The following is a 50,882-nucleotide window of genomic DNA, read 5'->3' as shown; positions in this document are numbered from 1 at the left end:
CAGTAAGTAAACTTCTCTGCAGAGTGTACAGCAAATTAAATTGCACTGTTTCTCTTTTTCCTCATTATTTTCTCTTCTTGCTTCTGCTTAAGTCTCTATCCCCGTGCAGCACGCCATAATTTTGAACCGATTGTGAGAATTTTTGATTTAGCCTAAAATTCTTTATATGCTGCGTGATTCTTATTCGTTGACGAAATTTTATGCTTGGCTTTATTTAGGTTTAAAAAAATGCAGACATTTTTTTTTGAATTTTTTGAATTTATTTAGTTTTAAAAAATTGAAAATATGTTTCTGAATGCATTTTTTAAATAATTTTGTATATGAGCTCTTGTATTCTGCCATATTTATTACAACCTATGTCTTTTACAAAATGTTTACCCCATTGAGTGATTAAAATTAAGATTTTTTTCGTTGAAAATTTATAAACCAGGTTTAGTAAAGAATAAAATGAAGCTTTCTCGCCTGCTCGTTTTCTTAACTCAAACTCATGGACGTGCTTATGCTTTGCGCAGTTACTAAATTAGTTTAAAGGCATGCGAGTGATGTTTAAAAATGTGACCACGCGTCAAAAAATGTCGTAGGTAACATTTAATGTTATATCATTTAATTTTAATTAAATTTAATTTTTTTTTAATTTCCCCCACCGTACGTTTCGGAATATGTCGCTGAGTTGTTTTCAGCTGCGCCCCTTAAAACATTAAAAATTACTGACCCATTGCATTCCGCCTTCGAATGCAACCATCCTTCTCCAGTCCCGTCCATTAATAATTTTTGCGAGTAAATCGCGCTTAAAAATCTAATCTGTCATCGGGCACCCTGTAGTGAATTAATTGCGCGCACGAAAGTATTAAAAAAGCTTTTGCATTTGATTTTTATTTATAATTTTTTTTTTTGCCATATGCGTATTTTTTTATTTCAAAATTTTCATATATTTTAAATGTATGTGTTTTGTTTGTATAAATTTTGCAAATACTCGTACAATTACATTTTTTATTGTTTTTTTTTGTTATTTCCATTTGCTTAGGCTTTCTTAAATATTTTTGCTTTTATGTTTCTTAATTATACTCGCTAACTCTTATTTCTTATTTTTTATGATTTATTACCATAAATAACTACGTATACATGAATACAAAAGTTTGATAAAGTTTAGGAGCAGCATTTTTCGCTTGTTTCATTATTCAATTTTTTATGTTTTTTATTTTCATTTTTATTTTTCATATTTTATTAATTTGTAAAAAAAAATATTTCGGCTTTTATTGACAGCAACTCTTAGGAGGTGTGTTTGTAGGGTTCCTCTCACCTTCTGCTATCCTAAAAGTGGATTTGTGAGGAGAAAACGTTTGGCTTTCAATGTTAATCGAGATAAAGAAAAGAAATTAAGCAAAATTAGATGTAAATCAAACTAAAATTTTATGAATAAAATCATTTTTTTAAATTTTAACAAAATAAAGTAAAATAAAAAATATGAAAAAGTTGCTTAACTAATATAAAGTATTTTACATACTTTATTCTACTTAAATTAGAGAGTAAAATAAGAAAAATTAAATAAAAGTAAAAAACTAGGTTAGGTTATACTGGCTGGCCGAAGCCACGTAGGAACCATTTTGATCCATAGCGAACCAGATCAGAGTCTCATTTTTAGCGAAAATATGCACACATAAATAAAAACTAAATAGGTAAATTAAAATTAAATTTAACAAATAATATTTCCACATTATTAACGTAAAAAATAAAACTTAAAATATGTTAAAAAAATTAAATTCAACTGAAATTAAATAAAGTAAAACAAAGAAGGATAAAGAAGAGTGTTCAACTGAAAATTTTAAATTATAAATGCGATGAAATAAGTTAAAATAAAATAAAGATAAAATAAATAAAAAATTGATAAAATCGAAATAAATTAAAAATATATTAAAATGATTTTGTTCGACTAAATAAAAGAAACACATAAAGCGTTAAAAAAGTCGTAAAAAATTAACATTTACCAACTTTCTCCAGGTTAGTTGTGTAAAAATTATTGGGATACATAATTATTTGTTTCACTTTTACCTTTGGTTACATTGTTTTCGCTGTAAAAATTCATCATGTCGAAGCAATCAAATTTTAAATATGTTCGCTTCAATTCCATTGTTGCTCCCTTTATTTTTATATTGTTTTTGTAAATTTGCTATTTAATTGTATCGATATTTTTTGTTTATAAAATGCGCTAAGCTATACACTGTATTTATGGAATTTGTTGATAAACTGTCCGCTTTACTATTTCAATATTGATTTCAATTAAGTTTTCTTTGTATACATATTTATTAAAAAAACAAAAAAAAAACATTTTGAGTACAGTTTATTGAGTTGGGTTGAATATTGCGGTTTAAAATTTTGCACGGCAAAGTAAAAGGCATTAATGAAAAAATAAAATAATAATAGATTAAAACACACACAAGCCAAGGTTCTAGTGATTGTTTTTTTACCTTTGATTTGTTTCTTAATTTTCCGCTACAAATCGAGTGCCCTCTTTTGCTGCCCGCGCGCGGCAAATATTTAAGAAGCACGGATAGCTAAAACTAGGTTACAGTATAAAAAGTGAGGCACAGTGTGCCTGAAGATCTTTTGAAAAACTTTCGTCTACACATTGAACACCAAATACCCTGCTCATCCTAATCTCTGATTGTACAGCGGTCGCCAATACAAGATTGATAGACATTTGTTTTTACGAGAATTTTTTGCGGCAGAAATGCATTCGAAGATGACACTTTCGACGCTACATATAAGAAAAAGTGCGCAATTATTAACTGGGGAATAATACAAGAATGTTGAGTTGTAGGCTATCGGACGGGTTACAGGTTGCGGATAATGAATTGCCTTCAGATATGGAGGTTAGCTGCGAGTAAGTTTTTCCTAATAAATAAGCAGTCACGGACAAGTAGCGTATTATGAATACGGACGTAGAAGGTTGGGCAGTGATCTCTGTACAATCTTATAAAATCTACAAGATAAAATCCATCACCGACAAGGTGACGAAGTGTCGCCTTTCAATAAGAATTTAGCTTAAAACAGCGCCGACCCTAGGATAGCCATCTATCGCTTCTGACTAAAATTGGTTACTGAAACTAATATTATAATTATTTAAAATAAATTATTTATATAGTTTCTTAATTTTAGATACCAGCTGTAGGGCTTGAACCGACGGCAATCGTACTATGAACCCGTTATTCATGCAGAATAAAAATGAAAGTAAAAATTATAAATCATGTCTATTCTACCGCTACTATTCGTACGATCAAATCCGATACGCACTCGTTTTCACTTTTTTAGTTTTTTCGCTATTACGGCACCCGTCACTTGACTACTTTTTCTACTCGCTTAGAGGAATCTGCCAAAAGATTGATATGACGGTTTGCCGCGTGGTGAGTTGCGCTTAATTTATGATTTCAACAAAGAGTCTTGCGAAAAATGGATACAATTGCCGCGTATTTAAATTGTAATGAAACGGAAAGTGAAACAGCAACAAACGCCAAATCCCATGCATGTTGCGAAATGTTCTGCACAATTATTTGCACGTAATTTAAATCCGCAACTGTTTTATCACGAATACCATCCAGTACAATGGCGGCTGCTGCGACACGACAGGCAGTTCTGGGTTAGGGGAACGACTCGGATATATATCCGGCCAAGGACTGCCACTCCAGCAGCATTCCACATATATGTATGAGAAATGTTTATGCTGCTACAACAACAACAACTATGTGTCGATCGCGATTATTGGATTGCAGTAAATCTGCGAACTGCTTTATCCACCGTTTTTCAGCGACAGGTTTGTCGACCGCAAAAGGGGATATCAAAACTCATCAATTCGAATTGCATTCCCTGAATGGCAGCCGTCGTATACCACAAGAGGCATGAATACATAATTGCTAAGCATCCGAGGCCAGTGAGTGCTGCGTTGGTTTTAGTTTATATAATAGCTTTATTGTTATGAAAGCTTTTATGAAAAAAGGTTAAAAAAATAAGAAAATATTTAAAAAAATATTAAAAAAAATACTAAAAACAATTACTAAAAAAATAAAAAATGTAAAAGAAAATTAAAAAAATTAAAATATATAAAAAAAATAATAAAATTATATATATATATATATATATAATTGGCGCGTACACCCTTTTTGGGTGTTTGGCCGAGCTCCTCCTCCTATTTGTGGTGTTCGTCTTGATGATATATGTATATACAAATGAAAAAATATAAAAAAATTAAAATTATATAAAAATATTAAAAAATAAATAAAAAACTATAAAATAATAAAACAATTATAAAAAAAGTTTATAAAAAAATATGTAAAAACTTATTTAAAAAAAATTGTTTAAATAAAAACTTGATAAGCTAAAAACATATTAAAAAAAATATTAAAAACAAAAATATTAAAAAAATATATTAAAAAATATATAAAAAAATAAAAAATTGATAAGCTAAAAAACAACAAAACGCACAGGTGCGTGCTACTTTAAACACAATGTCGTTTTATTGTATGCGCACTTTGTAATGCACTAAGAAAATTGCAATTCCAATATTTCGCTTTTATTATTGTTCATCAGCTGTTGTATTTTTGTTTAGAGATTTTAATAATTGCGTTTACTTATTATTTTTTAATTAATATACATACATATAGTACACATGTATGTTTTTTGTTATTGTTGCATACTTAAATTTGAGTTTCACACATAAATGATAATTACGGTAATTGCTTTTAAAGGAAACAAATCAGTATTCATGTAATTATATATATACGTTCGACTAGGATACAAATAAATGACTATTCAGTTATAGTTTTCTATTATTATATTGGTTTTATTTCACTTTTTATCTTTTTTTTTATAATTGAAAATGTTTAAAGCTAAATAGTTATATTTTTCCTCGCTTCGCTACGCACACTTTTACCGTTTACACTTTCTATCATTTATTTATTTATATCTGTATATAATTATAAAAGAAGACGCATTTATATGTGTGTAATATGTATAAGAATATATTTATATAACATTCATATGCTTGAGTATATAGGTATTTATTTTAAACACAAAAGCAATAAAGCAGAGAGCGAGTTTTTGTTTGAAAAAATGCGCGCACAAAAGAAAAACGAGAAATAAAACTAGGAAAAAATAGTTAAAAGAAAATTAAAAAAACATTAAATCCAAAAACAGTTTTAAGAACAAAATATATATTTTTAAAAATGCAAATCTAAAAAAAATAGTATATGCGTCTCATTTCTGTACGCTTTCACCAATTCCTAAACTAAAATAGAGAACGCAAAGCTAAATGCACATTTAAGAAAAGTGCAGAATATTTCATATGGAAAAAAGCAGGCTGGTAGCGATAGTTCGAATCTTGCTGCTGAACAAAATACAGGCATGCACTTGAAAGCCAATATTAAATGGTAGAATTTTAAAGGCTGTTTGCGTTGTGTAAAGCCTGAGAAATTCATAAAAAATATTCATCATAATTAACGAGCTTTGTGGCATATTTGAAGTATCGCTTTGTTTCTTAATTATTTATACATACAATGTTTGATACGGAAATAAGAAATACGAGTTCTGACAAATGCAATTCTGCACAACCAACGGAAAACAAAATGAAAAAATCACGTTAATATTGCTAAACATTCTTTGAGTCCAAGATAATCTCCGCCATAGCAGAAAAAACAACTTTACAAGTAAACAACTAATTTTGCAAGCAAATTACTTAGCTGCAGCTCTGCCTTAACTACCTTCTTTGACTGAAAATGAGAGCAAATTATTCACTTGTGCTAATTTCCCAAACACTTCTATTGCGTACATGGAAAACAGTTGATTATTGGATGTACCAGCGAAAAAAACTACTAAATTCTTCAAATGCTTATTGGTTTTACGTGTGCGACAATTGGCGTTCGCTTACTGATTTCGGCAACATTTTCTCTGGGTAAATACTACGTAAGGTTTATGATCTCCCATTCGACCGCGCTTTTCTTTATAAGATACGATTAGCGTTGTTGTTATTGTATAAATAATTGTTGTTTGGTGTTGCTTTTTACTTGTTGTTGGTTTGCTTTAGCGCCACACTCACTGCATGACTGACTTGTGGAAACTGACTGTGTTGCGGCTGTTTGGCTGGCACGCTCCAGGGATTCTCAGCTTAGTGACTATCTTCTTAGCTAATCTTTTCGCGATATTTTAGCTTATGTTTTGTCAGCATGTCAGTGACCGTTACCAGTTTTTTAATGGATAGTATATTCGAGAGGCCTTGCAATTCGGGCAAGTAAGATACACAAATGTGATGGAGAGTGGCCAGTTCGCGACCTGTAATGGTGACAGCAAATGTCAGTTAAATACATATTTCGTTTATATGCAGCTTAATTATGTTGCTCACCAGTATCCTGCACAATGTGATTGGAATTTTGTTCGCTAAACATGCCAGGTGGCGGATTTGGATCTGTTACCAATGATAATTGATCGAGAAAGACAATCATGCGTTCTTTATTTTTCAATATGAACGGATTGACCACCTCCATGTATTGTTCCTGCAACGAAAACACATAGAAAACAAATTAATATGTAATTGGTATTTGCATAACCCGCCGTTACCCACCTTGCCACCAAACTCTATAAGATTGGCTAAATTTTGCAGACATTTGGCCACCATTATGAGCGAACGTGTTGCCATTGTTGGCGGTGTCTCACTGACCAAGCCAAATTGACGCGGATTGAGTAGCGCCGGACATAGTAGCCGCAAAAAGATGAAGCCAGAGACGACGCGCGTGCGCACCAAACGTTCAGTAGGCCACTTTGCCACTACTGCCTTCTGCAAGCAATTGCATATGTAGCGCACACTGCGTGGGCACGCCTCGGGAGAGGTAAAAATCGAATGCGTCACCAAGTCGAGTATCTGCAGCAGAAATTCTGCATTGGAGCAGGCATCATCGTTCACATCCATCTTGGTGGGATTCAATTCGGCCGATTGCTTGCTATCGAGGATGCGTTGCACCGTCTCCGAAACAGCGGCATTCAAGAAACCTGTGCATTCGGTGCGCATGTGCAAATCCATTAGTGTGGTAGCCAATGAAGCGCCGCGGAAAAGTGTGGTGGTCTCATTTTCGCGTGCTATTTCCGCCTGGCAGAGTATGCGTATCAGTTCCGTCTCACGTTTTTCATGGCGGAACACGCGTAGCAGTGCAGTGGCGAGGGGCACCCGATCGTTGTGGCAAAGTTCAGCCAAAGCTTTCACCACACACAGCTCGGGCTCCAGCAGCAACTCCTGCAGCGGACTGTACTCCTCGCAGGGCATAATCAAGTCGTCTAGATAACGCATGCGCAAACGCAACGAACCCCACTCACCCATTGGTGTCATGCCGGTAAGCTGATGCCACCCCTCCGTCTCTTGGCCGTTCTTCAAGCTAGCCAAATCGATGGTCAGTTCAGCAACTTCAGAGTCCTTGCCGCGTTTGCCACGCGATACAAGCGTAATTGTTAGCGAAACCACATCGGGCGGCACGTCGCTGTAGGCGGGAAAATTAAATGGTTAATTAATAAAAAATATTCACAGTCAAGCAAGTCACTCACTCTAACACGAACTCCTCCTCCCACACTGGATCTGGTGCAATTTTCACGCGCGTTTTGCCCACCTTCACTTGATTTAGCGATATGCTGCAGTACGGATGTGGCACCAGCTTAAATGGCAACTTATGCGCCTCCAACACATGCAAATTCAAGCAGCGCAACTCACGCAGACACGGCACCTTGATTTGCGCGCGACTGAATTGCGAACTGCATTGCGCTTTGAGCGCATTGATCCACTCCACGTAGGTCTCCTGTGTCGCGCAGAGATAAGTGTTGTTGGCCAAGCACGGCAGTGCGCGTTCGACTATTTGAAAACAATATGGCCGCTCCCATAGCGATTCATGGCACTGATAGAGATACGCGCACGATAGATCAATAAGACCTTTCGGTTTAGTCTTTTTGGGATTGTCATAGAAGCAAAGATGCGTTTCGCTGCCCTCGCTGATAAGTGCAAAGTAGAGTTGCTTCCATTTAGCTGTCTTATCAGACTTCTTAAACAAATGGCCATGATGCTTGATGCCTTTAATCTTCTTCAAGCCGATTTGATCACGACATTCACGCAGTGTGGCGTATATTTTTTCTGCAGCCTTCTCGACAACGAACTGCTGATTGAATTCGGGCTGCGAGCCATTCACCACCTAAGAGAATGTAAATTTGTAAGTAAATATTTAAAACTTAGAATATAAATGGCAGTGAAGTCAATGCACTTACTGGATGACTGAGCGAATGCCCCTCAACGATTTGCTCTTTGCGATAGCGATTGATCACTGCATCCAGACACTCGAATGTTCGTCCACCCATCAGATAACGCACGCCTTTCTTCTCAATGCGAAAGCGTTGAATTTGATTGTTGATGTGGAAGAAAAGCGAATAATCGCCAGGCGAGTTATCACTGGGGCGCACCAGAAAGCTGCCTGGACCAGCTGTTTACACAAAAATAAATTTATACGAAAACAGACTTAAAATTTCACACTCACCCTTCACCAACATATCGACAGCCTCATTCTTCGTGCAATTCGGATGGAACCATGGAAACACCGTATTCGGATCGATTACCGGATCCAAATCCTCGACTAGTTCACGAAAAATCATGCCCTGCTCTCCGGTACGATGAGCAGTTACCCACAACCAACCGTCGCCCATATCATTATGTACAAAAAATATGTCACCCTTCTGGAAACTCAACTCATCGGTGTCGGCCATTTTGGTGTATGGCAAGTGAGCCACCACACGCTTCTTATCATTCACCGGCTCGGGTGGTGGCACTGGAATGAGCAGGCGTTCACGTTTCAACAAATCACTACATGATGTGTAATAGCCGACGAGATCACTCAATGAAACGAATTGGCGACCACCAATGTAAAAATCACCGCACACAGCAGTAATACTGGGAATTAAAGGAAAATAAATATTAAAAAGTTAAAAATGAAGATGTATGGTATATATTATTTTTTGGAGCATTTAAAATACACGCTACTCACCGAAAATGATTAATGCCAGTGCGCCCCAAATAGCTTAATACATATGAGCCAGGCTTCCGATCGCTTTCACGTACTGAAAATAATAGATAAGACAAGCATTAATTAAAACAAAAAAATGGTGGTTTGCGGTATTGTTATTATGAAAACTAAAAAAAAAATTATTTGGAAGAAATCTCCCAACTTATATAGGGTTTTTAAGTAAGAGCGCTTCAACTTTTGAACTTTTTTGAATAAAACACAAACGGTTTGACTTTTTTAACTAATTTTTTTTTTATTATCGAGTTTGAACATATACATTTAAGTATGAAATTCGAAATTCGTCGCCGGCTTGTTACTGTACACCAATGACTTCACATAACCCCAAAACGGGACGGCTTGTTAAATGGACCGTAAAATGGCCGTAATGCTCTTAAAGTAGCAGCAACAGAACGATTATTTTCATAAAAAATGTGCACGATTTGCAATCGTTGCTCAAGTGTGTAGCGTTCCATGATGAAATGTATACTAATGAAGTTTACAAATGACAAGCGAAAAATAAAAAATATTGCGTCGTTCGCCCTCCCTATCGGAAAAAAGTTGAAGCGCACCTATTGAATAACCCTGTATTACCCATTCTACCTTTTTGATCCAGTAAGAAAAAAAAATATTAAATTAAAAATTTATAAAATTTTCAACATTTCATGTGCATTAAGTTTAATATTTTCTTCTTCTTTCTTTCTAGAAGCAGTAATCGTCACACCGTTCCCACACTTTTTGAGCGTTTGGCCGAACTTCTCCTATTTGCGGTGTACGTCTTGATGTTGTTCCACAAGCGGAGGGACCTACAGTTTTAAGCCGACACCAAATTAATATTTTTTTATGAGGAGCTTTTTCATGGCAGAAATACACTCCGGGGTTTCCCATTGCCTGCCCGGAGATTCGAGCCTACGCATTTTCGAATGATAGTCACGCAGCAGATCATTCGGCTACGCCGGCCGCGTATATACAAACGTAATATATATACATAGAATACATATTTGATGGTTCACTACTTATTAATCCAACATTTTTTTCCATCTCTTACCTAAATAGCTGCCCAATTTGCTGCTCCCACGTAGACGAGATTCCGCTGAATAACGGTCCAAACGTCCGTGGTACCATTCACTCTCCGGTGGAGCAATTATAGCAGGACGTTCACCTGGAATTGCGCATTAGAAGTAATTAGTATATTTATCATTCTAAAAAACAAAATTGGAAGATTTTAAATAAAAATAAAAGACGGGATTAGTTTTTAATACGTTTCTTTTTCTGAGTTGCGTTTGAAAAAAAAAACAAGGCTTTCTATGGGACCAACTATTCATATTTATTTTCATACATATGCCCACTCAAACCAACTAATCTAACATCCCCACTTCTCTGAGCTACCCTTAGGTGACCTTAATAGCAACACTTACTGAGGCACCGATGTAGGCAAGGCTTAGTGAGGCTGCAACAAGAACAAAAACTTAGATTGAGGTGATTAGGTAAGTGGCTTAAAGATGTTGTTGTTGTTGTAGCAGTATCTTCGCCCTGTCAGTATAGTGTAATTACCGGTCGTCTTCGTCTAGCTCATCTAACGGTAGGTCCAGGAAACGAGCTGTTTCGACGGGTTGGGTCCAGAGGGAGAGAGTTGTTAGATGAGTGGGTTTGATGGTGCATGTGAAAAGGTGGTTAGTGTCGTGCGGGGTGCCTTCACATGCTGGACATATGTTTAGTATGTCGGGGTCGATTCTGGATAGGTAGGAGTTTAACCTGCTACAGTATCAAGAACGAAATTGTGCCAAGGTTACGCGGGACTCTCGGGGAAGCTGGAGCTCTTCGTCTGCAATAGGTGGTGCTTGGACTCCGATAACGGCATTCGGAGGTCGGGAGCTTAAGAAGGTGGTAAGGGTCTCCCGATGAATGTCGTTAATGGCCTGTCTGTACACTGTCTAATCCTGGAGTGGTCTGTCTGTTTTGTCCTGGATCTCGTCCACGTAGTAGAGGAAGTGTCTCCTGATGTGCCTGGGAGGTGGCTCAGGCTCGAGCAGGTGTCTGCATGGGGGAGGCCTACGGTGACACCCTAGCAGAAACTGCTTGCTGAGCATTTTGTTATGCTCCTTAACAGGGAGCATGTGAGCCTCGTCATGCAGGTGTTGAATTGGGGACATCAGGAGACATCCTGTCGCGGTCCTTATGGCAGTATTTTGGCAGGTCTAGAGCTTCGTCCACTGCGTATCACTGGTTCCAGGCGACCAGACAGGCGCGGCATAGTTGAGAACCGGTCGGCCTATTGCTTTGATAGTCGACAGCAACATTTCTTTGTCTTTGCCCCAAGTGCTGCCGGCGAGCGACTTGAGGACCTTGTTGCGATTCTGTACTCTCGTTGCAATAGCGGTTGTGTGTGCTGAGAAGGAGAGCAAGCTGTCAAAGGTAACTCCCAAAATTCTGAGGTTATTTACCGTCGGTATTGGGGTATCATCGACGTGCACCTGAAGTTGCAGCTTGACCTCCTTTGTCCAGGTGGTAAAAAGGGTCACCGTGGATTTAGTGGGAGAAAGTTTTAAGTTTCTCGCAGTGAAGAAGCGAGAAAGGCGGGCGAGGTAGTCGTTTACTTTGGTACATAGGCCATCAATGTCATTGCCCGACGCCATTATTGTGCAGTCGTCGGCGTATGAGACCAGTGAGACTCCCTCTGGTGGCTGGGGGAGTTTCGAAATATAGAAATTAAAAAGCAAGGGTGAAAGGACACCACCCTGCGGTACTCCTTGCTTTATTTTTCTCTGTTTTGAAGTTTGGTCTCGAAATATCACCGACGAGTGACGACCACTCAGGTAGTTCCCGGTCCACCTCTTCAGCTCTGGCGGGAGTGTCGACTGTAAAATGTCATCTAGTAGCGTGACTGTATCGAAAGCCTTTTGTAGGTCCAACGCTACTAGGACAGTCCTCTCACAGGGGCGGTTTTGGTTTAATCCACGGTTTACCTGGGTGTTTATGACGGTGAGTGCCGTGGTGGTGCTGTGCACTCTATAGAAACCATGCTGGTGTGGGGCTGGAGTCAGGTGTTCTGTGAGGAGTGGGAGTAGAAGAGCTTCAAGCGTCTTCACTACTGGGGAAAGGAGAGTTATCGGACGATAAGACTCCCCTTGGTTGGCGGGTTTCCCTGGCTTCAGTAGTGGGACCACTCTCCCTAATTTCCACTTATCAGGAATGATGAGAGTGGCCATAGACAGGTTGAAGACCTTAGTGAGGAATTCTACTCCCAATGGACCCAGCTTTTTCAGCATCAGCATGTTTAGTCCGTCAGGGCCAATGGCTTTTGATGGTTTCATGTGTTTGATGGCCCCCTGAACCTCGTCGCTGGTGAAAGTAAGCGGTGCACTGTTGTATGGCAGTTTGTGCAGCCGTCTGGTGGCACAACGTTTGGATCTGTCGACCGGAGGATGCAGTATAAATTGCCGGCTAAAATAGCTCGCGCATCTCTTCGGATCCGACGAAGTACGACCGTTGAAGGTGATATCCACCTTGTCGTTGTGCTTCGTCGGGTTCGACAGGGACCTTACGGTGGATCAGAGCTTGCTGCGAAGATGTCCTCAGTAAATTCCGCGAATCTGGTCCAATCAGCTTTGTTAAAGTTGATGTATGGCCGGTGATCCACGGAAACAAAGTCGGCAGGTTTCTCGATCGAGATGATAATGGGTAAGTGGTATGATGCAAGCGATAGCATAGGTCGCCAGGTTATGCTATTTATCAGACCAGCGCTAGCAATTGTTGTCAGGCGAGCTGCTGCAATTGCCCACTACCCTAGTGGGGGCGTCGTCATTTACAGTGCTGAACGTCGAATCGTCTATCTGCACTGCCAACAGCTGTCCCCTACGATCATTTGGCAGGCTTGAATGCCAAAGATCGTGATGCGCGTTAAAGTCACCTACTACCAATAGGTTTTCTCCCCTGATGAGCGCACCAATATCAGGGAGATATCCTGCCGGGCAGCAGGTGACAGGGGGTATGTAAATATTAAATATTTCGAGCTCGGCATCGCCTGACCGGACAGCTATACCTTGACATTCTAAGGTGCTGTCCCTGCGGTCGATGCCTTCATCGATAAGACGATACTGCACTGAATGGTGTACTATGAACGCTAGGCCACCACCGTTGTCTCGCTCGCGGCCCTTTCTGTGCACATTGTAGCTGTCCCTGGTAATCAGGGGGGAGCTAGCGTGGCTTAAAGATCAGTTTGTCCTCTTATCTACACAAACTTCGTCTTTACCCATTTATCTTAGAAACTCCAAGAGAATGTTTGGTGGTAACCATACGCTCAAATCATAGTGATAATCCGCTGCCAGATGAATCGGAGCAATTTAGGTTTTATATCTGGTTAAGGCATTTTACAAAAATTTCTTTAGAATTTTGTATGCTATTAAAATGTGCTGAGCAAAGTAATTACCCTTTAGATTAATCACTGATAATAATTTTTACCCATATTAAAAAACTTATTTTATTTTAGAGCCAGTTTTTAAGTGCTAATTTAACTGTGGTCAATTTTTAAACTGAGTTTCTTCTCTCTTCTTAATTGGCGCGATAACCGCTTACGCGATTTTGGCCGATTTTTTTTTTTTTTTAACTGAGTTTAGGACTGCAAAATTGAGCGTTTGGACTTAGTTTAACTGGAAGTTATAGTTCACAAGTGGACTTATTTTTATTAAACTTAAAAATTTTACAATCAGTTGAGAACTTGAATTTCTTGGCGCATCTTAATTGATTAAGGCATAAGCTCAAATAAACTCGTGTCCCTTTATAGGTGAGTTTACACAAAGATTATTCTTGTTTGGGGTCGCAAGGTTGTACAATATTTTTTTATATTTCACACTTCACTTGTACGAGTATTTCATATTGATCCTTATTGACTCTTATGGCAAATATCTACGCGATTACTTTTATATCTCCAAAGGCTTTTATTCAAAGGAAGAAAAACGAAAAAGATTAGAATATTATTTCATTAACGTCCCATGCGTTCAATAAAATAGAAATCTTTAAATTAGTAAATTAGATATTAAAGTTAATTTAAGTTAATTATTTTTTCAACTCACCATTCAACATATTTGGGCCGTCGAACTCATCCTGATCTAATTCCTGGGCCAAATCACCCAAATCAATACCGCCAGTAGCCATCAGTGCGCTTAAACCGAATGCAGCTAAATTACCGTCATCCAAACTGGCAGTTGGTGAACCAAGTTTATCTTTTTGTATGACAACATCCACATTCCCCAAACGCATTAAATCTGCCATAGTTTGCAAGCCAAAGCAGATTTAGTAAATATTTGTTGTGTTGATGGTATACTATGTATGTATGTATGTATGTATGTATGTTGGTTTTGTTTACAATAATATTTTAAGTAATTAATTATGAAAAGTGCCAGTTACTAGAGCACACAAATACGCGCTGAGCAGCTAACACGTAGTGAATATGTATAACTGTAATTGTGATTTTTTTAAACGCTTTGGCACGTGTTGTTGCTGATCACTAAGTAATAGATGAGGTCACAAGCTTATGCTGTAAAATTGTTAAGTGATTGGCATACACAGAATTATGCGAATATTGACATTTCACAATGACGACAGCACACAAATACAAAATGTAAGCACGAATTTATGCAGCTTATTTGGAACTCTCGTTATTAGTAAATTGTGATTAAATGTGAATTAACGATGACTTTAGTTTTAGGAAACGAATTGTATGTATGCATATATGCATGTATTCAATGACCTGCCTTTGTCTTTGCCTTTGCGACCGAGCATAAACAAGTCAGTCAATGGTGATGAATAGCGACCAATTCGACACGTAAAAACTGGAAAAAATAGGAGCAAAAATTTGCATCTATGGCTAAGTGAAATGAAAAAAACAATGCAAATTATAGACAAGAAATGTATGTATGTACATAGATACACTCCACAAAAGCTCATACACAACAATTAAAACGTCTAAAATGTCGAAAAAGCTCAAGACAACTCAAGAATTTCATATTCAATCGGAATTATAAAATGCAACACAAAAGTAACAGCAGTAACAAACAGCAGACAACGAACGGTAGACAGCACCACAGGAAAAAGGAAATGAAAAAGCGGAAAAGAAGGTGAGGCACCAGACAGTGCTAGTGAGCGACGCGCAGCTGGAACAGCAACATTAGTGCCTGCATTGCGCTCCGCTTCAACTTTGGCGTCGGCGGCGGCGTAGTACAGTGTTTTTCATAATGTTTTCAGGAAATACAATTAAAATCTACTTATTTTGTTTGTTTATAGACGAATGTTCCCCTGCAGCAGAAATCCACCCATTTTTTTTGTGGAATACCTTGTACTGTTACAACAACAACAATTTTTTTATGTAGCTAAAATCCATCCCGAAAACCAAATTGGTAAAATCGTTGCAAATGTATTTAATTGGAGCGGGATTACTTCGAAGAGAACGAAATAGATTAGGTAGAATAAAGTCTTGAACGTGATCACTTTTGAACTGTTTTAAAATATAATCAAGTTTTATTAGGGCGAACTTGGAATTCAGCACCTCAAATGCATAAATTTATCTTTATTTATTTTTATTTAATATTTGATTGGTTTTGGATTGGTATTTATGTACCCATCTTTTCGGAAATAAACCATTTCCGTTTAAGGCAAATCGTTTTATGGATTGTAACGAGACACTGGAAACGTCCAGGCCGCCAATTAAAAAAAGTAATTCCCCACGCTTTTTGGCTCCCTGATTAGTTATTCTAATCGGAAGAAAACTATTTAAAATAAAATAAAACAATTTTTGTTGTTCTTATATTTTATCCGTTTTCTTCGGAAAAATATTTTACATGTTAAAACTAAAATAATTTAGTTTTACACTGAGCTTTCTGACGTACTTCCTTACTATACGTATTTTCTTTCCTTTGTTTACCATAAAATCACCGTGCACATACCTTCTCATCGTTTTCGTGACGTCGCTGCTAAGAGCATTGGCCAGCGCGGAGTTGCTCTGCGACGACCTGACGTTCAAAGACAGACATTTGTGGTATGTCTCAGGAGTAGGGATGAAATGGATGAATGAACGCTCGTTAATTCGACAGTGTGAAGTATGGATGCAAACACACACACACACATTATAACTAGATTTCTTTAGGGGAACGTAGCTGAAGTTTTACGTCTAGACGGTCTAACACGGGCAAAACATAAACTCAATTAGGCATGTGGGCGGTGGCAGACGCAGCCGGCCGCATTTAATACGAGAGAATTACAGGATATTGCACCGATCAGGACGGTACTATATGCAAGAAATAGCAAAAAATCACTGCGTTTAATCATCACTTCTTAAGTGTGTTAAGTCTCTGACTCAGCGTGTCGCACACACATATAAATATATATTGAGAAAAAAATTATTTTCCAAATTTTGTACCTCTAACTCGCCATAAATTACACGGGCAAAGCGCATAGGAACTTACCACCGCACAAACATCAATTATCGCGCCCGACGAAAGTACTCACTAAAGTCACATTTACTTTTCAAATGAATTTTTACAATTACAAAAACTGCACTTCAGCGATAAATGAAATTTAATTCAAGCAATAAAAAATTATCGCCATGGACGGGAACAACGACGCCGACGTTGCTGTCTATTCGTTCTGCACTTTTTTCTACAAGTTTACTTGCTCCTCGTTCGTTTATTTGTTTAATACTCCAACTCTTTCTGAGTGAATGCAGCACAACGCGCTTATGATGTCTACTACTTTGAACGACCACCACTAGACTATATTAGCAAGCAGCGGAAAACAACGATGTGGCGACGATATTTAACAACGTAGTGACAAAGCCGACGACTGCGACGGCGCTAACAATGCCGCAGGCAGCGTTGACTTCAAATTATGACGAATATAGCAGATAACTCTGCGACGCAGTGTTACTATACTGTCTATGAGGCGAGCGTGAAATGGAATGCGTCTTAATATACACTGCCCGGTCCGTATAAAGCTGGGCAGCTGCGTCGTCTTGCCACTATTGCGCTGCGCTGTGCTGCTCGGACCCAATTGAGCACTTTCAATTTTCACTGCATCACCCGTGGGCACACACATATGCACGCACCCCACCCACTCGACGGTGGGCACTATTACAATTTTCCTTCCATACAAACCCAGACGCACAAACACATTCATTTATGTGTATGCATATGCACTCACATCAGTCCTGCATAGCGTTCCTTTGCGACCCAATCACCGCTACTGCTCTGCCACTCTAGGCCCACTGTTGCAGCCGCGCCTCCTTCTGCAGCACTATTTTCCAAAATCCAATCAACAATAAACCAATGCCGTATTAGAAACACCGCTATTTTTTCACGCCGAGTTAGCAATCAAATCAAGTTTTCAAATTTTTATTAACATCCTTTTATTAACTGTTTAGAGTTGCATTCGAGTTATTGTAAAAACGACTATTTATTGATAATTTTTCTCTAATAAATTGAAAATTTTTGGAGTAGAAAAATTTTCTTTCCGCAATCCCACTTTGTGAGCTTGTTTCTGCTTCTTCTACGAACGGCAGTGGAATGACGTATTGTGAAATCGATAAGAGCGCATTGTTGCATTTACAGCAAAACTAAAGAAACTTAAGGAGTGGAAATTAGCCCTTAAATAAATTTTAAGCAGAAGCAAGCAAAGTCAATTGAGTTGACTAAATCATTTTTAATATATATTCTTTTCCAATTAAAAGATGTTAATAGTTTTGAAGAAAAATCGCAAAATCTCCTATTCTTGCATTACCGAGAATTCATTTAAGTTCTCTGCATTTACTTGCTAGCTAAGTCAACAACCGACACAAACAAATTATTACCACAGTATGCCTCAAATTGTGATATGAAGTCGGGTTTTATGAATGCGTGCATATTGTAACTTGTTAAAATTGAATTTGATTAAAAAATGCGTATTTAATGATATAAGCATTATTCGTCCCCTTAGTATAACAATAGCCTATGTGCTCATAGGCTATTATTTTTTTATTGAATTTTTGGATTCTCCATCGTCGATTTTATATGTGGTCAAAATTTTGTCAAATTCTAGTTCCACAAAGTGGGTCAAAACGTCAGTCAAAAAATAATAAATATTTACAGACATAACGAGATTTGAGTGAGAGCTACTTTCGACAAAAAGTTTGAAATTCATTTTCTCAAAACATCAAAAAATTTATAGGCTATTTTAATACTAAGGGGACGTATTAAAAAATGAGCAGTATACGATAAAACACGATTTTGCATAGGCTAAAACAACATACCCATTACATGAAATAAATACTAGAATACGAAAAGTTTAAATTTATTGTTTTTTTACAAAAAAATATTCACATTCCTTATTGTACACAACGCAGTATGTATAGTATTTATATTACAGTTCTGTTCTAAATTAATTTTAAGTTTACACACTTGCAGAAATGTATATGCATACTTTTTATGACTAGGCAACCTCTTTAAAAGAAACAAAATACACAAATATTTATTAAGTTTTTGTATTTAGAAATAATTACATATCTATGTACAAGGTACATACCTACAATTTGTATTCAAGCAAAACTTTTATAACACACTTGTAGATGAAAAATTTACGAATTCATGAAAAGTAGGTGTTGCGTACAAATGAAAAAATATAAAGAAAAAGAGAATTGCAATTATTTTAGTTTTGCTATTAGCAGCAATTTGAAAATAAAAATGTATAGCTACTGAAGCTCTTTAGAAGCCTTAACTAAATCTACAAATAAATTGCAATTTTAAGTCCACAAGTTAATTAGTTATTTTATTCTATTTGTATATACATGTAGATATGTATACATATGTTCATATGGGCACGAATGAAGTGGTTACTGGTAGTTTTATTATTCTAAAGTGATCCCTATTAAGGCTAGATGCGATCTTCATCACCAGAACATCAACACAACATTTACTTACAATACTTACTACACAGTGGTGAGAATAATTTATTTTAGCTCTAAGACTAATAAAAAATTATTAATTCAAATATGTCTAATAAATTATATATTATTTGGTAAAAGAAAATGGCAACTTCACGTAGTTTTTTGGTTTTAAATATAGCTTCATTTGAAATTTTACATATTTTTATTTGTGTTTTCGGTTTGGCAAAAATAGATTATTTGCATTTCTATAAACCATTATTTTGATGTATTTTTTTTTTGTTTTTTTTTTTTTTGTTTTTGGTTTTTGGTTTTCCGATTCTTATATGACAAAAGGACTAGATAGGAACCATATTTGTACATTTTATATTTTAATCAAATGTTTCCACATGCAACTATAAACTATGAAGTACAAATTGCAAAGTAAATTAATCTATTTCCACAAAAAAATACTGCATAACAAAAATATAACTGCACAAATACTAGGAAACGCATAACATAAAAAATTATGAACACAAGACATTTGATGCGTTAAAACTTACGAATACATAGGCCTATTAACTAAAACTAACGGTTAGATGTGCGCGCATTGTTGTAGTTGCACGTTCTACAGCTGACGTTGTGCAATTATTTATACATTTTTACCAGCAGACATGCCACATCCTCCGCATCGTCAAATTCCATTTCCTCCGCATAGGCGTCTAACTCGAGAATTTCGAAATTCTCTGCCGCCAATTTGAAAGTATCGCTTATGGTAGCATTGCTTGTGGACGGTGCAAGTTCGAGCTCAGCTTTGCCCACCCTGCGCGCTTCATTTTCTACAATTTTACCAGCCGCCGCCACACCATCTGCTGCCACGGCTTGTGCACTGTTGCCCAAAGCAGCTGCATCATTTTCAATCATACCACAGGCGTCAACCGTCTCCGCTATATTTTCGGCTGCTTTACTCGTCTCCCGCTCTTCTTCCTCCTCCTCTTCCGTGTCGGACTAGCTGCTACTCGTCGGAGTTTGAAGTCCATTCACTTTGCCGGGAAAGTGGCAGAGGCACGCTGGTGTTGGATTGTGCGTCACATTTGCATCTAACTTCTTCGTTAACGTCTTCCAATAATCAATTTGCGCATTCAACAAGTCAATCTTCTTTTCGCGCTCCTTTATCGCCAGCGACATCAGATAGTCGTTGTTGCGGCTATTGGCACCATGCATGCCGCCAAGGCCGCTGCTGCTGCCACTACTGCTATGGCTGTGATTGTGCAGACCGCCAGCGCCAGCGCCATTACCATGGCTATTGTGTTGGTTGTGATTGTGATTGTGGTGGTTATGACTGTGACTGTGACTGCTCTTGTGTATGCCAGCATAGCCAGCGTTTGCGTTCAGACTCAGCAACAGCTGATTCGTGCTATTGATAAGACTATTGTTGCTATTGTTGTTGCCGGTGTGTGTGGCGCGTTGCAGCTGTGGCAGTGGCGGCTCCGGCGGATGCACTGCGCTTAAGCCAAGGCCATTAAGTAACAATTGTTGAGCAGCTTGTTGCTCTGCGCTCACCTGCTGGCGCGTGCTGGGCGTATGTCGGCCATTGTGGTTGCTGTGTGCATTGCTATTGGAGGCATTATTGCTGCTGCCATTATTATGGTTGTTGTTCGGTATGCTAAGCGCAGAGTTGTTACCGCCATTCTGCAGCGCTTTGAGATTAGCTAAGCTGCCGATGCTGCCGACGCGTATGCCGCCGACATTTTGTATTGTTACTTCGGGTTGTTGGGAGTGTTGTTGTTGTGAACCATTTTGTTGCTGATGCGCAGCGTTCGAAGCAAAAGAGCCGCGCTGCGACGCGTGAGCTGACTGAAGAGGGGTCGATTGACGCAAATCGGTGGCGAATATCTCATCATCCTCCTCCTCCAAGCAAACTTCCGGTATATCCTTCGAACTCAGACAGTCACCATCGTCGTCGTCCATATCCTCCGGCGGCTGTGATTGGTCATTATCGCTAATGTCCTCGGATTTGATGACAATCACGTCAGGATCCATGCCATCGTAGGCGAGGGAAGCGAGTTGCGGAAAGGGGTTCTAAGGAAGAGTAAAATAGTGCGGCATTAGTGGAGAGGTAATTAATGTTTTGAACTAGACATATATTCTGTCATACAATTACCGATAATAGATCATTTAAAAGATCTGATTAAAGGGATTGCCGAAATCACAAAAAACAAATGGTCAGGTGGCCAAACAAAGTATATTAGCTGGAAGTTAGGCCGCGTTTGAATAGGCGGAAGGAAATAAGTTCTCAAAAGTAAAGTTTTTTTTCAAAACTTCACTTTAATCCTAACTGCATCAATACTGTAATACCAGCCTAAGTCCGCTCACAATTTTTTCAAATTTTCTTTAATGAAAAACCAAATAACCAAAACAGTTCTATCACTTCTTCATACTGTTTGATTGCTTATATTTATACATATCCATACAAGGCGCCCTCAACCACACGTTTACGCAACCCGAAGTTTCTAGTACTCGTAGATGTACCCTATGATTGCATATCCCAGTTTAATCTGTCCTATGCGTAAACCGCACTTGTTATCAATCGCATAACACCATGATACCGTCAGCCCCCTACGCCTCGCTTTCACCTATACAGCAACAGAGCACGTACGCGCTTAGCGACTATCCACTTCATCTACCATCAAGTAAGCACCTCACCTCCAACGTTCTGCACCCAATTTTCTTTGATACCCTTTCCCCCCACACCCCTATCATTATGCTAGTTTGTTTCTTTTTTGAACTTACCTTTGAGTCATCGTAGTCATCGTCGTATTTGTGCTGTCGATTGCTGCCATAGCCGCCGTTGCCAATACCACTACCTCCGTTCGGCGACATCTGTTCCGATATGTATTGTGCGACCGATTCTTGCTGCGACAGTGTATTCAATAGATCCATAAATGTGCGATTGCCCTTGCCTTCGCCGCAGAGATCCTTCTTTAGCAGCAGTTTCATATTTTTATATAGTTGACGTAGTTGCTTGGACGAGCGTTGATGATAGACACGCGCATTGAACTCCTTTGCTATTTGACGCCAAACTTCGTCCTTCTTCCGATTCGATTCGGCATCGGTACGTTTATTCTCGATGACGTCCTTATATTGAGCGGCGAAGCCCAGCACCATATTGCGCTCCCGTTGCGTGTAGCGGGGAGTCTTCTCCATCTTCATGCGCTTTTTGTGAGACGTCTTGAAGCTGCTGAATTAGTAGAGTACCCAATGCAGCGAAGTAGTAGGTGTACATGTATGAAATGAAACACAAGGAAATGTCAATACGATTATTAGATGATTGAAAATCGGTTGATAAAATATTGGATTTTTTCAAATCAGCGCGATGAACTTAGTAAAGTATCTATTAAAAATGCTAGCACAGCGTGTGTGCTGAGCTGCGAGCAGAGTGAAGTGGACTGGATTGTTAGAGTCGGCCCAGCGCACGTATGACTGATAGCCGCCTGACGGGAGTAGACCGAGTTTGTGATAAAACCGTGGAAAAACTTGTAAGTGTATGCAACCACAAACACATAAACACGTAGCCACTTACACAAACACCGCTGACTAAACGTAAACGTGTGTTGGTACGTTTGTTTGCTTTAATTTTCGTTGCGTTCTTGAGCGCTTTTTCGCCTTTTTTGTTATTAATTAATAAACCTTTGACAAAAAACTCAGCCAAAGCAGGGCGCAGCGCACACTCAGCCACTCAACTAGCCCCAAACAACTAGGCAGACAGGCAACTAAGCGGCCAAACGGCCAGACAATCGTTTCGAGCTCGCAACCAAAACCCGGCCACACACACAGATACATACAGCATTGCGATATCGTCGGACGCGATAATGATAACGATTTTTGTTTTATGATAAGCTCGCATGGTTTTGGGCGAACTGTAGCTTCGCCGAGCTTAGGCTGTGGTCTGCGGTGTACTCCACTTTGTCGTTTCTCCGAACTTTACCCACTATCTCTCGCCTACACTTTCCTTCGCAGCAAGCGCTGCCACTTTTAGCGTTAATGGGCTCAATGTATACATTTGTTTGCTTGCAAAGTATTAGCCGTGGTCTACTGGCAGGAATGACGCGCTTAAATCGCTGGTGAAGGGTGGCGAGCGGCACACGAGGCATTGATATGTGGCAATGAGAGGTACCATAGAGGAATCGAAAAACACAAAAAGAGGTAAATGTGCAGTGTAAAAGGCAGAAGACTCCTTGTTAGCAGTATTTATATAATTGTTAATTGTTTGGCGCAGCTTCTCCCCTGATTTTCGAAATTTCGCATGCTGACACTGCGCGCTCAAAAATATGGCAGGAACTCAGTGGAATTCCCTTCAGGGCAAATGGAATAACCTTTACATTGTATTACAGCTATGAAAAAGCTTTTAATAGACATCTGCCGTATGGAGGCGGTAAATTTCAGGACCCGGTAGGCCCCAATTAAGGAAAGAGGTTTTTTAGTAGCGGTTGCCCTCAGCAGTCAATGGCAAACCTCCGAGTCAATTACTGCTATGAAAAAATACGCTCATAAAAAACTATCAGCCGTTTGGAAGCGACCATGAAACTGGAGACGCTTCCATTTGTGGAACAACATGAAGAAGCAAATCACGAATTGGTGGAGGAGCTCTGCCAAACAACTACTGATAATATCATCATTTTGTTTTCGGCCAATTTTTTTTTATATTTAGTTTTTGTTTTTTGTACCATATATAAAGAAAACCTTTGATATCAAAAATAATACATACCTGTCTTTATTTGCCCTCACAATTTGATACAATTGAAATTCATTCTCAACACCAGCGCTTACGCCCTGACCCCACTGAACAGAGCGATGGTTGAAAAAACACCTGATAGACTTTCAAACGCACATACATGTTTACATTTCGAATATTGGCGACAGATATCTAATCTTCAAATTGAAGTCGACGAAATCGCGGCGTAAGAAGCCCTACGCGAATACACTCACACATACTCGTACATATACAACTGCACACGAGCTTAAATGTTTATTTATAAGTAAAAATTCATGTTAACCCTATATTAATCATTAGCGAATCGATGGAAAAAATTAACAGTATGCAAACAAGCCACGCAATTGATATGACAGTGTGTAAGGTGTGTGTGTATGTATGTGTGTGAATGAGGTGGCAAGCATTGTGAGGACGGTTAAAGGCTGCGAGCGAATAACTGACTATTACAATCCATACTTTTGTACGGAACAAAGTAGACAATGACGAGCTTAAAAGTCTAAGTGAAACAAAGCACTAATTAGAACATATTTTGTAGCAAGGCATTGCAACTTTACTTGAATAAATTTTTTACAGATATATGTATGCATATGTATATGTTTTCCACTGCAAGACGCGCTTCAAGTCCAGTTTGAATTTGATATTAAACCAAATAGAAGATTTTATTGTGGTACGCAAACAAAGCGCTTCAACTGTGTACTTCAGATTGCAACACTTGGCAGGGACGGGAGGATTAACAAATAGTAGGCAGACAGCCAGACAGCCAGACATGAGCACCAACTGCAGCGGCCCTCCTCCTCCATTCAAACTGCCCTAATAGTGGCTGACGCTGCGACATAGCGGCAAGTGTGAAAATACCTGCTACTGCTGTGGAGTGAAGGAAACAAATTAAATTAGGCTATATCAACTGATAGCCACTATGCTTCAAAGCGAGCTGAGTCAGAGCTGCACATTTGTACGCACTGAAGTCTATATTTGTTATACTTAGTTTATATGCACACATTTTTATACTACATACATATGTAAGTATCGCTGTGAAGTAGACAAACAAATACGCAGGCCGCGACAGCAAAGTTTAAGATAAGATTGAAGCGCGCTGATAGCCTGATAGGCGGTTCCAAAAGCGCTGTGTGGTGAAGCTCATTGTTGAACGTTTCAGCAAGTGTAAGTAGAAGGTGAAGTGATACTTAAAAGACTCAAGTAAGTGGGGATTTACCTATGCCATGGAACGCATGTGTTTCAAAATATTTTATATTAAAAGGTCATGCGTTGAAAGAGATATTTCAACTCTAACTATGGACTGCACTATCAATGAGCAAGGATCCGTTCTCGGCATGCCGGTAGCTAGATTGATGGAGGAAATTGGGATTGTGCTTCGAAGAGCAAGATTATAGTTCAAAGGCCACTGTGTTCCAACAAAACTTCAAGACGCACAGAGACCAACTCTAGAGTGATTAAAGTTTAACATTAGGATTAAAGTTAAGTGCGTAAGTTTAAATGGGACTCCAAAGAGCCACCGTAACCAAAGTTGGTCTTTTTTATATGTGATTGAGACAAGAGATGCTCAAAAATACGGTTAAACGCTCACATATACTTTGAAAAATATGATACTAATACTGTTAAATGTCCTTGCACTGAAGGGGTTTCCAATATACAGTGCGTCAAAAAAGTTTTGGCACAGACAGGTTTTTTACACTATTTGCAATGTTTTTCATACCAGTTTTTTTTTTTTGTTACTTCTGTAAAAAAATAAAATGCATACCCCAACAAAAGCAACATGTCTTAATAGTTCTACATTAAAAACATTCATTAAATGTTCAGCGAAATTTTTTCTCTCTGATTTACAGTTTTATAATTCATTTAATCCTAGCGCGAATTTAAAATTGCTGCTGATTGAATGATTGTTTTGCTCACTATGGAAAATATTTGAAATTTTCTAAACCGATTCACAACTCTTCAATCAATTCCCACTAGGAGTTAGGCTTTTTGTTGAATTACTTGGACATGAAGTAACTTCATTTGATTGTAATAAATGTTATGTTCGAGATAGTGTGATACAAAAACACCAATAACCAAAGAATTGGCTCGAAAAAATAAACAAAGTCTTTATCTTGTTTTGAGGCCACGTATTTTGTTATTTTATAAGCTTTTCTTCTCTATTAAACAAATATGCAAACATATATACACACACACATACAATTCCTGGTTAAGTACCCAGCAAATATATATACAGCTATTACAGTTAAGAGTAAATGTGCTACGTTTCGAAATGATACGAGTTCAAACGCATGGCTTTGACGATGAGCCACAATTGCACCAATATAAGCAAAGACGCGCATACAGCCACATGTATACATACACCTTGTGCGTATGTGTGTGCATAGTACTCAATTACCTGTAAAGTCGTGCACACACAGGTGAATCTACTGATAAGAACCGATAACAATTCTGATTTCACTTCACCCTTCACCGCCCCTCTGCTCCTCTGCTCTGTGTGTTTTGATGTCGCAAGGTGTTGAGCTTCAACCAAAGCACTCAAGCCAGTGTTCTGTGCATATTTTTATTAATTTTTTATCTGTATCTATAGACATACATTCTTTTGCTTGTGTTTGTGTAGATAGTGGTTAAGGTGCCGCCATTGCAGGTTGACATCGGCAGAGCAGCAGCGATTAAATTTTTTGTGGCATAAAAACCAAAGCAAATCAGGCTTTCTTAATTATTATATTTACAGCGTTTTTAATCTATGGAAAGAAAGTTTCGCTTTACTTATGTGAGTATGTGTGTATGTATATTCTGTATGATACTTAGGCTGACGATAGTAAGTCAAAAAATTACGCATTCGAACTGACATCGATATTTTATTGGACATGAACGACTAAGTCTAGTATACAGCCCATTGAATTTCGTAACTTTAGTCTCAGTTAAACAATAAAATGTTGGCAGAATTTTTTAATAGGACTATGAATAAGTTCGTGCGGTTTTACAACAGATGGCGTAACTTGATTATTATTCCATCGATCCACATTTCCAAACATTCATTGGAGAGCTACTGTCGTAAGGCACAAACGTCAGTATAAGTTTTTTATTTGAAGCGTAAACAACAATATTTTTACCACACTTGAAAATGTCGAATTTCGTGCCAAATAATGTGTTTTTGCGGGGAATTCTTCTTCATTATTTTAATATGAAGAAAAAAGCAGCCGAAAGTCATCGTATCTTGGTGGAAGTTTATGGTGAGCATGCTCTAGCTGAGCGAACGTGCCAGAAGTGGTTTACACGCTTTAAAAGTGGTGATTTTGGCTTGGAAGACGAAGAACGCGAGGGTGCGCCGCCAAAGTTCATGGATACCGAATTGGAGGAATTGCTCGATCAAGATCCGGCTCAAACGCAAGAAGAGGTTGCAAAAACTTTGGGAGTTGATCAATCAACCATTTCCAAACGTTTAAAAGCCATGGGAATGATCCGAAAGGTAGGCCATTGGGTGCCGTATGAATTGAAGCCAAGAGACGTTGAACGCCGTTTTATGGCATGCGAACAACTGCTTCAACGGCACAAAAGAAAGGGTTTTTTGCATCGAATTGTGACTGGCGATGAAAAGTGGGTCCATTACGACAATCCAAAACGTCGGGCAACGTATGGATACCCTGGCCCTGCTTCAACATCGACGTCGGCGCAGAATATTCATGGCCTGAAGGTTATGCTGTGTATCTGGTGGGACCAGCTGGGTGTTGTGTATTATGAGCTACTGAAACCGAATGAAACGATTACGGGGGATGTCTACCGACGACAATTGATGCGTTTGAGCCGAGCACTGCGAGAAAAACGGCCGCAATACGCCGATAGACACGACAAAGTTATTTTGCAACATGACAATGCTCGGCCACATGTTGCACAAGTGGTCAAAACATACTTAGAAACGCTCAAATGGGATGTCCTACCCCACCCGCCGTATAGTCCAGACCTTGCGCCATCCGATTACTATCTCTTCCGATCGATGCAACATGGCCTGGCTGACCAGCACTTCCGTAATTACGATGAAGTCAAAAAATGGATCGATTCGTGGATTGCGGCAAAACCGACCGAATTTTTCACAAAGGGAATCCGTGAATTGCCAGAAAGATGGGAAAAAGTAGTAGTAAGCGATGGACAATACTTTGAATATTAAATTTGTAACCATTTTACGTCAATAAAGTTTCAAATTTCGAAAAAAACCGCACGAACTTATTTATAGTCCTATTACAAGCAATTTTTCATAATCGAATTATTATCTTTTCGTAATAGTGTTTATTTATTGCACGTTGAGGACCCAAAAAGTATTTCTCAGAGCTTGGTTGGTCGGGTGGGCAATTGATACCAGAAGGAAGGCTGAATAAAGCCTGCGATTGTCGCTCGAAGCAACACCTGCGGAGTACCTGATAGAGCTGTCAAAGATGGGCTTATATGGTTTGAAACTATATTTCGAGCCTTCTATTCACTTCATAAGTCTGATGAGCATCGGCAACACAAGATATATTGAATGACTGAGAGTAACTCTGATGACTTCTACAGAAGCTGTAGGAACGAGGAGTGTTAGAAACTTAGAAATATTTGCTTAGAATTTTTTGGAATGGAAATGCTTCAAGGATCTGAGGGATGCAGCTTAGCTAAGTATACGGCAATTGTTCTCAAATTCCTTTACTCCACGCATGGGTTCCATTGCGAGGTGGGGCATGATTTAAATGGCCCGAGAATAGGCCCAATCGCGAGCATTGGCGAGATGCCGATATAAATTACCGACAGCTACTTCAAGCCAACCTAACTACCCTTTTTTCCATTAAAAAAATTTAGCTGACGTAATTGGCTGCCATTACAATCACCTGTTTACAATCTTAAAGTGGAGTACATTTTCGCTATTTTATAAGCCTGTTGAGAATTGTACATATATGTATATGTTAGCGATATGAAATAATAAGCAAATAATAACAACTCGCTTAGACGAAGTTCAATTAAACAATAAAAATCCTTCTTCAATATAAATCAATCACAACAACGTGACTTTGTACTCAGAATTATTGAACCAAAATGTTGGGTATATTTTTTATGGGCATTCCACATGAAGCTCTATTAGACCCAGAACACAGTGTAACTAAATTTTTAATTAATTTTACTTAAAACATAAAAATAAAGTGCATACATGCGTTTTATTATGCAGAATGCAGCTCAAAGACTTCAGAGAAAAGCCATAAACAATATATAACTTCTGCTCAAATATGAACGAGACTGATTTAATAAAACACAAACGGTTAATTATTGTTCAATTTTTATTTTATCTCCTTCAAAGTAATCACCATTGGAGGCGATACACATATGCCAACGTTTTTTCCAATCATCATAGCATTTCAGGAAGGCCGATTTCGGTATTTTCGGTATGGATTTCAGTTCCTTCTTCGAATTCTCTTTTATGACTTCAATTGTCTCAAAATGTTTTCCATGGAGCGGCAACTTGAGCTTGGGAAACAGGAAAAAGTCACATGGAGCCATATCAGGCGAATACGGTGATTGCGGAACGATATTAACATTATTTTTGTTCAAATAATCGCGAACAAGACGTGATGTGTGAGCTGGTGCATTATCGTGATGCAAGAACCATGACTTGTTGTCCCACAATTCCTTCCTTTTAAGACGAATGTTCTCGCGCAAACGCTTTAAAACGTCTAAATAATATTCAGCGTTAACCGATCGGCCTTGCGGAAGGAATTCCGAGATCACCACACCTTCGTAATCGAAAAAAACAGTTAGTATAACCTTAATTTTTGAGTGACTTTGGCGTGGTTTTTTGGGTTTCGGCTCCTCCGGGGAGCACCATTCCGAACGATTTGTACCACTGGAAAACACGTGCACACGATAGAGCAGAGTCCCCATAGGTTGTCTGCAACATTTTTAAGGCGTCTGAAGCCGAAATTTCGTTGGAATAACAAAATTTCAAACAAATTCTTTGTTCAACTTGAATTTCCATCGTTAAATTCGAAAAACACACTCGAGCTTGACTTGTTTACAGTAGCACAGAAAACAAACTATATGACATATCACGCTGAAATTTGCCATGTAAGCTTATAACAGTTCTACCATCCAACAAAAAATTTATTTTTGCCATATGTCATCCGCGGACCGTTTTATTGATAAAGTCTCGTTCATATTTGAGCAGAAGCTACTTGTATACGATATGCACGTATATGTATATGTATATGTATATAAGTACAGATACGATGTATAGTAAATGTCTACGCACACGAATTCTTTTCAACATATCGGCTGACTCAAAAATATTTTTCAAGCGGAAATACATACAAGTCGAATATTCTTAATACCAAGAATTCAGCTCAGTTTATGCGAATACATACACACACGCAGCAGTTTATATTTCGAAAAAACGAAGAAAAGCGCTGCTGAAGCTACATTTACGAGTATACATGTCTATTTATATATAATATGTATTTAGATATGTATGCTTGTAGCGCGGAAAATGGGAAATTTATTTTTGGCCAAGCCAAAATCATAAACAAGAAAAGTCCAAGAGAGCGAAAGGGATGGCAGAGCTCGAACTTCCGTATGTGTTTCAACTTTTCAATCTGCGCGATCTGAACGACTAGAGGAGAGCAACGCTTAGTTGCAACTCGCCGAGGGCACTCAAGAAATAAAATTAGTGTTTTTCACAGAAGGCAAAAACAGAACAGAAAGTATTATTAATATTAAAAAATAAATTAAAATTTTATATTTGTTTACATTTAAATTTTTTTTATTTGATATGGAGCGCGAGTTAAAGCAGTGAGAGGGCAATTTTTCAATAGATATGTATTCAATTTTTTTAACAAAAATATGTACAAATAGAATTTTGTTAATATAGGTTAGCAAGGGAGACCATTTACGTTTTGTCTTTGAAATAGAGAGATTCAGAAGCTTCAACAAAAAATACCATTAAAGATAAATGCAGAGGTTTAGAAATGGCGCAAAAAGGGATTCATTAACCTAAAAGTTACAAACAAAATATTTGGAAATTTGAGAGGCTTTCTTTTTGAAATGATGAGATTTAAAATTTTCAATAAAAATATAATTAAAATTAAGTTTTCAGCTTTAAAAATATTGGAAAAGTGAATTCATTAACTAAAAGTTGGTTAATGGTAAAACTTAACACTTTCAACGCGAGATATAATTAAAAAAAATGTTGAATTCTAAAAGGCTTTAATGGTAGATTCAGTAGCTTAGAAATTGCAAAACAAAAAAATATTTGGAGAGCTAAAAAAGTGTGACAATTTAAAATATATAGTATTTGAGCTTTGAGAAAAAGTTACGAAAGTGGATCATTTTATCTTCGAATTTGCTAGAAAAAAGTATTTAGAATTTTGAAGTGGTTTGGAGACTGTTGATATTTAGTTTTTGGAATGGAGAGATTTAACAATTAAAATAGAACAAAAACACATTTAAATATTCAATTTAAAGCTTAGAAAAACCATAAAAGCAAAAATTTGTTGCCGAGGTGAGAGTTGGGACTTTCAGTATTAATTTCAGTATTTCAAAACTAAATAAGTTCCAAAAACATAAAATAAGGATAAGAAACGTAAAAAATTTCAAATCTAAAATCTAACTCTGTTTAATGAATGAAAGACGAATTTGAGAAGCCTGCGCATTGGAGAGAAAGAGCCAAAATTAGCCACAGTGCATTTTCTATCTATAATTAGACGACCAACATTAAAAATTATCTGCTCAGTACAGTAGGTTCTGTTTTTATGCGGTAGATACGTTCCGCAAGAAACAGCATAAAAAAAAACAGCATAAAAAAAGCTACTAGTTCTATAGTAAAACTATAGGTACGTTTCAAATGCTAAAACCGCATAAATCTGAAATAATATAATAAAATCGCATAAAAAAGGGCACTAGTCCCATATTATAACTATAGATACGTTCCATAGACCGCATGAATCTGTGATGAGTTTTTGCTTAGCTGGTTTAGAATCTTGTTTATATGTATATTACAATTCCCGATAGGTCGACATGCATTTTGTAATTTAAAAAAAAACCGCACTATTTCAAAACCGCATAAAAAAAAGCCGCATAAAAACAGAACCTACTGTATGTTGAAACCGTAGATGCTTCAGAGAAGTGCTACGCAACTTCTTTAAAAAAAATCTATAAATTTCGGCTGAATAGAAAATATAGCAAAAAATTAATACCTTTTTTCAAACCAAATTCATAAATTACAAAACACCCTTCACATAATTCTCACAGCCGTACATACATACCTGAAATTAAATCTATTACCGCGCGCTTTCGAAATGTGCACTCAAAATTGCTGCTATGTTCTAACCCCTCCTCCAACTCATAAGCAATGCACACCCACCAGCCAACAACAAATTCGAAATTCTGATTCAAAATCAAAGCGAACTGCTTACGTTTCGCTTTTGTTGATCAACACGCGTATACGCAACCAAGAAGTCAATTTAAACAAACAAGCAGCCACCAACTGAACGTATGTATGTGTATGTGGGTGTGTGGGAGCGCCTGTAAAGGTGTACGAGTAAAAAGAACAAGCAGTTGATCGGCCAGCGCATCAACCGAACGAACAAATGAGCGATCGCGCACAGAAGCCACTAACGCTTTAAACCTTGGACTAAAATTAAATCGAAATGAATTCACGCCAAGATGTGGTGGCCAAAAAGTTCAAGCGAAAGCGGACGGGAACGCGATTGCACAAAAGAGCGGCAAGAAGGTGTTGGTTGGCGCGCACACACACACGCAATGTGTGAGTGTGTTTTCGAGCACAAGAGAGTGAGAGAGAAATTTCGTTGGCAGACATGTGCGCGTGTGTGTGGGTAGGCCGGGTTGGCCAAAAGCTGCTGGCTGGCTGGCTGTTGCGTCTTCTTATAAGCAGGCCACAAGGAAAATCGGAAAATTGGAAAACTGAAAAGTCCGCAGAAAGTCGTCGTCGTTGTTGTGAGCGGTGCGTAAGAATGCAACGCCAACGCTGGCAGCTAACGTTTGTAAATGTAAGCGTGTTTGTGTGCTCGCGTATTGCTGAACTATTGTTTATTTTCACATCCGCCAAAAGCAGCAAGACACACAGCATATGGTGGCCTGTTTGAGATCGTGATATGATCTTACCTCTACGAAAATAGCCAAATGGCAGCAATCCTATGGATGTTACTCCGCTTCTGCGCTTCTACTAAAAATCTACTTTTTCTAATCACTTTAGTGACCGATCGTTACAAGTGGCGTTTGCTCAGCCTGATCAGTAATGGATCGAATATTTTCTTCAGTTTTATTTTTCTTTAATTGTGTTTTCTTTACTTTTGTTTGAATGCACAGATTCACTAATGCTTTATTTGTCTTGTCTTGTCTGGCCGTGCTCTGCTTTACTAAGTACTTCCACCTCAACGATTACGACAAAGACGCGTGCACAGCGTTCAAAGACAGAACACAGACTAGCCTAAGAGTTGTGCTCGTACAAAGACGATGTTTGAATTCTATTTTTAATGAAAATTATTTCACCAACAATTCATAGCAAAGGAATACAGCGTATTTGAAGAACGTTAATGTGGGCGAGCGCCCAAAGTGGCGGAAAAGCGGTGGGTGGGAGGACGGCTCGTCGCTTTGCGATCAGGTCAGCCAAAAGAACTGCTTACATGCTGCACTATTGATGATTTGGATTGTTTCGAAAACTCAATGAAATCACGGCACTGAGACATAGGCAACCGACGTGTCGCTATGCGAATGTGCACTGAATCACAAAGATTAACTCAACTTGACGCTGAGCATTGAAAATTGTCTGCGCTTGGTCGGAACGATGTCTTTTAGAAATGGCGTTCAATTTTCTTCGTGAAAAACCTTTGTGTAATTTCGATGAATCCAATACAACTTAGAAAAAGTATATGCGTTCATTTTTGCTTAAGGAGACACCTACACACATATACTTATATATGTATTACTTGAGTTTATAAAGACTTTAAGTTAAATTTTCCAATTTTAAGAACTGAGGATCAATAAAGAAGTTGCAGTTCTAAGCTCCTAATTTTTATATGCCAAACAAATCCTCTTAGCTCTCGTAATTTGTATTGGGCCATAGCTTATTTTGAAATTCATACATACATAAATCCTATTGGGCGGTTTATTTGAACTTGAGCTCAAAAGACAATCTATGCTCCACATTGGCTTAGGCTCCATATTTATACTATTTAGAAGACTCAAATACTGGTGGATACAAATTTTACATCTTCTTCTACGTATACGGCTCAGCCATTTGTTGCTTTAGGCGGATACCAAATAACTCGCCCAGTTGAATATTTCCTTTGCGAACTTGCGGCAACTATTCCTAGCAAGAGCAAATAGGACCTTCGATGACTACAAATACTTTTGTGCAGTACTTTAGAGCTGGATTACTTCGTTTATATTTTCGTAAAACTCACACCTTTCGAGTGCATCACCTCAAAAACCGTATTACCCATTTTTGCCATTACACAGTTTTCAATCTAGAAAGCACAATGATGAGAGACAGTTCATATTTTTATGGAACGGAAAGCATCAAAAAACCGGTCAAAACTTTAATCCGCCAAACTTAACTAATTTCTACCATAGCTCATTCCTGCGGAACTACCGATTATGTATTACTTAATAGGAACCGTAAGGCAATCAAATCTACTCCATATGACGAAAATAATGGCGTCTAAGGTAGTCTGTGCGCCACTAAAGATTACCCCAGTATTCAGACATCAATGCCCATTGTCTGAAAGGAAAGACTGCCAATATGTATGGAGAGAGGAGAGGAAAGCACTTACTGACGAATGCTGAGCAAAACCAAAAACATGTTTAGAATTGTTTATTATGCTCATGGTAGCTTCTTATATAGCTTCTTTCTTTTTTTTAGAATTTCACTACCACGCTGTGCAGCTTTTCCGGGAAGTACTTAGTTTTTGCGCAGGTGTTGAAGCTGCACCAGCGCTACCTGTATGCGTATGGAGTTCCGGATCAATCTTATTTTTACTGTAAAACTGGGACCAATAATAATCTCTGATACCATTGGTTGAGTAGCACGACGCCACAGTGCTCTGGTACCCACATATGTACATACATAAGTCCAAGCTTGTTCGTCTTCGTTATAGGACTTCGGCTCAGCTTACATTGATGGATCATTGAAGATGTACGCATAGCCTAGTTGTCCCCATTGATCTTATGCCATATAAAATTCGTAAATTCTCAAAATACTTATAATTAATTGATATGTATATTTATATCTACTTACATATACATACATACATACATATTTATTTGTACATGAAGTCACTTGTAATGTGTGCCATTAAAAGCGCAGAATAAATACTAAAACCATTTCGTTTCAAGACCAAATGGCCCCACATATATTTAGTACTTTCGTATGACTCAGCGTCCAAGCGGCTGACTGACTGCCTAACGACCCGACTGTGTGTGTGCCTGACTTCGAGGCAGAGCGTGCCAAAAACAAAAAAGGGGGAAAGCCAAAGAGAGCAAGCCGTGTGCAACGAAAAATTTCCAAGAGTGTGCGATTGCTAATCTCGGACTAAAAATAGTAACAAATACCGACATATTTACAAAAACGAATGCTTGCTTAAACAAAAATATACAACATTTACTAAAGAGTCTATAGGCAATATATATTGAACTATTTAGATAAACAGACATTAGTAATGACAGAAGTTATTTGAATGATTGAATTGAAAACAATTAAATACACATGCGAAACTTATTACATATGTATGGGTATGTAAGAAGCAGCAGAAGCGATTTATGAAAAGTTGCTCATTTCGGGGCAAGGTAAAAAAATAGTTGTGTAAGACAGAACTTTGGCTGCCAGATTACAAAAAAATGGGTATTGAACTCTGGTTTGTCTAGGAGTTATTTTAAGACCAGTTCAATTACCTCCTCGAAACATCCGCGCTGCGGCTGTTGCTACTGCTGCCACACTACGCACACAAGGCTCATATAAATTTATAAACAAAAAGAAGAGGAAAGGAAACACGTCTCTATGGCAAGCCATAAATAAATCTGAACTCATCTCCGCACTTAACGCAAACGAACCAACGCAAAGCAACACCAAGGCAATGCAGAGCAGGGCACAGAGTTTCTACTCCAGCATAGAAGGCAAAAGGAATAAGCGCGCCGCGCGACCAACAGCACACTTCTACTACTACTACACACACACACAAACATTGCTACATGCAATTTTCAATAACACACACTTGGAAAGCCACGTAAGTGAGTGAGTGTGTGCGTATAATTCCCTTGTCACGGTGAGCCGACCCTCTGTGTATTGAATTGACGATCAGCACGATCATCAAATGTTGCTGCTACGTACTTATGTGTTGGTTTTGCTGCCACTTTGCTTTGAAAAAAAGTTTCAAAATCAAATTGGGAAAAGTACGATGCGCGCATTACACAAAAAGCATATTTCCAAAAGCACACACAGCAACCCATGATCAGTGCTGAAGACACGATCAGCGGCAATGCGATGCTAAGGTACTCCCATAAGCAAAGTCAAGCACACACACATGGACGCACACATACAAGTGTAGCGTCAGAGCTGAAGCAATATAAAATACAAACTCGAAGAGTTTATTTTTAAAACATGTATAAAATATACAAACACACATACAATCATACAGAAGCGCACAATCGAACAGTAAGTAAGTACAAGTAGCAGCAGCAACAGTAGTAATTATAACAAAAACCACAACAACCATAGCAATTGCATACATAGAGAGCCGGTAAACAACAATAAGTATTTTGTACAAATGTTAAATTACCGATTTTCCAACAAAAGTCCGAGCGTCGTCTAATGACACAGACAGCCCGTGCCACAATTCGTTATACGATCGAGGCTGTGTGTTTTTCGAATGTTCTTAGAAGAGCCAAAAAAGTGAGCTAGGCTATTTTATTACGTATGTATATGTACGTTTGTATATTTGTATGTAAGTGCATCATGATTGTTTTTGTGCAACATATTGACTTTCTGACTTTTTCGATTTTATTTTTTTTTTGTTGCGGGGTCGCACCAATGCGAAAGTATTGATTGTTGTTGCAAAAAGTATGAAACATTAAATTATTAAAATGTTGTTGTTGTAGCTGTAGTGGCATAAAGTGGCATAAACATTGCCCATACATGTACGGTGAATGCTGCTGGAATGACAGTTCTTGGCTGGATATACATTCGAGTCGTTGCGGTAATGAAGAACCGACAGTTGTGGGAACGAAAATGCTCACTTTAACCGGCTCGTTGCACGAAATCTTATACGGGAGTTATTGATAGAATGAATAAATGAAAAAAACAACAATAATATTTCAATTGAATAATGAATAATGAAACGTGTGTACCAGTACATATAGCACCTAAAAGTGTGTAATTTTCGTTTCCTTCCTCTTAATCAGCACTATAACCGCCTAGTATTTTTCCCCAATCTAACTGAGCAATTTAGAGACATGAAGTGAAATCTACTTCCTGCTGCTAAAGCGTTAAGGTCCACAGCCTGTCGCAAACTCGTTCTCCCTCTTTCTTTCAGATGCAATGGACAAGGATAGAGGCTTTTGAAAATACCGCACTAAGGAAAGGAGCGAAATGTTTACTGATCTCACCAGAAAACCAAATTTAATGCGAAGCATTTATGATCTCAATTAAAGAGCTTAACAGACGGTTTGCGCTTGAATACACGAGCGGACACCGAAAGGTAAAGCCTAAACCAGCTCCTTTCAGACTTAGTATGTCGATCTAATTGTATCCTCGTTTTTCAGTTTTTCAAAACTTTACAACACTTAAGTGTTCTAAAAACCTATAAGCTTCTCTCTGTGAGAGCTGCTTGGCAATTTTTGAGCTTGGTAAAATATGTACAACACTGTCGTGGATCCTCACAATCTTTTTGGCAGCACAGCGCCAATATGTATTACGTAATGAGGTATTGGAGTATTACGAGAAATCCGCAATCCACCAATGACGCGACAGAAGTATCTGGTATATATAACCCTCTGGGTTTTATATTTTTATAAGGCTGCATAAACCTTTCGTGTATATCTTAACGGGCTTCTATGGCCATCAAGTGTATTATTTCTAAGAGTAGCCCGCCTAACCTGGCCTAAGACCACTCTCTCTTAACTTTCTTCCTCGCACAGTTATAGCATTCCCATTAACGGGGACAATAAGCGCTTCAAATTCATACTCAAACGAGCCCATATTTAATTATGCATTGAAATGCCAGTAATCCTACGAATTGGCTACTAATTATATTATAGCGTTTCATATGCAAAAACAAAAATAAAAAAAGAAGCACTCAACTGTCCTTTGGCCTAAAACGAGCCGGAAAATGAGCAAATAATAGCCACTAAGTCGCTGTATATTTTGGTTTAGTCTGACCGCAGTCGATACGTTTTGAAACTAATCGATAGCAATTTAATGTCGAGCGAGGAGGCAAAAGCAATAAAAAATGCGGCTAAGTGAGGGTTGGAATATGGATAGAATTGAGACACTGCGTAGAAAAAACCACAGCCTAGCGACAGTCAAAAGCTGTACCAGGCACAAATATAGTCAGCAACAACAGAAATTAAAGCAAAACAAAACCAAATCCTGAAACAAGGTAACCACAAGGATAATCACCGCTGAAGCCGAAGGAAAAATCAACAAAGCAATCAGAAACAAGCAAAGCTGTGGCTGGCAAAGCGAGCTAAGAATCGAAGTGAAATTAAATGACAAGCCTTAGATCAAATGGAAAATGACGAATGGGAAAGGTACAAAAGGGGCGGGAATGGGCAAATAGCAGATGGATAATTGAACGCAGCAGGCGAGCAAAAAAAATTGGACTGGCAACATGAAAAAATGCAGGCGAACTTCAAAAGAAACAGTAGTTTTGTGGTGACAGTAAATAAGAGTGTATGGGTGTGGGTAGTAGAACAAACAAGAAAGGACAAGGCGCGCGAAAGGTCTCAAACTTCATTTGAGGCGCAGCACGCTCGCCACCTAAACCTGGCACTTTTCATAGGGTAGATTTAGCACAGTGGCAGCAGCGACTTATGGCTACTTTTCTACATATTTACGTACTTATTTCTATGTGCACATGTAAAATAGACAAGTTGATGTCATAATCGTGAAAATAAAGAACTAAGTACTATTAAAATGTGCCCTCGAGCACACACACATTGGCAAGCATTTGGATGTCGATAGGATATTGAGCGCAAAGAAAGCCCACGTAGACACAGCAAAGCAAATGGGAGAAAAACGAGGAGTGGCCGAAGCGCTCATACAAAAACGAAATCGGCAACGCGTTTCAAAACGTGAACACAAGCCAGCCAGCGAGCCAACAAGCAAATAGCCTTCGATTCGGGAGGTGGCAACAGCCATTTGTTGGACGAGTCATAGGACACGTTTCAAATGCCGAGTGCAGTGAATGTGTTGAACCCAACTTGGTTGAGAAGCGTAATGCAGTTTAACGGCAATGTTGAAACAATGGTGCTGCTGGTGGTGGTGGTGGGTCTTATGTAAAGCCGAGCTGTAGCACTTCAGCAGGGGGGTAGTGGATGGGTAGATATGTGCATGGCGAGGCTGCTGTTTTTGGTTCTGATGAGCAGTCATTGAGCTATAAAATAGGTATAATAGAGAGACAGAGACAAAGAGAGAGCAAAAGCGAAAGCGCGAAGTCATTAGCTGAAGGCAGACTTAGAAAGGGCGCATTGGGCGATGGAGAGCGCTGCGTGTGCTATTTCAGAACTAACTAAAGCTATCAAAACAGTAATGCAGCATTACTTGCATGCCGTTTGTTTGTGTGCGTTAATGTGTATGTCTGTATGTGTGCGTCATGGAAAAAACTTGTAACCTTAGGTGCTAGTAACAAATAAATATATGCAAATATATAAATGTATGTACATAGTTATATAGAGAGCAGCAACAACTTTGATAACAAACTAATGACTTTTTATGTGCAGGAAATCGGTGTGAAAAACACAATATGGCGTATAATCCTGCCTTAAATGACGCAGCCTCAAATTGATAAGGCATACTTTGAGGGGTATTGAAAGAACAGCCGTAGATTACCATTTAGAAATGTAATTATTCCGTCGACAGGCAAATCTACGCTACCGTAACGGCCAAGTGAATTAAATTAACCACATAAAATTATTACTCGTTGAAGAAAAAATAATATAAATTTATTTGTTGTTTAATATTCGCTGAAGTCTGAACTACTCCTTTTTAACTTGTTCTCATCCATATGTCACATGTCCATGAACACATACGTATGTATGTATGCTGAGCCATAACACACTAGTTAAGCCTAACGCCAAAACCGGAAAGGGTGAAAAAGCCGAGTCTAAAAATTACCAACTGCGCGTTTTTCAAGCACAATAAATTCCAATTAGTTTCATATATTAACACTATTTCTCATACCACAATTTTAATTTTTTATTTTATTAAACTTCAATAAAAACTCACACTCACCAGTTTCAGTAATTTTCCTGGCGCACAAATACACTTCTCTTTCTTCGTTCAGCAGTTTGCCACTATACAACAGAAGGTACTTGCCACATTCGATTCGTATAAAAGCCTGCGTTGAGCTTTGCTTATCCTGTCACGGCCGCTCGCAGTCCGTCGACTTTATTTATTCGGTCTGTTGGTGATGAAATATTTGGCTCAATGCTCCATCAACGTTTGGGGCCTCACACACTCACACATATAAACACACATAAAGCACACACACACGATATTCAAAAGAAGATGTCCTTTCGATAGTATGGCACGAAAATAACAGAAATATTTAATGAACTGCACACTGTGAGCACAACAACACAACTGCTACTGCTGTTGTTCTTCCTGTGTAGCTGCTCCTCCGTTCGAATTCGTTTGGTTCACGCTATGGCTTGTGTTTAGTCAAGTTTTTCCTATTTTTGAGTTAGCTTTTCCCTAGCTGTCACAGCCGCTCAGCTCAACCCCAATCACTGCTACGCTTGAAACGAATAAACTCGAACTGGGTTTTGTTTTATCGGTGACAGGGAAACGTCTGCTGCCGCCCCTTTACTTGTTTGCATAAAACCAGTCCACCACCTCAACGTTTGCTTTCCAATGTTATTGCTGTTGTTATTGCAGTAGTTGTTGTTGCTTTCATAATATGACAAGATTGTTTCTCTGCGATTTGTTTAGTTTTGAGTTTTTCAACCCCCACCAGTGAAATGTCAAAGCGGAATTGTCAAAATTTGTTAAGGAAATGGGCTGCAGATGACGCTGTGTCAAGGCAGAACATCTGAAGTACAGTGAAACCTCTGTTGGACCACAGTGTAGACTGTGAGCCAGCCATTGACAACTTGGTTATTTAGTAATTTATATGTGAAGTGATTTATATAGTTTGCTTCCTTTAATCCGTAAGCAAAATTAGCTAAGAATATCATATGATATTTCAATTAGAGTTTTGTAAAACAATATAAAAAAATACGTGTGACACAAAACTCACTAGCTTGCGTAGCTATTTAAAAAAGTTTTGTATTTATAGTAACTTTTTTTGTATTGCTTTTGCCTCAAAACTTTGTTCAAATGTTTGATTCGAAAATGAAACCTGCTTTAGAAAAATAACATTTTTATATCTATGTCATTTGCGACATTGTGGCTTTTTTTCAATGGTACATCAAATATCCTGATTCCAATTCACCTGAGATATACTCCAATGCGTCTTCGTAAAAGTTATCCACCTCTACACCGTCTTCGATATTCTTTTTTTTACATCGCGTCAGAATACTTAATGCTTTTACACAAAAAATTCTAATTTCGTGGCATTTCTTCTTTAATTTTACTTTTTTATACTGTTTCATATATTTTTCCCCTCAACTTCCACAACTAAAAATTCATTTCATTAATGACACTTATAAAAATTTTCAGCTAATGAATTCAAAAGAATTGTCAAATAAGTAAGTTCAAATTTTTTGTTTTGCCTACTTGACTCACTGTATACACTGTGGGCGGGACGACAATCGCATAAGGAACCCTTTAACTCTTGAATGATGGATTATACAAATTTAGCCATCCAAAGCAAGTTTGTGAGGGTAAATTTGTCTGCTACGTCATAGGTAACATGACAACACAATTGTACCCTCTCATTTCGCAAGTTTCCTTATGCTCTTGCAATCAGCCATTCTTTAAAAGTAATGAAGTAACATGGACAATAGCTGGATTGATTTTTGCGTTTATCACCAACACAACCCCTTTTTTCTATCTCTGCTGTAAATTTAAATAAAACAACAACAGTATGAGATATCAAATTCATTATTCATGGAATAGCATGGCATTAGGAAATTAGGAATGGCCGACTTGGTTTCGCTGGCAATACTCCAAGCGATTGATCTAAATTAATAAGTGAATTTACCTCCGCTGTATTTATTTTCTCTGCATTTAAAGTACGTTCACATATGCTTTAATTACCAATAAATCCACAAAATTAATCTACCCGTTCACATATGGCGATTAGCTGCAAAATTTACAATCAGCTGGTTTCAGGTTTTTCTTCATAGAAGTCATTTTGATGAAATATTTTCGGTGCATATTACCTAACAAAAATGTTATTCGAATTATGTTTACAAACCTGTTTTCCTTGCCGGTATCTATTTTATTTAGTTTTTATTTTAACGTTTTTCTTTAGACGTGTAAAAATAATTATCTATTACATAGACAACACAGGGTTGCATGCCAAAAAGTATGGTTATTATCTAGGATTATTTTAAAATCTCAGATTTTAGGAGAGAGAATTTTGTATGGGATGTCTCACTTTTTAATTACGTATTTTGAGTTAAACACGAAAAAGTAGATCATCTACTTATATGTGAGCGTATTATAACGTTCCCTGGATGAAATGCCAAAATTGTTGCACATGAACTGCAGATGCCACTGTGGATTTAAGATGAGGCCACACTCTTAGGTTTCTAAGAAAGCACCAATACTGTTGATACAGAAGACAATCATTAAAACTGCAATGAACGACACACTACTAGAAGTTGAACAAAACTTGTTGCTGCTTACAACACGCATTTACTCAACTATTTTAAATTATTTTAGTTTTTAGTAATATTTTGTTAAGAACACTCGTTTCATTATGCGATGGCAGTATTTTAAGTGCGAGCATTGCCATGTTATGTTATTGCCATTTTGAAAATGTAGTCGGTGATGGCAGATGAGAAAAAAGAAGCACGCCAAGATTCTGGGTGAATCATTTTTGCAAAGAAGGGAAGTGCACAGTCTGAAAACTAAAATAGTTAAAGATACTGCTAATTTGAACGTCACAAAAAATGACCAATTGGCAGTCAAAATACAAAATGACAGCCTATTACTTCACAGATGTTGGCAATATTTGGCTCAAAATATTTCATAGCAAAATTTCAAAATTTATTTAGTGTAGAGAATTATGAGTTGAATTATGAGAGCACAAATGAATATAAAGCCTCCAAATGCAGTTTTTTGCGTTTTTATGCGGAAGACGCCGTGGCCACAAAGTATGTGTGTGTGCGTATAATTTCTGGTGTTTCGTTGTTTCCATTGACCCGATTTACACGAGGAGACATCTGGAAGGGAGACTCTGGAAATTCTCTTTTGATGTTTCATTCGCGTTCACACGGGTAAAAATGTTTCCGCGACATTTTGACATTTAATGCTTTGGCATCGTCTGGTTCGGATGTATTCTCGCACGCGCTTGCATGTAAAGCAGAGAGCGTTCGACAACAGTTTCTTAAATATATGAATGAAAAATGCAAACTGGTTAAATAATAAATAATTTGTTGTTTTTTTTTATTGAAATATATTTATAAATTCTTATACTTGAATAAAAAAAATTAAATTAAAAATACTTCATATGTAAATAATTAACTTAAAATTAACTTGAGTATCTAGAAATGCAGGGAAAAATTAGAAATCAACATAAACATGTCCCATAACTATTTTAAATTATACCTACTTTACTAGCAAAAATAATCGTGCATTTCCCAAGCAGCGTTCGGATGTTTGTCATCGTTGTTATCTTCCGTTTGATTGAAAACCAACACGTAACTTAGAACATTCTTCCACAAAAGGAGAAAACGAATAAAGCAACTGTCAAAAATTGCTTAAGATAAGAAATACGAATAAGAAGAGCAAAGCGTGTCGCCGAGTACGGGAGACAAAATCCCTTCTCTCTTCCCCGACCGTCCTTCACCACCGAACAAAATGTTTCCCTTCCAGATGTCTCCTCGTGTAAATCGGGTCATTGGTTTTGCCTACTCTTCTTCTTCGCAAACAATAATTTCCCTTCCTTTTGCTTGTTTATTGATGGACTCTTACGACTCGGCGAACTCGAAAGGCGCAATCTTCTTATCTATCATTCTTGATACAGTAGCACCGAAAAGAGCAACTCAATCATAAATAAAAAGGGCGAATATTTTTTTTAATATCACAACTAGATTGCAATAAATAAACTAACGAACAATTTTCTTCTTTCTTTCTTTTTTGTATAATACGATTAATATGGTGATGCTCTGCACAAGACTTACAACGGAGTAGATTACTGCAAGAGGTGAAGCGGCTTTTTGAGTTTCAACCTTTCAAACCATTTGTGTTCGTCGGTGAGGGCTGAGGCTTCGTTGTTGACGTAATGAAATAAGCTATTCTAATAACGACGGGAATTAGTTCTCTGTTGAGCTCATGTTTCATAGTATACAAAATTAATAGAATGATTTCGAAAAACCTTAAAGAGCTCATTGGTATTTTACTACTCGTTATGGAATGCTGAACGTCTAATGCTAGTTAAATGAAAATAACTCACACGCAACCCTGCAATGTCACCACTACCTCGTGTTGAATTACAATGACATAAGCCTTGTTACACTGCCTTACCCACCAATTGACAGGTGTCAAATAAGTTCTTTTCCGGTTTAATTCATCACGAATAAGGTACGATTTTGTCAAAGTGAAAAATTAAATTGTTCAACATCCAAGAAAATAGATATAACAAACAAGAAATATAATTAACTGTGATGTTGGGAAAGTGTGATTTAGTTTTTCAAATATGCATTTCCCTAATTGGGTCACGTAGTGCCTTAAAGTTGCGCTATGTATTTCATACTCTGTTTTCATCATCCAAATGAAAATATATAATAAAATGTGTACGTTTGTAATTTTGCAGAAATTAAACAATAATGGGACGGTACTCGCGGGAGCCAGAGAATGCCACAAAATCGTGCAAGGCGCGCGGACCCAATCTACGTGTGCACTTCAAGGTGAGTATTTTTCATATACCGATGAGTAGTGCCACTTTTTCTAATGATTGTGTTTTATTAAGCTAAAAATGCTGAGGAGGATACATATTTGACTAAAAGTGAAGGAACTGCGTTTCTCGCATTCAATGCGCGCACCCAAACACGCTTTGTTTAGTTTACTTTGTTTACACGAAAATGTTTGGAAGTGTATTTTGCATCTAAATCAGTGCTTGAAAGATAACCACTTTCAAGATACTTTGCAAAGATGCTATAGAGAATATGCAACGCCCTATGGCTTGCGGCCAAGCATCAGCTGGAGAATTGTCAATCCTAACGATTAACCATCTAGAACTTGTGCTACAATTTAAACATAAACTCGAAAGTTTGGTTGCCGATAGCCTGCTGCAGGAATACCAGAGTTCAGTACCGTTGAATATACTTGAAAATCCAGTCATACTTATAGCAAAATATGTGTTTGGTGGTATATAAATCAGTTATGCACCGCTATAATATTTATGCTTAGAGAAAATCAGCAAGAAAACAGTGGTAAATACGCCTTGCAACTGCGATTCATCACTACCTGTCTTACTGAACAGTAAACTATGGAATAAAAATATTTAACTTGCATCTCAAATCAGTGCGTAAAAGAAATATACTTTGTTGGCACTTTTGCAAAGATGCTAGAATAAAAAATGCAGCACCTTATGGGCTGCGGCCAAGCATCAGCTGGTGAATTGTTAACACCTACGATTTGCCGTCTAGAACTTGTGTCACAATGCATTTGCAGCAGTTATCGACAACCAATAAAAACAGTTTATAGCATAATTTGTGTTTAGTGGTGCATTTGACATTTATGCACGGCTAAAATGTTTATGCTTAGAAAAAATCGATGGGAAAACAGTGATAGATACGCCTGCAACTGCGATTCATCACTACCTGTCCGATTGAACAAACAAAATTAAAAGATCTCTTCATGCTAAACTGTCCGGCATTTTTAAAATATACAAATTAAGCGTTGCTCTAACCTTTAATTTTAAATAAAAATGCTCAGATTAAGTAAAGCTGCAGGAAAACAGTGACCGTTTGTCAGTTCTTATGTCGCGGCCACTACCTGACCTGTCGCACAAACCACCTTAATAAAACTTATTTTCATGTTTTTTATAGAAATATTATATTGAAATAAAAATATTTGCATTATCTTTCCACTTACAGAACACTCATGAAACTGCCCAGGCTATCAAACGCATGCCTCTGCGTCGTGCCCAGCGTTTCTTGAAATCTGTCATCGAACAAAAAGAGTGTGTTCCCTTCCGTCGCTTCAACGGTGGTGTTGGTCGTTGCGCACAAGCTAAGCAATGGAAAACCACCCAGGGTCGCTGGCCAAAGAAATCGGCTGAATTCCTCTTGCAGCTCCTACGTAATGCTGAAGCCAATGCTGACTGCAAAGGTCTCGATGTCGATCGTCTGGTTATCGATCACATTCAAGTGAACCGCGCGCAATGTCTGCGTCGCCGCACATATCGTGCTCACGGTCGTATCAACCCCTACATGTCGTCGCCATGCCACGTTGAGGTAATCCTCACCGAAAAGGAAGCGATCGTGTCCAAGGCGTCTGAAAATGAGCCAGCCAAGAAAAAACTGTCGAAGAAGAAGATGCAGCGACAAAAGGAGAAGATGATGCGTTCCGAATAGATGTTTTGTAATCTAAGTAAATAAGGGAGTGAATTGAAATAAAAGGACGGCAGTTGATTTGATTTTGTGTATGCGTTGTTGCAGACAACAACGTTTGATGAACACTACAGCAAATTATTATAACAAAAAGTTCAATAAATCAATTGGACGCTGTTTTTTTTAAAGAAAATTGTATTTTCATTTAACGAAGTGTATGGGTTAGGTTTTTTTAATATCAGAACATGGATTAGTTTAAAATAAGCTAAGTTTATCATCCCCTTCATTGCAAACTTTAGATCATGAATTAAAGTTTTTTTGTAAAATTAATTCCTATCTAATTAATATTCATGCCAATGCACTTTGAAACGACTTTAACACATCGTTGTTGTTGTTGTAGTAGTATCTTCGCCCTGTCAGTGTAGTGTAATCACCGGTCGTCTTCGTCTAGCTCATCTAACGGTAGGTCCAGGAAACGAGCTGTTTTGACGGGTTGGGTCCAGAGGGAGAGAGTTGTTAGATGAGTGGGTTTGATGGTGCATGTGAAAAGGTGGTTAGTGTCGTGCGGGGTGCCTTCACATGCTGGACATATCGCACCCTAAATACAAAAGGGTCACAACTCAAAATACTAAGATTTTCAGGAGAGACGAAAAACGTTTTATGTAAAAATTATTGTAATATTTAAAGAAAATATTGTTCCATCATGAAAATATACAACATTGAAGAAGGTTCTACTATATTTTTTTCAATTTAATATTATGTTTGCGAAAATAAAACAAAATTTTGATTTATGACTCTTTAACTGAAATTTTTTCGATTAACTAGTGATATTATCTTAAGTTGTGCCTTTTTAACTGATAAAATGTTGTAATTTATGTGTAATAAAAGTAATCAGCTGTTCTTGAGCCCATTAACGCAACTCAAAATAATTCTCTTTAGTTGATCGTACAAAAGCAACACTCTTGACATAAAAATAGACATAACTGTATTTTTCCAGTTAAAGAAGATAGTTATGTGAACGAAATATTTGCAGCAGTTAGAAATGTGTACTCTGAATTAATTTATGCAAAAAACTCAGTTTTGGAAAATTTTGAGTTGTGACCCTTTTGTATTTAGGGTGCGATATGTTTAGTATGTCGGGGTCGATTCTGGATAGGTAGGAGTTTACCCTGCTACAGTATCCAGAACGAAATTGTGCCAAGGTTACGCGGGACTCTCGGGGAAGCTGGAGCTCTTCGTCTGCAATAGGTGGTGGTTGGACTCGGATAACGGCATTCGGAGGTCGGGAGCTTAAGAAGGTGGTAAGGGTCTCCCGATGAATGTCGTTAATGGCCTGTCTGTACACTGTCTGATCCTGGAGTGGTCTGTCTGTTTTGTCCTGGATCTCGTCCACGTAGTAGAGGAAGTGTCTCCTGATGTGCCTGGGAGGTGGCTCAGGCTCGAGCAGGTGTTTGCATTGGTGAGGCCTACGGTGACACCCTAGCAGAAACAGCTTGCCGAGCATTTCGTTGTGCGCAGGTGTTGTATAGGGGACATCAGGAGACACCCTGTCGCAGTCCTAATAGCAGTATTTTGGCAGGTCTGGAGCTTCGCCCACTGCGTATCACTGGTTCCGGGCGACCAGACAGGCACAGCATAGTTAAGAACCGGTCGGCCTATTGCTTTGATAGTCGACAGCAACATTTCTTTGTCTTTGCCCCAAGTGCTGCCGGCAAGCGACTTGAGGACCTTGTTGCGATTCTGTACTCTCGTTGCAATAGCGGTTGTGTGCGCTGTCAAAGGTGACTCCCAGTATTCTGGGGTTGTTTACCGTCGGTATTGGGGTATCATCGACGTGTACCTGAAGTTGCAGCCTGACCTCCTTTGTCCAGGTGGTAAAAAGGGTCGTCGTGGATTTAGTGGGAGGAAGTTTTGGGTTTCTCGCAGTGAAGAAGCGGGCGAGGTAGTTACTACTTTGGTGCATAGGTCATCAATGTCATTGCCCGACGCCATTATCGTGCAGTCGTCGGAGCATGAGACCAGTGAGACTCCCTCTGGTGGCTGTCAGAGTTTTGAAATGTAGAAATTAAAAAGCAAGGGTGAAAGGACACCACCCTGCGGTACTCCCTGCTTTATTCTTCTCTGTTTTGAAGTTTGGTCTCGAAATATCACCGACGAGTGACGACCACTCAGGTAGTTCGCGGTCCACCTCTTCAGCCCTGGCGGGAGTGTCGACTGTAAAATGTCATCTAGTAGCGTGGCGTGGCTGGCTGTATCGAAAGCCCTTTGTAAATCCAACGCTACTAGGACAGTCCCCTCGCAGGGGCGGTTTTGGTTTAGTCCGCGGTTTACCTGGGTGTTTATGATGGTGAGTGCCGTGGTGGTGCTGTGCACTCTATAGAAACCATGCTGGTGTGGGGCTGGAGTCAGGTGTTCTGTGAGGAGTGGGAGTAGAAGAGCTTCAAGCGTCTTCACTACTGGGGAAAGGAGAGTTATCGGACGATAAGACTCCCCTTGGTTGGCGGGTTTCCCAGGCTTTAGTAGTGGGACCACTCTCCCTAATTTCCACTTATCAGGAAGGATGAGAGTGGCCATAGACAGGTTGAAGACCATAGTGAGAAATTCTACTCCCAATGGACCCAGCTTTTTCAGCATCAGCATGTTTAGTCCGTCAGGGCCAATGGCTTTAGATGGTTTCATATGTTTGATGGCCCCCTGAACCTCGTCGCTGGAGAAAGCAAGCGGTGCACTGTTGTATGTCAGTTTGTGCAACCACCTTGTCATTGTGCTTCGTTGGGTTCGACAGGGACCTTACGGTGGACCAGAGCTTGCTCACACCAGAGGTGAAGTTGCAGGACTTCAGATGCTCTACCCATTTGGTCCGCTTGTGTTGGGTTACCAGTTGCCGGATCTCCGAATTGAGGTCCTTTATTCGAAGATCCCCGGGATCGGCATGGCGTAGGCGATCACGCTCGTTCGCCAGAACAGCTGCTTCAGCTGGGAAATTGGGACGTATGTATGTCCCGGATCCGTCCAGCGGGTATGAAGCGAGCCGGGGCGGCTGTGATCACCTTGCGGAATGCGCGTTCGCCTGCGCGCACATCGGTGGGAATGGGTAGGGCTGCGAAGATGTCCTCAGTAAATTCCGCGAATCTGGTCCAATCAGCTTTGTTAAAGTTGATATATGACCGGTGATCCGCGGAAACAAAGTCGGCAGGTTTCTCAATCGAGATAATAATGGGCAAGTGGTCTGATGCAAGCGATAGCATAGGTCGCCAGGTTATGCTATTTATCAGACCTGCGCTAGCAATTGTGATGTCAGGCGAGCTGCTGCAATTGCTCACTACCCTACGATCATTTGGCAGGCTTGAATGCCAAAGATCGTGATGCGCATTAAAGCCACCTACTACCAATTGGTTTTCTCCTCTGATGAGCGCACCAATATCAGGAAGATATCCTGCCGGGCAGCAGGTGACAGGGGGTATGTAAATATTAAATATTTCGAGCTCGGCATCGCCTGACCGGACAGCTATACCTTGATATTCTAAGGTGCTGTCCCTGCGGTCGATGCCTTCATCGATGAGACGATACTGCACTGAATGGTGGACTATGAACGCTAGGCAACCACCGTTGTCTCTCTCGCGGTCCTTTCTATGCACGTTGTAGCCGTCACTGGTAATCATGGGGGAGCTAGCGTGCAGTTTTGTCTCCTGGACCACAGCTATCTTGATACCATACCGGCTCATGAAGTCGACTATTTCGTCAATCTTGCTCGTGAGTCCGTTGCAGTTCAGTTGCAATAGCTTGAAGCTTCGCGGGAGTATGGTCGTAACTCGGGGGGTGAGGGATGCGTGATGTTGTCTGCGTTGGTCCTGCTGTGCGTTGCGCAAAATTGGTTGTGGCCTGATGTTGACTGGCGGCCGCGCCACTGGGGGCGGCTGCGGGTGCAGAGCTCTGCAGCGGGGGCAACGAAGTCGCGTGTCCAGTCACGGGTGGTGTGCAGGCCGGAGCACCTCCGAAAATGGCACCAGCCACTGCAAGAATTGCATTGGACAGTTGTCAAGTTCCGAGGAACTACGGTCTGACACACGGAGCAGACTGTGCGGGGGACCAAGAGCTGTTGGTTTGTCCCCGCACTGGGGTAGGAGCAGGAGGGTTGTGGGTCAGAGAGGGAGTTGTGTTGCTCGTGGGCTGCCACGGGAATGTTGGTGTTTGTTTAATACATCGTCCCCTTTCTGTGTTAACCTCGTATCTACAAAATCAT

General features: G+C 38.8%; 3 protein-coding genes across 11 annotated transcripts; 1 reads left to right on the top strand and 2 right to left on the bottom strand.

Annotated features, from left to right (window-relative positions):
* Positions 1–4,807: 4,807 nt before the first annotated feature.
* Positions 4,808–17,605, bottom strand: LOC129237112 (ras GTPase-activating protein 1). 5 transcript variants are annotated; one of them, XM_054871545.1, is made up of 11 exons: positions 17,265–17,605; positions 14,825–14,902; positions 14,144–14,335; positions 10,120–10,233; positions 9,057–9,129; positions 8,553–8,962; positions 8,287–8,498; positions 7,579–8,213; positions 6,608–7,514; positions 6,389–6,539; positions 4,808–6,318 (listed from the first exon to the last, which is right to left on the bottom strand). In XM_054871545.1, the coding sequence occupies exons 2-11, from the start codon at positions 14,850–14,852 to the stop codon at positions 6,170–6,172; spliced, it is 2,871 nt and encodes a 956-aa protein (XP_054727520.1). In that variant the 5' UTR covers positions 14,853–14,902; positions 17,265–17,605; the 3' UTR covers positions 4,808–6,169. The 5 variants fall into 5 exon arrangements, with proteins under 5 accessions (XP_054727520.1, XP_054727521.1, XP_054727523.1 ...); XM_054871546.1 differs by lacking the exon at positions 17,265–17,605 and adding an exon at positions 16,532–16,628; XM_054871548.1 differs by lacking the exon at positions 14,825–14,902.
* Positions 17,606–19,079: 1,474 nt separating this feature from the next.
* LOC129239052 (probable serine/threonine-protein kinase DDB_G0282963) lies at positions 19,080–40,813 on the bottom strand. Of its 5 annotated transcripts, none has more exons than XM_054874327.1 (3): positions 40,206–40,813; positions 21,751–22,198; positions 19,080–21,039 (listed from the first exon to the last, which is right to left on the bottom strand). In XM_054874327.1, the coding sequence occupies exons 2-3, from the start codon at positions 22,168–22,170 to the stop codon at positions 19,966–19,968; spliced, it is 1,494 nt and encodes a 497-aa protein (XP_054730302.1). In that variant the 5' UTR covers positions 22,171–22,198; positions 40,206–40,813; the 3' UTR covers positions 19,080–19,965. The 5 variants fall into 5 exon arrangements, with proteins under 5 accessions (XP_054730302.1, XP_054730300.1, XP_054730303.1 ...); XM_054874325.1 differs by having other exon boundaries at positions 21,751–22,195; XM_054874328.1 differs by lacking the exon at positions 40,206–40,813 and adding an exon at positions 32,864–33,159.
* A 3,756-nt stretch (positions 40,814–44,569) lies between these two features.
* LOC129238746 (60S ribosomal protein L17) lies at positions 44,570–46,832 on the top strand. Its single transcript, XM_054873907.1, has 3 exons — positions 44,570–44,666; positions 44,899–44,992; positions 46,184–46,832. Exons 2-3 carry the CDS (start codon positions 44,912–44,914, stop codon positions 46,661–46,663), a joined length of 561 nt encoding a protein of 186 aa, XP_054729882.1. The 5' UTR covers positions 44,570–44,666; positions 44,899–44,911; the 3' UTR covers positions 46,664–46,832.
* Positions 46,833–50,882: the final 4,050 nt, after the last annotated feature.

Source organism: Anastrepha obliqua, chromosome 2 (assembly GCF_027943255.1).
Source record: "Anastrepha obliqua isolate idAnaObli1 chromosome 2, idAnaObli1_1.0, whole genome shotgun sequence".
Classification (NCBI taxonomy): Eukaryota; Metazoa; Arthropoda; class Insecta; order Diptera; family Tephritidae; genus Anastrepha; species Anastrepha obliqua.
This window is presented reverse-complemented; position numbering and strand designations above follow the sequence as displayed.

Excerpts from the sequence above, each read along its gene's own strand:
- LOC129239052 (XM_054874327.1), bottom strand. The coding sequence starts at position 22,170 with ATGAAGATGGAGAAGACTCCCCGCTACACGCAACGGGAGCGCAATATG. Across the intron at positions 21,040-21,750 it reads ATGACTACGATGACTCAAAG|AACCCCTTTCCGCAACTCGC; the intron begins GTAAGTTCAAAA and ends ACTCTTCCTTAG.
- LOC129237112 (XM_054871545.1), bottom strand. The coding sequence starts at position 14,852 with ATGCTCGGTCGCAAAGGCAAAGACAAAG. Across the intron at positions 10,234-14,143 it reads CGGCCCAAATATGTTGAATG|GTGAACGTCCTGCTATAATT; the intron begins GTGAGTTGAAAA and ends GCGCAATTCCAG. Across the intron at positions 6,319-6,388 it reads TCACATTGTGCAGGATACTG|GTCGCGAACTGGCCACTCTC; the intron begins GTGAGCAACATA and ends TCACCATTACAG.
- LOC129238746 (XM_054873907.1), top strand. The coding sequence starts at position 44,912 with ATGGGACGGTACTCGCGGGAGCCAGAGAATGCCACAAAATCGTGCAAG. Across the intron at positions 44,993-46,183 it reads ATCTACGTGTGCACTTCAAG|AACACTCATGAAACTGCCCA; the intron begins GTGAGTATTTTT and ends TTCCACTTACAG.